This window comes from Pleurodeles waltl, chromosome 9 (genome assembly GCF_031143425.1).
Source record: "Pleurodeles waltl isolate 20211129_DDA chromosome 9, aPleWal1.hap1.20221129, whole genome shotgun sequence".
In the NCBI taxonomy this organism is placed as follows: domain Eukaryota; kingdom Metazoa; phylum Chordata; class Amphibia; order Caudata; family Salamandridae; genus Pleurodeles; species Pleurodeles waltl.
Genome location: NC_090448.1, coordinates 43,431,231 through 43,503,319, shown reverse-complemented (window position 1 = coordinate 43,503,319; position 72,089 = coordinate 43,431,231).

The following is a 72,089-nucleotide window of genomic DNA, read 5'->3' as shown; positions in this document are numbered from 1 at the left end:
ATGGGGTCGTAAGTGGTATTCTCATCATCAGTGTTGTTGTCTTTGAAGCTGTCAACGTGCTGTCGTCGATGGCAATGGTGCAGGTATTGTTATCTAGCTCATTGCCGAGTCATTTGACAAAGGTGGCTTTAGCGTCGTCGACGACTTTTCAGATGAGCATTGCGACGCTGATGAGAGAGGTGCTTTTTTTGTAGATGGCCCCTTTGATGTAATTTTGCAAGAGGCAATGGTTGTCAACGTTAGTGGAGACGAGGATATTTTCATCGGCGATGCTGCCGTTCTGAAAGTTGACATTATGGTGGTGGATGTCGTTGAGGGTGATTACATTTTTTTATTTTCTCCCAGAAGTACCCTCTGTTGATAAAGGAAGTGATTTTGATATTTTCCTCAGAGAAACTTTCTTTATAACTGGTGTTGAGGGCTCAGAAGAGGCCTTAGAGGAATACTACTTCTTATTCTGTGGCAGAATCTCCTCAGATTATCCAGTTTGCACATGGTGAGATATTTAAGTGCCTTTCTAGTGGGCTCCGAAGGATCATTTTACTGTGATCTTTCTCTCTTGTGGAATTTTGTAGTGTTTGAAGAGTTATCACTCTGCGTCAGAGACTGGATATTGCTTTTATTTAAGTCTCCGTAACCCCAAGAGTAGTCTTCCTTCCCTGTCCTTTGGGATTTTCTGTGAGAATGTACAACAGATTTTGGAATCTTTAACTTTATGCTCTGGATAAAGACAGTAAATACACTCTCTGTGAGGGTCCTCTGAGTCTAGTCCTTTTAGCCACAGGCCGTACATGGCTTAAATAAGACCCTTTTGCCCTTTTTGGATATTCCGACATGGTCAGAGTATTCTAGGCTGAATTAAGATGAATTTTAAAGCGGACCTGAGAAGAATCTTCCTGGAAATGGCTGTTTTGAGGAGAAAACTGAGCAGAACTCAGGGAAACGCCCATCACACGACGTGCTGTAGAAAATCTGAGGAACTGGAGCCTCTGTGGTGAGAGCCCTGGCTTCCTAGACACTGTCTACACTTCACTAATAGGGGATACCTGGCATGAGGTGATAACACCATGGGTGCTCACCACAGACCAGGCCAGCTTTCACCAGATGTTGCTTCTGCTGGTGTGGGTGGGGAGTAGGGTTGTTACTGCTCTGTTGTGTTTTTTTGTGTTTACTGCACTACTGATGTACCACACTGTATTACCACAACACTGTGACCTACACGTCACTTTACACCATCTAACAGCACATGACCACCCAACCTAGAGGCAGTCGAGGACTTGATCTCCTGTGCATAAAATGGAACATCTGAGGCCTAAACAATCCTGTCCCCCCCCCAGACAACTGCCCCTACGCAGCGACTTGGGGCTCCAATCGCTTCTTTGCCCATTATAGCTCCTACTTCTGGGGGGATCTGTATTTTAATTCACAGGAGTATCCCCTTTGTATGTCAAGACTGCATAGCTGATGTGGATGGGAGATACCTGCTTATCTCCAGCACATTGGTCAATAAAATGGTATTGCTTGTCAATATCTACGCACCCAACATCGACTTCCCCGATTTCTATCATGATCTTTCCTCTGTGATAGGGTGCATGCAGGCTGATTTTACCCTAATGGAGGGAGATATTAATATTACAAGCCAGCCTACCATGGGCTCCACTAGCACTGTCACTAACACCAAGCCCCGGTCCTTGCGCGCTCATAATGATCTTCTTGACACTTTCCAGCTCGAAGATGCTTGGCGTACCCGCCATCCCCACATTAAAGATTACACATTTTATTTGCCCCCCCACAATGTCTGGACCCGTACTGACCACTGGTATGTGTCTCGAGGAGCCCTCCTTAGGTTAACAGATGTGACGCATAGGTCTTGCACCTTTCAGATCATGCCCCTGTTAGGGCTATGCTTCGTATCTCGTACCAAGGCCAAGCAGCCCAGCTATGCAGATTCCCAGAAAATGCACTGCATGATGCCATATTCAAATTAGAACTTTGCGACACCATAGTTTTCAACAAACACTGGCTCGGTCGATCAGCACTCCACTCTACGAGTGGCCATCAAGGCATACATATGCTGCATCTGTATTGCCAAACATGCAGGGTGCTTCAAAGCATTCTACGAGGCTTGTCCAGCATGGAGAGAGAGCTACGTGACACAGATTGTCTACAATGGAAGGTAACTCAACTGCACGGCCCAACTGCCCAGCCACTCCAGGTTATTGTTGGAATTCCAGGGCTTGGCAGAATAAGAGTTTGCCTCTATGGGCTAATATCCCAAGGCTCACCAGTAAGGGGAGGAGAAGAAACTGGGCCGTATGCTGGCATGGCTTCTACGACCTAACTATTATGCTAACTACATAACAAACTCCCAGCAGATGACAGCACAACTGTTGTTGACACTGCACCTATCACCCAGATGTTCCAAACCTGCTACCAGCGCTTATATATGACCCGTATGTCTGGAGGCGACTCAGCTATAGTTGAATACCTATCTGAAGTAGCTATGGTTTGGTTGTCGACTGAGCAGCAACAATTCTTGGCAGCCCCCATCATGTTGGAGGAAATAATACAAGCTATTGACGCCTTGAGTGGCTCTAAAGCCCCTGGCCTTGACGTGCTGACCGGTGTCTTTTATAAAGCTTATAAACACAGCCTATCTCCCCACCTCCAAGAGGTCTATGCAAAGTCTCTCAGGGTGGGCATTCTACCTCCCACCCTTCAGGGAGCCGTCATCACCGTACTTTTGGAACCTGGTAAAATGGCACATCTCTGTACCTGGCGAAGACCACTGTCCCTTTTGAATCATGACAATACATTATTGGCCAAAGTAATTGCCACACGCCGCTCTTTTCTGATGGAGCAGATAATCTTCCTCCTGCAGACTGGCTTCAGTCCACGCCGCTACACTACTATCAACTTATGTGCTACTGTTGTAGTTTTGAATCAGAATTCCCCGACTACCCCTGCAGCGGTCGCCCTCCTGGACACCGAGAAGGCGTTTGATTCACTGGAGTGGTGATTCTTGCAGGTGACGCTGACCAAGGTAGGGGTGCCAAACGGTTTATGCAACCTCATCATGCTACTCTACTCTGAGCTTAGGGCATGGCTGCAGGTCAATGACACGTTCAGGGACACCTCCCCGGTAAATAGAGGTACATGCCAGGGCTGTCCCCACTCCCCCTGCTCTTCATTTCTGCCCTGGACCCACTGGTCAAGCATCTGCAGGACTGACACATGCATAGGGGACTCCAGTTTCTGCACAGACAACTTTTAGTGTCCCTGTACGTGGAAATAATATCTATTGTCTCTCTGGCTCATCCATAAATTAGAATAAGTCAGAACATTTTCCACTCTTTGAGACCACTGTGACCTACACAGGCAAAAAGCTGAAGTCGTTCACCAAAACTATGGGTCTGCCGTCGACAAACTTGTTTCACAGGTAGAACAGTGGATTAAACTACCACTATCCATTACAGGGCAAATTGGTATAATAAAAATGATGATCCTTCCGTGCTTTCTAGATATTTTCTTAAACATACCCATTGCTTTGACCAACAGCTTTTTTGCTACCCTTGCGGTCGCCTGACACTTCTTCTTTGAGCAGGCAGTCGCCCCCGAATCTGATGGGACACATTTACTCTTCCATACGAGCGCAGTGGCTTTGGTGTCCTGAATTTGTATCTCTATTGCTTAGAAGCGCAGGCCCATTCTGCCTATTACTGGTACCATCCGGATGCCAGACTCTCTTATTTGAGACCCGAACAAGACCAAGCGTGAGATCTTCCTTTATCCTCCCTCTTGCGCCAGAGACTCCAGAGCGACCCGACTGACATACAAACCCTTTCCATGACATGCTGTGTTTAGTCCAGACTCAGGCACTACTTGCTTCAGTTGCCCTTCCTCAACAGCACCTGGCTCCCGCTTACTCGGGAGAAGCTGGTACAGTGCTCCTTAACAGCTCAACGTTTGCATACCTTGGTGCCTACCTGGGGGGACCTCTTTGTAAATGGTAGAGTGATCACCCGTCCTGCTTTTAACTCATGCAATGACTCAACACCAATGGGTGGCTTTATCTTTCACCACTTGCATAGTACTCTGCATGACACCCTGCCCACATTACCTGAGGAGGCGACTTACTTCCCCCCTCTGACTTCAGTGATATCCACCACAGATAGTAGCAGATTGGTTTCCCGACTTTACCACACCTGCCTGTCCCTACAAGCAAAAGACACAGAAAAGCCCAGGATCACTTTAGAAGATGACCTTGGTCACTCCATTCCAGGCAACACCAGACGCTACTGCTGCATGCAGACCCAATTGGTCTCTAACAATCATAGGCATAAGTTGCTTCCTTACAAGTATTCGCAACGTGCATACCTTGCCCCCAAGGCGCTAGTCCGGTGGGGCCCTACCAGGTCACATCAATGTCCCAAATGCAGCAGACCAGGCCACATGGCCTGGAACTGCACCTTTATTAATTCATTCTGGGAGGGGCAATCTTTGCTTTGATCTTCACTATGATTGAGTACACAGTTGACTCGGACCCACTGATGGCATTACTAAGGTATGTTAAACCAATAATTCTGGGTCTACAACGCTTCACATCCTGCTGCTGGCCAAGCTTTGAATAGCACTGTACTGGGGAAGCAGCAAGGTCTCTACTACTGATGCCTGGCTGTAGGACATGACGTTCTGCGACACTACCAGTGACCTTCATGCCTCTTTACAACCTCTAACTTCCAGGCCTAAGAACATCTGGCAACCCCTTCAAGACTACCTGTTAACGCTGGAACCAGAAGTCAACAATGACCATATGCGTTCTTGTTCACCCGGACCAAAATGGGTTTGTACCAGCGCGTAGCACATTGCTGAATCTCTGGCGCTTCTTACGTATCATTAAATACTCCACGCAGGCCTGGCCTACCGCTGGATGCCTTGTACTCGATCTTGAAAAGGCCTTTGATTTGTTGGAATGGCCATTTTTATTTCATACCCTGCGCCACTATGGTTTTGGCCCCCACTTTGTGGGACTTGTACAGCTGTTTTACATGCAGCCTTTGATCAGAGTCAAAACAGACTCTGCCATATCTGGACCAATCCCAATCGGTAGGGGAACCTATCAGGGCTGTCCTCCCCTCTCTCCTACTTTTCTCGTTAGCAATCGAGCATCTGGCAGCAAAGCTCTGCGGTTGGGTGGGCTGGGGCACCCCACTGCGAGATGGGCTCCATGTTGTGTCGATATAGGAAGACGACCTCCTCGTCTATTTAAGGACTGTCTCTAATGTCCCCGCCAGAGTCGCTGAAGTATTGCAAAGTTGTGCCTCCCTATCTGGGCTGAATGTTAACTGGGGTAAATCATGGTTGTTTCCCTTTAACCTGGATTCACGGGACCCGGCCCTGGTGCTCTCTGGCGCACCGGTCCTTTGGCAACCTAGAACATTTAGGGCCACATGTAGGTAGCTTTTTGCACGTCGCAAACAGCGAATTTCGCTGTTTGCGACGTGCAAAAAGCACTTCACGATGCGCAAACCCAGTTTTGCGATTCGGTAACCTGGTTACTGAATCGCAAAACGGGTTTGCGACTCGCAATTAGGGAGGGGTGTTCCCTTCCTAAAAGGGACTCGCAGTGCAATGTAGGATTGTTTTGTGACCGCGAACGGTCGCAGTTTGCACCCATTTCAAATGGGTGCTAACTCATTTGCAAAAGGGAAGGGGTCCCCATGGGACCCCTTCCCGGTTGTGAATGTCACTGTAAATATTTTTTCAGAGCAGGCAGTGGTCCTGTGGACCACTGCCTGCTCTGAAAAATTGAAACGAAAACGTTTAATTTTTTGTTTTATGTAATGCATCTTGTTTTCCTTTAAGGAAAACTGGCTGCATTACACAAAAAAAAAATGCTTTATTGAAAAGCAGTCATAGACATGGTGGTCTGCTGTCCACAGCAGGCCACCATCCCTGTGAGGGCCGCCATTCGCAAGGGGGTAGCAAATTGCGACCACCTCACGATTATTCATGAGGTGGGCATTTGCGACCCCCTTGCGAATCGCAGATAGTGTCAGGGACACCATCCTACATTCGGATTTGCGACTCGCAAATTGCGGGTCGCAAATCTGAAATTTTTAACATGTGGCCCTTAGATACCTTGGGGTCCAAATAGATCACTCACTGACTGATTTGTATGATGGGAATCTTAAACACGTGAATCGCCTCTATTCGAACTCAAGTATCCTTCTGGCAGACTTTGCCACTATCGGTAAGGGTGGCCCTCCTGAAGATGGTGATGCTCCCTCCTTTGTTATATTATTTCTCCAATCTGCCTGTTTATGTCCCGGCCACGTTTTTCAGAGAATTCGAACCCAGGATCAGGGAATTTATTTGGAACACAGTCCAATGTCGAGTAGCACTGGCAAAACTTTATGCACCTTTGGACCGGGACGGCCTGGCAGTGCTTAATCTGGAACAATATTACCTAGCCTCTCATCTGCAGTGGGTAGATAGATGGCTCTCGGGCCTGCAATTATTGGACACAGCTACTACGCTGCCACCATGGACCTTAGCCAGTGTGTCTAACTCATTCCACCTGATCATGCGGGCTAGAGCTCCGGAGCCCCTTCTCCTAGGCATGGTGCACTATGCTACTATAGGAGTAGTTAACTCACACAAGCATGGATTCCCTATGAGCCAGCATTGGCTTTACTGGGCACCCCAGGAACACCACGTCCACATCTGCAGCAGAGCTGGAAACCTGGCATGCAGCAGGATTACACACACTGGGCGATTTACACATCCTTGGGGTTGTGGCGAGGGCCAGATGGGTGTAGCGGAGGTGTCTGGTGGGCATGTGGAAGGTCAGGCGTTGATTGAGGTATGCAGGTCCGATGTTGTGGAGGGTCTTGTATGCGTGCATGAGGAGCATGAAGGTGATTATTTTGTTTAGCAGGAGCCAGTGAAAGTCTCTCAGGTGCCCGGAGTCGTGGTTGTGGCAAGGGATGTCCAGGATGACCCTGGCCAAGGCGTTCTGGATTCTCTGCAGTGTCTTTTGGAGTGCTTGGGTGGTGCCGGCATAGAGTGCTTTGCGGTAGTCTAATTTGCTGGTGACGAGTGCCTTGGTGACTGTTCTCCTGGATTAGATTGGGATCCATTTGAAGATCTTTCGGAGCAGGCGCAGTGTGTGGAAACATGAGGATGAGACAGCATTGACTTGGAGGTTCATTGAGAGCGAGGAGTCAAGGGTGATGCAGAGTTTGCGTGTGTGGTCTGTGGGTGTGGGCAGGGGTTCCGAGGGCTGAAGGCCACCAAGAGTCATCCCAGGCGGAGAGCCTGGGACATAGGAAGAGGACCTCGGTCTTGTCAGAGTTAAGTTTCAGGCAGCTGTCCTTCATCCAGGCGGCGACAGCCCTCATTCCGTTGTGGAAGCTGCTTTTTGCGGTTGTGGGCTTTTCGGTTAGGGAGAGATGAGTTGGGTATCATCGGCGTAGGAGACGATGTTGAGTCCGTGGTTTCTGACGATGTTAGGGAACGGGCCATGTAGATGTTGAAGAGGGTGTAGCTAAGGGAGGAGCCCTGAGAAACTCCGCAGCGGATCTCTGTCAGTTATGAGGTGAACGGTGGGGGTCTGACTTGCTGGGTACGGCTGGTGAGGAAGGAGCAGTTCCACTCTAATGCTTTGCTGCGGATGCCAGTGTCGTGCAGTTTAGTGCAAAGGGTGTGGGGGGGAGACGGTGTTGAATGCTGCGGAGAGATCCAGTAAGATGAGGGTTGTGAAGAGTGTGGATGTCACCCATTGCTGCGCGAAGTGCAGTCTCGGTGCTGTGGGTGCTTCTGAAGCCTGATTAGGAGGGGTCCAAGTTGTGGTTGGTTTCAATGAATTCGGTGAGTTGGGCATTGAAGACCTTCTCAATGACTTTGGCTGGGAAGGAGAGCAGCAAGATGGGTCTGAAGTTCTTGAGGCCCGTCAGGTCTACACAGGGTTTCTTCAGCAGTGGGTTGATTTCCGCGTGCTTCCAGTCTTCCAGGAAGGTGGCAGACTCCATGGAGCAGTTGATGATGCAGCACAGTTCAGGAGCGATGGTGGCACTGGCTCAGTTGAAGATATGGTGGGGGCAAGGGTTCGAGGAGGCTCAGGAGTGGATGGTTTTTCATGATCTTCAAGGTGTCGTCAGTGGAGAGAGTGGTCCAGTTGTGCAGGGTTGGTTGCGAGCTGGCTCCTTTTGGGTGCAGTGGTTGCGGGTGGGGAGGGAGGGTCCTGGGTGGCAAAGCCATCATAGATGTCTAACATCTTGCGGTGGAAGAAGGTGCCAAGGTTGTCAGAGAGGTTTTAGGAGGGGGGGATGTCTGTGGAGTCTGTGCTGGGTTTGGCGAATTCTTTGATCAAGGTGAAGAGTTCTTTGCTGTTGTGTGGATTGGCATTGATGCGTTCTTAGATGGCCATTTTCTTAGAGGTTCTGATGAGTTGGTGGTGTGCCATGACAGCGGTTTGGAAGGCTGCTCGGTCAGCCGGCGTCTTGCTGCTCCTCCATCTTTTCTAGAGCCGGCTGCAGGTGCACTTGAACTCTTGGAGGGTGGGGGAGAACCAGCTAGCTTTCCTGCAGGGCTGCCTGTCAGTGTCTTGAGGGAGGCCAGGATGTTGGCGCAGTGGGAGATCCAGTGGTGAAGGTTGTGTGCTGCTTCATTGGCGTCTGTGGTGGCCGGTGGTGGTGATTGGTGGAGGGCGGTCGCAAGTTAGTCTTCGGAGACCTTGTTTCAACTCCTTCATGGGTGGTGGTGGGCGCGGAGCTGTTCGGTTGGTTTGGTGAAGGAAAAGTGGATGCAGTGGTGATCCGTACAATGAAGTACGGGTGTGGGTGATGTGGATGTTGTTGCTAGCAGAGAAGACAGAGTTGAGCGTGTGTCCTGCCGAGTGGGTTGGCGAAGTGACCAGTTGCTTAAGTCCCAGGGTGGCGAGGTTCTCCAGTAGGGATGATGTGTTGTGGTCGTTGTGGTTCTCCAGGTGGAAACTGAGGTCGCCGGAGAGGATGTAGTCCATTGATGCGAGAGCGTGGTGTGGGATGAAGTAGGCTATGGTTTCGCTGAAGAGGGGAAGGGGTCCAGGGGTCTGTAGATGAGGGTGCTGCGGAGTGTGGTGTTTGGGTTAGTCTCGATCTGGAAGTGGAGGTGCTCCATGCCAGGAGAGTGGTCGTCGGAGCTAGTAATGAGGCGGAGGGTGTTTCTGTGGACAATGACGATGCCTCCTCCTGGACAGTTGATGCGGTCCTTGTGTTTGATTTTGTAGCTGTCTGGAATGGCGGTGGCGATGTCCGTGGCTGAGGTGGGGGTCATCCTGGGGTCTGTGAAGAAGGCGAAGTCTGGAGAGATGGAGTCGAGCATGTCCCTACATCTCTACCATGTGTTTGATGATGGAGCGGGTGTTGAGAAGGATGCAGCTGGGGTGGTCGGAGGAACTGGGTGGGCATGTGGTAGTAGGGTATGGTGTGCGGGGGCAGGAGGAGATGCAGTTGCTGCAAGAGAACAGGTCATGGGTGTTCTTTGGCGCTATGTGGCAGGCGGTGGATTGTCCGGTGTGGAGAGTGTGGTGGGTGCTGGCGTCATAGTGATGAGAGGCGTGAGGACCAGGGTCCGTGGTGCTGTCCATGTGCGGACGGGCACGCCAGCAGTGCGGCTGCCATGAAGAATGGCAGGGAGGTGGGAGGGGCTGGTCAGCTGGGAGGTGGGAAAAGCAGCGATTGCTTTGTCCCCAATGATGACTTTAGTAGTTTTGTAGTAGTAATTTTGATTGAGAAAAACGCATCCGATGGTGTGGTTGTTATCAGTACTCTCATCAACAGTGGTGTTGTCGGCAGTACTCTTGTACCGCGACAACTGACTTTTCAAATGACTCTTGATGGTGATGTTGTCAGCGATGGGGTCGTCAGTGGTATTCTCATCATCAGTGTTGTTGTCTTTGAAGCTGTCAACGTGCTGTCGTCGATGGCAATGGTGCAGGTATTGTTATCTAGCTCATTGCCGAGTCATTTGACAAAGGTGGCTTTAGCGTCGTCGACGACTTTTCAGATGAGCATTGCGACGCTGATGAGAGAGGTGCTTTTTTTGTAGATGGCCCCTTTGATGTAATTTTGCAAGAGGCAATGGTTGTCAACGTTAGTGGAGACGAGGATATTTTCATCGGCGATGCTGCCGTTCTGAAAGTTGACATTATGGTGGTGGATGTCGTTGAGGGTGATTACATTTTTTTATTTTCTCCCAGAAGTACCCTCTGTTGATAAAGGAAGTGATTTTGATATTTTCCTCAGAGAAACTTTCTTTATAACTGGTGTTGAGGGCTCAGAAGAGGCCTTAGAGGAATACTACTTCTTATTCTGTGGCAGAATCTCCTCAGATTATCCAGTTTGCACATGGTGAGATATTTAAGTGCCTTTCTAGTGGGCTCCGAAGGATCATTTTACTGTGATCTTTCTCTCTTGTGGAATTTTGTAGTGTTTGAAGAGTTATCACTCTGCGTCAGAGACTGGATATTGCTTTTATTTAAGTCTCCGTAACCCCAAGAGTAGTCTTCCTTCCCTGTCCTTTGGGATTTTCTGTGAGAATGTACAACAGATTTTGGAATCTTTAACTTTATGCTCTGGATAAAGACAGTAAATACACTCTCTGTGAGAGTCCTCTGAGTCTAGTCCTTTTAGCCACAGGCCGTACATGGCTTAAATAAGACCCTTTTGCCCTTTTTGGATATTCCGACATGGTCAGAGTATTCTAGGCTGAATTAAGATGAATTTTAAAGCGGACCTGAGAAGAATCTTCCTGGAAATGGCTGTTTTGAGGAGAAAACTGAGCAGAACTCAGGGAAACGCCCATCACATGACGTGCTGTAGAAAATCTGAGGAACTGGAGCCTCTGTGGTGAGAGCCCTGGCTTCCTAGACACTGTCTACACTTCACTAATAGGGGATACCTGGACCTGGCATGAGGTGATAACACCATAGGTGCTCACCACAGACCAGGCCAGCTTTCACCAGATGTTGCTTCTGCTGGTGTGGGTGGGGAGTAGGGTTGTTACTGCTCTGTTGTGTTTTTTTGTGTTTACTGCACTACTGATGTACCACACTGTATTACCACAACACTGTGACCTACACGTCACTTTACACCATCTAACAGCACATGACCACCCAACCTAGAGGCAGTCGAGGACTTGATCTCCTGTGCATAAAATGGAACATCTGAGGCCTAAACAATCCTGTCCCCCCCCCAGACAACTGCCCCTACGCAGCGACTTGGGGCTCCAATCGCTTCTTTGCCCATTATAGCTCCTACTTCTGGGGGGATCTGTATTTTAATTCACAGGAGTATCCCCTTTGTATGTCAAGACTGCATAGCTGATGTGGATGGGAGATACCTGCTTATCTCCAGCACATTGGTCAATAAAATGGTATTGCTTGTCAATATCTACGCACCCAACATCGACTTCCCCGATTTCTATCATGATCTTTCCTCTGTGATAGGGTGCATGCAGGCTGATTTTACCCTAATGGAGGGAGATATTAATATTACAAGCCAGCCTACCATGGGCTCCACTAGCACTGTCACTAACACCAAGCCCCGGTCCTTGCGCGCTCATAATGATCTTCTTGACACTTTCCAGCTCGAAGATGCTTGGCGTACCCGCCATCCCCACATTAAAGATTACACATTTTATTTGCCCCCCCACAATGTCTGGACCCGTACTGACCACTGGTATGTGTCTCGAGGAGCCCTCCTTAGGTTAACAGATGTGACGCATAGGTCTTGCACCTTTCAGATCATGCCCCTGTTAGGGCTATGCTTCGTATCTCGTACCAAGGCCAAGCAGCCCGGCTATGCAGATTCCCAGAAAATGCACTGCATGATGCCATATTCAAATTAGAACTTTGCGACACCATAGTTTTCAACAAACACTGGCTCGGTCGATCAGCACTCCACTCTACGAGTGGCCATCAAGGCATACATATGCTGCATCTGTATTGCCAAACATGCAGGGTGCTTCAAAGCATTCTACGAGGCTTGTCCAGCATGGAGAGAGAGCTACGTGACACAGATTGTCTACAATGGAAGGTAACTCAACTGCACGGCCCAACTGCCCAGCCACTCCAGGTTATTGTTGGAATTCCAGGGCTTGGCAGAATAAGAGTTTGCCTATATGGGCTAATATCCCAAGGCTCACCAGTAAGGGGAGGAGAAGAAACTGGGCCGTATGCTGGCATGGCTTCTACGACCTAACTATTATGCTAACTACATAACAAACTCCCAGCAGATGACAGCACAACTGTTGTTGACACTGCACCTATCACCCAGATGTTCCAAACCTGCTACCAGCGCTTATATATGACCCGTATGTCTGGAGGCGACTCAGCTATAGTTGAATACCTATCTGAAGTAGCTATGGTTTGGTTGTCGACTGAGCAGCAACAATTCTTGGCAGCCCCCATCATGTGGGAGGAAATAATACAAGCTATTGACGCCTTGAGTGGCTCTAAAGCCCCTGGCCTTGACGTGCTGACCGGTGTCTTTTATAAAGCTTATAAACACAGCCTATCTCCCCACCTCCAAGAGGTCTATGCAAAGTCTCTCAGGGTGGGCATTCTACCTCCCACCCTTCAGGGAGCCGTCATCACCGTACTTTTGGAACCTGGTAAAATGGCACATCTCTGTACCTGGCGAAGACCACTGTCCCTTTTGAATCATGACAATACATGATTGGCCAAAGTAATTGCCACACGCCGCTCTTTTCTGATGGAGCAGATAATCTTCCTCCTGCAGACTGGCTTCAGTCCACGCCGATACACTACTATCAATTTATGTGCTACTGTTGTCGTTTTGAATCAGAATTCCCCGACTACCCCTGCAGCGGTCGCCCTCCTGGACACCGAGAAGGCGTTTGATTCACTGGAGTGGTGATTCTTGCAGGTGACGCTGACCAAGGTAGGGGTGCCAAACGGTTTATGCAACCTCATCATGCTACTCTACTCTGAGCTTAGGGCATGGCTGCAGGTCAATGACACGTTCAGGGACACCTCCCCGGTAAATAGAGGTACATGCCAGGGCTGTCCCCACTCCCCCTGCTCTTCATTTCTGCCCTGGACCCACTGGTCAAGCATCTGCAGGACTGACACATGCATAGGGGACTCCAGTTTCTGCACAGACAACTTTTAGTGTCCCTGTACGTGGAAAAAATATCTATTGTCTCTCTGGCTCATCCATAAATTAGAATAAGTCAGAACATTTTCCACTCTTTGAGACCACTGTGACCTACACAGGCAAAAAGCTGAAGTCGTTCACCAAAACTATGGGTCTGCCGTCGACAAACTTGTTTCACAGGTCGAACAGTGGATTAAACTACCACTATCCATTATAGGGCAAATTGGTATAATAAAAATGATGATCCTTCCGTGCTTTCTAGATATTTTCTTAAACATACCCATTGCTTTGACCAACAGCTTTTTTGCTACCCTTGCGGTCGCCTGACACTTCTTCTTTGAGCAGGCAGTCGCCCCCGAATCTGATGGGACACATTTACTCTTCCATACGAGCGCAGTGGCTTTGGTGTCCTGAATTTTTATCTCTATTGCTTAGAAGCGCAGGCCCATTCTGCCTATTACTGGTACCATCCGGATGCCATACTCTCTTATTTGAGACCCGAACAAGACCAAGCGTGAGATCTTCCTTTATCCTCCCTCTTGCGCCAGAGACTCCAGAGCGACCCGACTGACATACAAACCCTTTCCATGACATGCTGTGTTTAGTCCAGACTCAGGCACTACTTGCTTCAGTTGCCCTTCCTCAACAGTACCTGGCTCCCGCTTACTCGGGAGAAGCTGGTACAGTGCTCCTTAACAGCTCAACGTTTGCATACCTTGGTGCCTACCTGGGGGGACCTCTTTGTAAATGGTAGAGTGATCACCCGTCCTGCTTTTAACTCATGCAATGACTCAACACCAATGGGTGGCTTTATCTTTCACCACTTGCATAGTACTCTGCATGACACCCTGCCCACATTACCTGAGGAGGCGACTTACTTCCCCCCTCTGACTTCAGTGATATCCACCACAGATAGTAGCAGATTGGTTTCCCGACTTTACCACACCTGCCTGTCCCTACAAGCAAAAGACACAGAAAAGCCCAGGATCACTTTAGAAGATGACCTTGGTCACTCCATTCCAGGCAACACCAGACGCTACTGCTGCATGCAGACCCAATTGGTCTCTAACAATCATAGGCATAAGTTGCTTCCTTACAAGTATTCGCAACGTGCATACCTTGCCCCCAAGGCGCTAGTCCGGTGGGGCCCTACCAGGTCACATCAATGTCCCAAATGCAGCAGACCAGGCCACATGGCCTGGAACTGCACCTTTATTAATTCATTCTGGGAGGGGCAATCTTTGCTTTGATCTTCACTATGATTGAGTACACAGTTGACTCGGACCCACTGATGGCATTACTAAGGTATGTTAAACCAATAATTCTGGGTCTACAACGCTTCACATCCTGCTGCTGGCCAAGCTTTGAATAGCACTGTACTGGGGAAGCAGCAAGGTCTCTACTACTGATGCCTGGCTGTAGGACATGACGTTCTGCGACACTACCAGTGACCTTCATGCCTCTTTACAACCTCTAACTTCCAGGCCTAAGAACATCTGGCAACCCCTTCAAGACTACCTGTTAACGCTGGAACCAGAAGTCGACAATGACCATATGCGTTCTTGTTCACCCGGACCAAAATGGGTTTGTACCAGCGCGTAGCACATTGCTGAATCTCTGGCGCTTCTTACGTATCATTAAATACTCCACGCAGGCCTGGCCTACCGCTGGATGCCTTGTACTCGATCTTGAAAAGGCCTTTGATTTGTTGGAATGGCCATTTTTATTTCATACCCTGCGCCACTATGGTTTTGGCCCCCACTTTGTGGGACTTGTACAGCTGTTTTACATGCAGCCTTTGATCAGAGTCAAAACAGACTCTGCCATATCTGGACCAATCCCAATTGGTAGGGGAACCTATCAGGGCTGTCCTCCCCTCTCTCCTACTTTTCTCGTTAGCAATCGAGCATCTGGCAGCAAAGCTCTGCGGTTGGGTGGGCTGGGGCACCCCACTGCGAGATGGGCTCCATGTTGTGTCGATATAGGAAGACGACCTCCTCGTCTATTTAAGGACTGTCTCTAATGTCCCCGCCAGAGTCGCTGAAGTATTGCAAAGTTGTGCCTCTCTATCTGGGCTGAATGTTAACTGGGGTAAATCATGGTTGTTTCCCTTTAACCTGGATTCACGGGACCCGGCCCTGGTGCTCTCTGGCGCACCGGTCCTTTGGCAACCTAGAACATTTAGGGCCACATGTAGGTAGCTTTTTGCACGTCGCAAACAGTGAATTTCGCTGTTTGCGACGTGCAAAAAGCACTTCACGATGCGCAAACCCAGTTTTGCGATTCGGTAACCTGGTTACTGAATCGCAAAACGGGTTTGCGACTCGCAATTAGGGAGGGGTGTTCCCTTCCTAAAAGGGACTCGCAGTGCAATGTAGGATTGTTTTGTGACCGCGAACGGTCGCAGTTTGCACCCATTTCAAATGGGTGCTAACTCATTTGCAAAAGGGAAGGGGTCCCCATGGGACCCCTTCCCGGTTGTGAATGTCACTGTAAATATTTTTTCAGAGCAGGCAGTGGTCCTGTGGACCACTGCCTGCTCTGAAAAATTTAAACGAAAACATTTAATTTTTTGTTTTTTGTAATGCATCTTGTTTTCCTTTAAGGAAAACTGGCTGCATTACACACAAAAAAAATGCTTTATTGAAAAGCAGTCATAGACATGGTGGTCTGCTGTCCACAGCAGGCCACCATCCCTGTGAGGGCCGCCATTCGCAAGGGGGTAGCAAATTGCGACCACCTCACGATTATTCATGAGGTGGGCATTTGCGACCCCCTTGCGAATCGCAGATAGTGTCAGGGACACCATCCTACATTCGGATTTGCGACTCGCAAATTGCGGGTCGCAAATCTGAAATTTTGAACATGTGGCCCTTAGATACCTTGGGGTCCAAATAGATCACTCACTGACTGATTTGTATGATGGGAATCTTAAACACGTGAATCGCCTCTATTCGAACTCAAGTATCCTTCTGGCAGACTTTGACACTATCGGTAAGGGTGGCCCTCCTGAAGATGGTGATGCTCCCTCCTTTGTTATATTATTTCTCCAATCTGCCTGTTTATGTCCCGGCGACGTTTTTCAGAGAATTCGAACCCAGGATCAGGGAATTTATTTGGAACACAGTCCAATGTCGAGTAGCACTGGCAAAACTTTATGCACCTTTGAACCGGGACGGCCTGGCAGTGCTTAATCTGGAACAATATTACCTAGCCTCTCATCTGCAGTGGGTAGATAGATGGCTCTCGGGCCTGCAATTATTGGACACAGCTACTACGCTGCCATCATGGACCTTAGCCAGTGTGTCTAACTCATTCCACCTGATCATGCGGGCTAGAGCTCCGGAGCCCCTTCTCCTAGGCATGGTGCACTATGCTACTATAGGAGTAGTTAACTCACACAAGCATTGATTCCCTATGAGCCAGCATTGGCTTTACTGGGCACCCCAGGAACACCACGTCCACATCTGCAGCAGAGCTGGAAACCTGGCATGCAGCAGGATTACACACACTGGGCGATTTACACATCCTTGGGGTTGTGGCGAGGGCCAGATGGGTGTAGCGGAGGTGTCTGGTGGGCATGTGGAAGGTCAGGCGTTGATTGAGGTATGCAGGTCCGATGTTGTGGAGGGTCTTGTATGCGTGCATGAGGAGCTTGAAGGTGATTATTTTGTTTAGCAGGAGCCAGTGAAAGTCTCTCAGGTGCCCGGAGTCGTGGTTGTGGCAAGGGATGTCCAGGATGACCCTGGCCAAGGCGTTCTGGATTCTCTGCAGTTTCTTTTGGAGTGCTTGGGTGGTGCCGGCATAGAGTGCTTTGCGGTAGTCTAATTTGCTGGTGACGAGTGCCTGGGTGACTGTTCTCCTGGATTAGATTGGGATCCATTTGAAGATCTTTCGGAGCAGGCGCAGTGTGTGGAAACATGAGGATGAGACAGCATTGACTTGGAGGTTCATTGAGAGCGAGGAGTCAAGGGTGATGCAGAGTTTGCGTGTGTGGTCTGTGGGTGTGGGCAGGGGTTCCGAGGGCTGAAGGCCACCAAGAGTCATCCCAGGCGGAGAGCCTGGGACATAGGAAGAGGACCTCGGTCTTGTCAGAGTTAAGTTTCAGGCAGCTGTCCTTCATCCAGGCGGCGACAGCCCTCATTCCGTTGTGGAAGCTGCTTTTTGCGGTTGTGGGCTTTTCGGTTAGGGAGAGATGAGTTGGGTATCATCGGCGTAGGAGACGATGTTGAGTCCGTGGTTTCTGACGATATTAGGGAACGGGCCATGTAGATGTTGAAGAGGGTGTAGCTAAGGGAGGAGCCCTGAGAAACTCCGCAGCAGATCTCTGTCAGTTATGAGGTGAACGGTGGGGGTCTGACTTGCTGGGTACGGCTGGTGAGGAAGGAGCAGTTCCACTCTAATGCTTTGCTGCGGATGCCAGTGTCGTGCAGTTTAGTGCAAAGGGTGTGGGGGGGAGACGGTGTTGAATGCTGCAGAGAGATCCAGTAAGATGAGGGTTGTGAAGAGTGTGGATGTCACCCATTGCTGCGCGAAGTGCAGTCTCGGTGCTGTGGGTGCTTCTGAAGCCTGATTAGGAGGGGTCCAAGTTGTGGTTGGTTTCAATGAATTCGGTGAGTTGGGCATTGAAGACCTTCTCAATGACTTTGGCTGGGAAGGAGAGCAGCAAGATGGGTCTGAAGTTCTTGAGGCCCGTCAGGTCTACACAGGGTTTCTTCAGCAGTGGGTTGATTTCCGCGTGCTTCCAGTCTTCCAGGAAGGTGGCAGACTCCATGGAGCAGTTGATGATGCAGCACAGTTCAGGAGCGATGGTGGCACTGGCTCAGTTGAAGATATGGTGGGGGCAAGGGTTCGAGGAGGCTCAGGAGTGGATGGTTTTTTATGATCTTCAAGGTGTCGTCAGTGGAGAGAGTGGTCCAGTTGTGCAGGGTTGGTTGCGAGCTGGCTCCTTTTGGGTGCAGTGGTTGCGGGTGGGGAGGGAGGGTCCTGGGTGGCGAAGCCATCATAGATGTCTAACATCTTGCGGTGGAAGAAGGTGCCAAGGTTGTCAGAGAGGTTTTAGGAGGGGGGGATGTCTGTGGAGTCTGTGCTGGGTTTGGCGAATTCTTTGATCAAGGTGAAGAGTTCTTTGCTGTTGTGTGGATTGGCATTGATGCGTTCTTAGATGGCCATTTTCTTAGAGGTTCTGATGAGTTGGTGGTGTGCCATGACAGCGGTTTGGAAGGCTGCTCGGTCAGCCGGCGTCTTGCTGCTCCTCCATCTTTTCTAGAGCCGGCTGCAGGTGCACTTGAACTCTTGGAGGGTGGGGGAGAACCAGCTAGCTTTCCTGCAGGGCTGCCTGTCAGTGTCTTGAGGGAGGCCAGGATGTTGGCGCAGTGGGAGATCCAGTGGTGAAGGTTGTGTGCTGCTTCATTGGCGTCTGTGGTGGCCGGTGGTGGTGATTGGTGGAGGGCGGTCGCAAGTTAGTCTTCGGAGACCTTGTTTCAACTCCTTCATGGGTGGTGGTGGGCGCGGAGCTGTTCGGTTGGTTTGGTGAAGGAAAAGTGGATGCAGTGGTGATCCGTACAATGAAGTACGGGTGTGGGTGATGTGGATGTTGTTGCTAGCAGAGAAGACAGAGTTGAGCGTGTGTCCTGCCGAGTGGGTTGGCGAAGTGACCAGTTGCTTAAGTCCCAGGGTGGCGAGGTTCTCCAGTAGGGATGATGTGTTGTGGTCGTTGGGGTTCTCCAGGTGGAAACTGAGGTCGCCGGGGAGGATGTAGTCCATTGAGGCGAGAGCGTGGTGTGGGATGAAGTAGGCTATGGTTTCGCTGAAGAGGGGAAGGGGTCCAGGGGTCTGTAGATGAGGGTGCTGCGGAGTGTGGTGTTTGGGTTAGTCTCGATCTGGAAGTGGAGGTGCTCCATGCCAGGAGAGTGGTCGTCGGAGCTAGTAATGAGGCGGAGGGTGTTTCTGTGGACAATGACGATGCCTCCTCCTGGACAGTTGATGCGGTCCTTGTGTTTGATTTTGTAGCTGTCTGGAATGGCGGTGGCGATGTCCGTGGCTGAGGTGGGGGTCATCCTGGGGTCTGTGAAGAAGGCGAAGTCTGGAGAGATGGAGTCGAGCATGTCCCTACATCTCTACCATGTGTTTGATGATGGAGCGGGTGTTGAGAAGGATGCAGCTGGGGTGGTCGGAGGAACTGGGTGGGCATGTGGTAGTAGGGTATGGTGTGCGGGGGCAGGAGGAGATGCAGTTGCTGCAAGAGAACAGGTCATGGGTGTTCTTTGGCGCTATGTGGCAGGCGGTGGATTGTCCGGTGTGGAGAGTGTGGTGGGTTCTGGCGTCATAGTGATGAGAGGCGTGAGGACCAGGGTCCGTGGTGCTGTCCATGTGCGGACGGGCACGCCAGCAGTGCGGCTGCCATGAAGAATGGCAGGGAGGTGGGAGGGGCTGGTCAGCTGGGAGGTGGGAAAAGAAGCGATTGCTTTGTCCCCAATGATGACTTTAGTAGTTTTGTAGTAGTAATTTTGATTGAGAAAAACGCATCCGATGGTGTGGTTGTTATCAGTACTCTCATCAACAGTGGTGTTGTCGGCAGTACTCTTGTACCGCGACAACTGACTTTTCAAATGACTCTTGATGGTGATGTTGTCAGCGATGGGGTCGTCAGTGGTATTCTCATCATCAGTGTTGTTGTCTTTGAAGCTGTCAACGTGCTGTCGTCGATGGCAATGGTGCAGGTATTGTTATCTAGCTCATTGCCGAGTCATTTGACAAAGGTGGCTTTAGCGTCGTCGACGACTTTTCAGATGAGCATTGCGACGCTGATGAGAGAGGTGCTTTTTTTGTAGATGGCCCCTTTGATGTAATTTTGCAAGAGGCAATGGTTGTCAACGTTAGTGGAGACGAGGATATTTTCATCGGCGATGCTGCCGTTCTGAAAGTTGACATTATGGTGGTGGATGTCGTTGAGGGTGATTACATTTTTTTATTTTCTCCCAGAAGTACCCTCTGTTGATAAAGGAAGTGATTTTGATATTTTCCTCAGAGAAACTTTCTTTATAACTGGTGTTGAGGGCTCAGAAGAGGCCTTAGAGGAATACTACTTCTTATTCTGTGGCAGAATCTCCTCAGATTATCCAGTTTGCACATGGTGAGATATTTAAGTGCCTTTCTAGTGGGCTCCGAAGGATCATTTTACTGTGATCTTTCTCTCTTGTGGAATTTTGTAGTGTTTGAAGAGTTATCACTCTGCGTCAGAGACTGGATATTGCTTTTATTTAAGTCTCCGTAACCCCAAGAGTAGTCTTCCTTCCCTGTCCTTTGGGATTTTCTGTGAGAATGTACAACAGATTTTGGAATCTTTAACTTTATGCTCTGGATAAAGACAGTAAATACACTCTCTGTGAGGGTCCTCTGAGTCTAGTCCTTTTAGCCACAGGCCGTACATGGCTTAAATAAGACCCTTTTGCCCTTTTTGGATATTCCGACATGGTCAGAGTATTCTAGGCTGAATTAAGATGAATTTTAAAGCGGACCTGAGAAGAATCTTCCTGGAAATGGCTGTTTTGAGGAGAAAACTGAGCAGAACTCAGGGAAACGCCCATCACACGACGTGCTGTAGAAAATCTGAGGAACTGGAGCCTCTGTGGTGAGAGCCCTGGCTTCCTAGACACTGTCTACACTTCACTAATAGGGGATACCTGGACCTGGCATGAGGTGATAACACCATAGGTGCTCACCACAGACCAGGCCAGCTTTCACCAGATGTTGCTTCTGCTGGTGTGGGTGGGGAGTAGGGTTGTTACTGCTCTGTTGTGTTTTTTTGTGTTTACTGCACTACTGATGTACCACACTGTATTACCACAACACTGTGACCTACACGTCACTTTACACCATCTAACAGCACATGACCACCCAACCTAGAGGCAGTCGAGGACTTGATCTCCTGTGCATAAAATGGAACATCTGAGGCCTAAACAATCCTGTCCCCCCCCCAGACAACTGCCCCTACGCAGCGACTTGGGGCTCCAATCGCTTCTTTGCCCATTATAGCTCCTACTTCTGGGGGGATCTGTATTTTAATTCACAGGAGTATCCCCTTTGTATGTCAAGACTGCATAGCTGATGTGGATGGGAGATACCTGCTTATCTCCAGCACATTGGTCAATAAAATGGTATTGCTTGTCAATATCTACGCACCCAACATCGACTTCCCCGATTTCTATCATGATCTTTCCTCTGTGATAGGGTGCATGCAGGCTGATTTTACCCTAATGGAGGGAGATATTAATATTACAAGCCAGCCTACCATGGGCTCCACTAGCACTGTCACTAACACCAAGCCCCGGTCCTTGCGCGCTCATAATGATCTTCTTGACACTTTCCAGCTCGAAGATGCTTGGCGTACCCGCCATCCCCACATTAAAGATTACACATTTTATTTGCCCCCCCACAATGTCTGGACCCGTACTGACCACTGGTATGTGTCTCGAGGAGCCCTCCTTAGGTTAACAGATGTGACGCATAGGTCTTGCACCTTTCAGATCATGCCCCTGTTAGGGCTATGCTTCGTATCTCGTACCAAGGCCAAGCAGCCCGGCTATGCAGATTCCCAGAAAATGCACTGCATGATGCCATATTCAAATTAGAACTTTGCGACACCATAGTTTTCAACAAACACTGGCTCGGTCGATCAGCACTCCACTCTACGAGTGGCCATCAAGGCATACATATGCTGCATCTGTATTGCCAAACATGCAGGGTGCTTCAAAGCATTCTACGAGGCTTGTCCAGCATGGAGAGAGAGCTACGTGACACAGATTGTCTACAATGGAAGGTAACTCAACTGCACGGCCCAACTGCCCAGCCACTCCAGGTTATTGTTGGAATTCCAGGGCTTGGCAGAATAAGAGTTTGCCTATATGGGCTAATATCCCAAGGCTCACCAGTAAGGGGAGGAGAAGAAACTGGGCCGTATGCTGGCATGGCTTCTACGACCTAACTATTATGCTAACTACATAACAAACTCCCAGCAGATGACAGCACAACTGTTGTTGACACTGCACCTATCACCCAGATGTTCCAAACCTGCTACCAGCGCTTATATATGACCCGTATGTCTGGAGGCGACTCAGCTATAGTTGAATACCTATCTGAAGTAGCTATGGTTTGGTTGTCGACTGAGCAGCAACAATTCTTGGCAGCCCCCATCATGTGGGAGGAAATAATACAAGCTATTGACGCCTTGAGTGGCTCTAAAGCCCCTGGCCTTGACGTGCTGACCGGTGTCTTTTATAAAGCTTATAAACACAGCCTATCTCCCCACCTCCAAGAGGTCTATGCAAAGTCTCTCAGGGTGGGCATTCTACCTCCCACCCTTCAGGGAGCCGTCATCACCGTACTTTTGGAACCTGGTAAAATGGCACATCTCTGTACCTGGCGAAGACCACTGTCCCTTTTGAATCATGACAATACATTATTGGCCAAAGTAATTGCCACACGCCGCTCTTTTCTGATGGAGCAGATAATCTTCCTCCTGCAGACTGGCTTCAGTCCACGCCGCTACACTACTATCAACTTATGTGCTACTGTTGTCGTTTTGAATCAGAATTCCCCGACTACCCCTGCAGCGGTCGCCCTCCTGGACACCGAGAAGGCGTTTGATTCACTGGAGTGGTGATTCTTGCAGGTGACGCTGACCAAGGTAGGGGTGCCAAACGGTTTATGCAACCTCATCATGCTACTCTACTCTGAGCTTAGGGCATGGCTGCAGGTCAATGACACGTTCAGGGACACCTCCCCGGTAAATAGAGGTACATGCCAGGGCTGTCCCCACTCCCCCTGCTCTTCATTTCTGCCCTGGACCCACTGGTCAAGCATCTGCAGGACTGACACATGCATAGGGGACTCCAGTTTCTGCACAGACAACTTTTAGTTTCCCTGTACGTGGAAAAAATATCTATTGTCTCTCTGGCTCATCCATAAATTAGAATAAGTCAGAACATTTTCCACTCTTTGAGACCACTGTGACCTACACAGGCAAAAAGCTGAAGTCGTTCACCAAAACTATGGGTCTGCCGTCGACAAACTTGTTTCACAGGTAGAACAGTGGATTAAACTACCACTATCCATTACAGGGCAAATTGGTATAATAAAAATGATGATCCTTCCGTGCTTTCTAGATATTTTCTTAAACATACCCATTGCTTTGACCAACAGCTTTTTTGCTACCCTTGCGGTCGCCTGACACTTCTTCTTTGAGCAGGCAGTCGCCCCCGAATCTGATGGGACACATTTACTCTTCCATACGAGCGCAGTGGCTTTGGTGTCCTGAATTTTTATCTCTATTGCTTAGAAGCGCAGGCCCATTCTGCCTATTACTGGTACCATCCGGATGCCAGACTCTCTTATTTGAGACCCGAACAAGACCAAGCGTGAGATCTTCCTTTATCCTCCCTCTTGCGCCAGAGACTCCAGAGCGACCCGACTGACATACAAACCCTTTCCATGACATGCTGTGTTTAGTCCAGACTCAGGCACTACTTGCTTCAGTTGCCCTTCCTCAACAGCACCTGGCTCCCGCTTACTCGGGAGAAGCTGGTACAGTGCTCCTTAACAGCTCAACGTTTGCATAACTTGGTGCCTACCTGGGGGGACCTCTTTGTAAATGGTAGAATGATCACCTGTCCTGCTTTTAACTCATGCAATGACTCAACACCAATGGGTGGCTTTATCTTTCACCACTTGCATAGTACTCTGCATGACACCCTGCCCACATTACCTGAGGAGCCGACTTACTTCCCCCCTCTGACTTCAGTGATATCCACCACAGATAGTAGCAGATTGGTTTCCCGACTTTACCACACCTGCCTGTCCCTACAAGCAAAAGACACAGAAAAGCCCAGGATCACTTTAGAAGATGACCTTGGTCACTCCATTCCAGGCAACACCAGACGCTACTGCTGCATGCAGACCCAATTGGTCTCTAACAATCATAGGCATAAGTTGCTTCCTTACAAGTATTCGCACCGTGCATACATTGCCCCCAAGGCGCTAGTCCGGTGGGGCCCTACCAGGTCACATCAATGTCCCAAATGCAGCAGACCAGGCCACATGGCCTGGAACTGCACCTTTATTAATTCATTCTGGGAGGGGCAATCTTTGCTTTGATCTTCACTATGATTGAGTACACAGTTGACTCGGACCCACTGATGGCATTACTAAGGTATGTTAAACCAATAATTCTGGGTCTACAACGCTTCACATCCTGCTGCTGGCCAAGCTTTGAATAGCACTGTACTGGGGAAGCAGCATGGTCTCTACTACTGATGCCTGGCTGTAGGACATGACGTTCTGCGACACTACCAGTGACCTTCATGCCTCTTTACAACCTCTAACTTCCAGGCCTAAGAACATCTGGCAACCCCTTCAAGACTACCTGTTAACGCTGGAACCAGAAGTCGACAATGACCATATGCGCTCTTGTTCACCCGGACCAAAATGGGTTTGTACCAGCGCGTAGCACATTGCTGAATCTCTGGCGCTTCTTACGTATCATTAAATACTCCACGCAGGCCTGGCCTACCGCTGGATGCCTTGTACTCGATCTTGAAAAGGCCTTTGATTTGTTGGAATGGCCATTTTTATTTCATACCCTGCGCCACTATGGTTTTGGCCCCCACTTTGTGGGACTTGTACAGCTGTTTTACATGCAGCCTTTGATCAGAGTCAAAACAGACTCTGCCATATCTGGACCAATCCCAATTGGTAGGGGAACCTATCAGGGCTGTCCTCCCCTCTCTCCTACTTTTCTCGTTAGCAATCGAGCATCTGGCAGCAAAGCTCTGCGGTTGGGTGGGCTGGGGCACCCCACTGCGAGATGGGCTCCATGTTGTGTCGATATAGGAAGACGACCTCCTCGTCTATTTAAGGACTGTCTCTAATGTCCCCGCCAGAGTCGCTGAAGTATTGCAAAGTTGTGCCTCCCTATCTGGGCTGAATGTTAACTGGGGTAAATCATGGTTGTTTCCCTTTAACCTGGATTCACGGGACCCGGCCCTGGTGCTCTCTGGCGCACCGGTCCTTTGGCAACCTAGAACATTTAGGGCCACATGTAGGTAGCTTTTTGCACGTCGCAAACAGCGAATTTCGCTGTTTGCGATGTGCAAAAAGCACTTCACGATGAGCAAACCCAGTTTTGCGATTCGGTAACCTGGTTACTGAATCGCAAAACGGGTTTGCGACTCGCAATTAGGGAGGGGTGTTCCCTTCCTAAAAGGGACTCGCAGTGCAATGTAGGATTGTTTTGTGACCGCGAACGGTCGCAGTTTGCACCCATTTCAAATGGGTGCTAACTCATTTGCAAAAGGGAAGGGGTCCCCATGGGACCCCTTCCCGGTTGTGAATGTCACTGTAAATATTTTTTCAGAGCAGGCAGTGGTCCTGTGGACCACTGCCTGCTCTGAAAAATTGAAACGAAAACGTTTAATTTTTTGTTTTTTGTAATGCATCTTGTTTTCCTTTAAGGAAAACTGGCTGCATTACACAAAAAAAAAATGCTTTATTGAAAAGCAGTCATAGACATGGTGGTCTGCTGTCCGCAGCAGGCCACCATCCCTGTGAGGGCCACCATTCGCAAGGGGGTAGCAAATTGCGACCACCTCACGATTATTCATGAGGTGGGCATTTGCGACCCCCTTGCGAATCGCAGATAGTGTCAGGGACACCATCCTACATTCGGATTTGCGACTCGCAAATTGCGGGTCGCAAATCTGAAATTTTGAACATGTGGCCCTTAGATACCTTGGGGTCCAAATAGATCACTCACTGACTGATTTGTATGATGGGAATCTTAAACACGTGAATCGCCTCTATTCGAACTCAAGTATCCTTCTGGCAGACTTTGCCACTATCGGTAAGGGTGGCCCTCCTGAAGATGGTGATGCTCCCTCCTTTGTTATATTATTTCTCCAATCTGCCTGTTTATGTCCCGGCCACGTTTTTCAGAGAATTCGAACCCAGGATCAGGGAATTTATTTGGAACACAGTCCAATGTCGAGTAGCACTGGCAAAACTTTATGCACCTTTGGACCGGGACGGCCTGGCAGTGCTTAATCTGGAACAATATTACCTAGCCTCTCATCTGCAGTGGGTAGATAGATGGCTCTCGGGCCTGCAATTATTGGACACAGCTACTACGCTGCCACCATGGACCTTAGCCAGTGTGTCTAACTCATTCCACCTGATCATGCGGGCTAGAGCTCCGGAGCCCCTTCTCCTAGGCATGGTGCACTATGCTACTATAGGAGTAGTTAACTCACACAAGCATTGATTCCCTATGAGCCAGCATTGGCTTTACTGGGCACCCCAGGAACACCACGTCCACATCTGCAGCAGAGCTGGAAACCTGGCATGCAGCAGGATTACACACACTGGGCGATTTACACATCCTTGGGGTTGTGGCGAGGGCCAGATGGGTGTAGCGGAGGTGTCTGGTGGGCATGTGGAAGGTCAGGCGTTGATTGAGGTATGCAGGTCCGATGTTGTGGAGGGTCTTGTATGCGTGCATGAGGAGCTTGAAGGTGATTATTTTGTTTAGCAGGAGCCAGTGAAAGTCTCTCAGGTGCCCGGAGTCGTGGTTGTGGCAAGGGATGTCCAGGATGACCCTGGCCAAGGCGTTCTGGATTCTCTGCAGTTTCTTTTGGAGTGCTTGGGTGGTGCCGGCATAGAGTGCTTTGCGGTAGTCTAATTTGCTGGTGACGAGTGCCTGGGTGACTGTTCTCCTGGATTAGATTGGGATCCATTTGAAGATCTTTCGGAGCAGGCGCAGTGTGTGGAAACATGAGGATGAGACAGCATTGACTTGGAGGTTCATTGAGAGCGAGGAGTCAAGGGTGATGCAGAGTTTGCGTGTGTGGTCTGTGTGTGTGGGCAGGGGTTCCGAGGGCTGAAGGCCACCAAGAGTCATCCCAGGCGGAGAACCTGGGACATAGGAAGAGGACCTCGGTCTTGTCAGAGTTAAGTTTCAGGCAGCTGTCCTTCATCCAGGCGGCGACAGCCCTCATTCCGTTGTGAAAGCTGCTTTTTGCGGTTGTGGGCTTTTCGGTTAGGGAGAGATGAGTTGGGTATCATCGGCGTAGGAGACGATGTTGAGTCCGTGGTTTCTGACGATGTTAGGGAACGGGCCATGTAGATGTTGAAGAGGGTGTAGCTAAGGGAGGAGCCCTGAGAAACTCCGCAGCGGATCTCTGTCAGTTATGAGGTGAACGGTGGGGGTCTGACTTGCTGGGTACGGCTGGTGAGGAAGGAGCAGTTCCACTCTAATGCTTTGCTGCGGATGCCAGTGTCGTGCAGTTTAGTGCAAAGGGTGTGGGGGGGAGACGGTGTTGAATGCTGCGGAGAGATCCAGTAAGATGAGGGTTGTGAAGAGTGTGGATGTCACCCATTGCTGCGCGAAGTGCAGTCTCGGTGCTGTGGGTGCTTCTGAAGCCTGATTAGGAGGGGTCCAAGTTGTGGTTGGTTTCAATGAATTCGGTGAGTTGGGCATTGAAGACCTTCTCAATGACTTTGGCTGGGAAGGAGAGCAGCAAGATGGGTCTGAAGTTCTTGAGGCCCGTCAGGTCTACACAGGGTTTCTTCAGCAGTGGGTTGATTTCCGCGTGCTTCCAGTCTTCCAGGAAGGTGGCAGACTCCATGGAGCAGTTGATGATGCAGCACAGTTCAGGAGCGATGGTGGCACTGGCTCAGTTGAAGATATGGTGGGGGCAAGGGTTCGAGGAGGCTCAGGAGTGGATGGTTTTTCATGATCTTCAAGGTGTCGTCAGTGGAGAGAGTGGTCCAGTTGTGCAGGGTTGGTTGCGAGCTGGCTCCTTTTGGGTGCAGTGGTTGCGGGTGGGGAGGGAGGGTCCTGGGTGGCGAAGCCATCATAGATGTCTAACATCTTGCGGTGGAAGAAGGTGCCAAGGTTGTCAGAGAGGTTTTAGGAGGGGGGGATGTCTGTGGAGTCTGTGCTGGGTTTGGCGAATTCTTTGATCAAGGTGAAGAGTTCTTTGCTGTTGTGTGGATTGGCATTGATGCGTTCTTAGATGGCCATTTTCTTAGAGGTTCTGATGAGTTGGTGGTGTGCCATGACAGCGGTTTGGAAGGCTGCTCGGTCAGCCGGCGTCTTGCTGCTCCTCCATCTTTTCTAGAGCCGGCTGCAGGTGCACTTGAACTCTTGGAGGGTGGGGGAGAACCAGCTAGCTTTCCTGCAGGGCTGCCTGTCAGTGTCTTGAGGGAGGCCAGGATGTTGGCGCAGTGGGAGATCCAGTGGTGAAGGTTGTGTGCTGCTTCATTGGCGTCTGTGGTGGCAGGTGGTGGTGATTGGTGGAGGGCGGTCGCAAGTTAGTCTTCGGAGACCTTGTTTCAACTCCTTCATGGGTGGTGGTGGGCGCGGAGCTGTTCGGTTGGTTTGGTGAAGGAAAAGTGGATGCAGTGGTGATCCGTACAATGAAGTACGGGTGTGGGTGATGTGGATGTTGTTGCTAGCAGAGAAGACAGAGTTGAGCGTGTGTCCTGCCGAGTGGGTTGGCGAAGTGACCAGTTGCTTAAGTCCCAGGGTGGCGAGGTTCTCCAGTAGGGATGATGTGTTGTGGTCGTTGTGGTTCTCCAGGTGGAAACTGAGGTCGCCGGGGAGGATGTAGTCCATTGAGGTGAGAGCGTGGTGTGGGATGAAGTAGGCTATGGTTTCGCTGAAGAGGGGAAGGGGTCCAGGGGTCTGTAGATGAGGGTGTTGCGGAGTGTGGTGTTTGGGTTAGTCTCGATCTGGAAGTGGAGGTGCTCCATGCCAGGAGAGTGGTCGTCGGAGCTAGTAATGAGGCGGAGGGTGTTTCTGTGGACAATGACGATGCCTCCTCCTGGACAGTTGATGCGGTCCTTGTGTATGATTTTGTAGCTGTCTGGAATGGCGGTGGCGATGTCCGTGGCTGAGGTGGGGGTCATCCTGGGGTCTGTGAAGAAGGCGAAGTCTGGAGAGATGGAGTCGAGCATGTCCCTACATCTCTACCATGTGTTTGATGATGGAGCGGGTGTTGAGAAGGATGCAGCTGGGGTGGTCGGAGGAACTGGGTGGGCATGTGGTAGTAGGGTATGGTGTGCGGGGGCAGGAGGAGATGCAGTTGCTGCAAGAGAACAGGTCATGGGTGTTTTTTGGCGCTATGTGGCAGGCGGTGGATTGTCCGGTGTGGAGAGTGTGGTGGGTGCTGGCGTCATAGTGATGAGAGGCGTGAGGACCAGGGTCCGTGGTGCTGTCCATGTGCGGACGGGCACGCCAGCAGTGCGGCTGCCATGAAGAATGGCAGGGAGGTGGGAGGGGCTGGTCAGCTGGGAGGTGGGAAAAGCAGCGATTGCTTTGTCCCCAATGATGACTTTAGTAGTTTTGTAGTAGTAATTTTGATTGAGAAAAACGCATCCGATGGTGTGGTTGTTATCAGTACTCTCATCAACAGTGGTGTTGTCGGCAGTACTCTTGTACCGCGACAACTGACTTTTCAAATGACTCTTGATGGTGATGTTGTCAGCGATGGGGTCGCCAGTGGTATTCTCATCATCAGTGTTGTTGTCTTTGAAGCTGTCAACGTGCTGTCGTCGATGGCAATGGTGCAGGTATTGTTATCTAGCTCATTGCCGAGTCATTTGACAAAGGTGGCTTTAGCGTCGTCGACGACTTTTCAGATGAGCATTGCGACGCTGATGAGAGAGGTGCTTTTTTTGTAGATGGCCCCTTTGATGTAATTTTGCAAGAGGCAATGGTTGTCAACGTTAGTGGAGACGAGGATATTTTCATCGGCGATGCTGCCGTTCTGAAAGTTGACATTATGGTGGTGGATGTCGTTGAGGGTGATTACATTTTTTTATTTTCTCCCAGAAGTACCCTCTGTTGATAAAGGAAGTGATTTTGATATTTTCCTCAGAGAAACTTTCTTTATAACTGGTGTTGAGGGCTCAGAAGAGGCCTTAGAGGAATACTACTTCTTATTCTGTGGCAGAATCTCCTCAGATTATCCAGTTTGCACATGGTGAGATATTTAAGTGCCTTTCTAGTGGGCTCCGAAGGATCATTTTACTGTGATCTTTCTCTCTTGTGGAATTTTGTAGTGTTTGAAGAGTTATCACTCTGCGTCAGAGACTGGATATTGCTTTTATTTAAGTCTCCGTAACCCCAAGAGTAGTCTTCCTTCCCTGTCCTTTGGGATTTTCTGTGAGAATGTACAACAGATTTTGGAATCTTTAACTTTATGCTCTGGATAAAGACAGTAAATACACTCTCTGTGAGGGTCCTCTGAGTCTAGTCCTTTTAGCCACAGGCCGTACATGGCTTAAATAAGACCCTTTTGCCCTTTTTGGATATTCCGACATGGTCAGAGTATTCTAGGCTGAATTAAGATGAATTTTAAAGCGGACCTGAGAAGAATCTTCCTGGAAATGGCTGTTTTGAGGAGAAAACTGAGCAGAACTCAGGGAAACGCCCATCACACGACGTGCTGTAGAAAATCTGAGGAACTGGAGCCTCTGTGGTGAGAGCCCTGGCTTCCTAGACACTGTCTACACTTCACTAATAGGGGATACCTGGACCTGGCATGAGGTGATAACACCATAGTTGCTCACCACAGACCAGGCCAGCTTTCACCAGATGTTGCTTCTGCTGGTGTGGGTGGGGAGTAGGGTTGTTACTGCTCTGTTGTGTTTTTTTGTGTTTACTGCACTACTGATGTACCACACTGTATTACCACAACACTGTGACCTACACGTCACTTTACACCATCTAACAGCACATGACCACCCAACCTAGAGGCAGTCGAGGACTTGATCTCCTGTGCATAAAATGGAACATCTGAGGCCTAAACAATCCTGTCCCCCCCCCAGACAACTGCCCCTACGCAGCGACTTGGGGCTCCAATCGCTTCTTTGCCCATTATAGCTCCTACTTCTGGGGGGATCTGTATTTTAATTCACAGGAGTATCCCCTTTGTATGTCAAGACTGCATAGCTGATGTGGATGGGAGATACCTGCTTATCTCCAGCACATTGGTCAATAAAATGGTATTGCTTGTCAATATCTACGCACCCAACATCGACTTCCCCGATTTCTATCATGATCTTTCCTCTGTGATAGGGTGCATGCAGGCTGATTTTACCCTAATGGAGGGAGATATTAATATTACAAGCCAGCCTACCATGGGCTCCACTAGCACTGTCACTAACACCAAGCCCCGGTCCTTGCGCGCTCATAATGATCTTCTTGACACTTTCCAGCTTGAAGATGCTTGGCGTACCCGCCATCCCCACATTAAAGATTACACATTTTATTTGCCCCCCACAATGTCTGGACCCGTACTGACCACTGGTATGTGTCTCGAGGAGCCCTCCTTAGGTTAACAGATGTGACGCATAGGTCTTGCACCTTTCAGATCATGCCCCTGTTAGGGCTATGCTTCGTATCTCGTACCAAGGCCAAGCAGCCCGGCTATGCAGATTCCCAGAAAATGCACTGCATGATGCCATATTCAAATTAGAACTTTGCGACACCATAGTTTTCAACAAACACTGGCTCGGTCGATCAGCACTCCACTCTACGAGTGGCCATCAAGGCATACATATGCTGCATCTGTATTGCCAAACATGCAGGGTGCTTCAAAGCATTCTACGAGGCTTGTCCAGCATGGAGAGAGAGCTACGTGACACAGATTGTCTACAATGGAAGGTAACTCAACTGCACGGCCCAACTGCCCAGCCACTCCAGGTTATTGTTGGAATTCCAGGGCTTGGCAGAATAAGAGTTTGCCTATATGGGCTAATATCCCAAGGCTCACCAGTAAGGGGAGGAGAAGAAACTGGGCCGTATGCTGGCATGGCTTCTACGACCTAACTATTATGCTAACTACATAACAAACTCCCAGCAGATGACAGCACAACTGTTGTTGACACTGCACCTATCACCCAGATGTTCCAAACCTGCTACCAGCGCTTTTATATGACCCGTATGTCTGGAGGCGACTCAGCTATAGTTGAATACCTATCTGAAGTAGCTATGGTTTGGTTGTCGACTGAGCAGCAACAATTCTTGGCAGCCCCCATCATGTGGGAGGAAATAATACAAGCTATTGATGCCTTGAGTGGCTCTAAAGCCCCTGGCCTTGACGTGCTGACCGGTGTCTTTTATAAAGCTTATAAACACAGCCTATCTCCCCACCTCCAAGAGGTCTATGCAAAGTCTCTCAGGGTGGGCATTCTACCTCCCACCCTTCAGGGAGCCGTCATCACCGTACTTTTGGAACCTGGTAAAATGGCACATCTCTGTACCTGGCGAAGACCACTGTCCCTTTTGCATCATGACAATACATTATTGGCCAAAGTAATTGCCACACGCCGCTCTTTTCTGATGGAGCAGATAATCTTCCTCCTGCAGACTGGCTTCAGTCCACGCCCCTACACTACTATCAACTTATGTGCTACTGTTGTCGTTTTGAATCAGAATTCCCCGACTACCCCTGCAGCGGTCGCCCTCCTGGACACCGAGAAGGCGTTTGATTCACTGGAGTGGTGATTCTTGCAGGTGACGCTGACCAAGGTAGGGGTGCCAAACGGTTTATGCAACCTCATCATGCTACTCTACTCTGAGCTTAGGGCATGGCTGCAGGTCAATGACACGTTCAGGGACACCTCCCCGGTAAATAGAGGTACATGCCAGGGCTGTCCCCACTCCCCCTGCTCTTCATTTCTGCCCTGGACCCACTGGTCAAGCATCTGCAGGACTGACACATGCATAGGGGACTCCAGTTTCTGCACAGACAACTTTTAGTGTCCCTGTACGTGGAAAAAATATCTATTGTCTCTCTGGCTCATCCATAAATTAGAATAAGTCAGAACATTTTCCACTCTTTGAGACCACTGTGACCTACACAGGCAAAAAGCTGAAGTCGTTCACCAAAACTATGGGTCTGCTGTCGACAAACTTGTTTCACAGGTAGAACAGTGGATTAAACTACCACTATCCATTACAGGGCAAATTGGTATAATAAAAATGATGATCCTTCCGTGCTTTCTAGATATTTTCTTAAACATACCCATTGCTTTGACCAACAGCTTTTTTGCTACCCTTGCGGTCGCCTGACACTTCTTCTTTGAGCAGGCAGTCGCCCCCGAATCTGATGGGACACATGTACTCTTCCATACGAGCGCAGTGGCTTTGGTGTCCAGAATTTTTATCTCTATTGCTTAGAAGCGCAGGCCCATTCTGCCTATTACTGGTACCATCCGGATGCCAGACTCTCTTATTTGAGACCCGAACAAGACCAAGCGTGAGATCTTCCTTTATCCTCCCTCTTGCGCCAGAGACTCCAGAGCGACCCGACTGACATACAAACCCTTTCCATGACATGCTGTGTTTAGTCCAGACTCAGGCACTACTTGCTTCAGTTGCCCTTCCTCAACAGCACCTGGCTCCCGCTTACTCGGGAGAAGCTGGTACAGTGCTCCTTAACAGCTCAACGTTTGCATACCTTGGTGCCTACCTGGGGGGACCTCTTTGTAAATGGTAGAGTGATCACCCGTCCTGCTTTTAACTCATGCAATGACTCAACACCAATGGGTGGCTTTATCTTTCACCACTTGCATAGTACTCTGCATGACACCCTGCCCACATTACCTGAGGAGCCGACTTACTTCCCCCCTCTGACTTCAGTGATATCCACCACAGATAGTAGCAGATTGGTTTCCCGACTTTACCACACCTGCCTGTCCCTACAAGCAAAAGACACAGAAAAGCCCAGGATCACTTTAGAAGATGACCTTGGTCACTCCATTCCAGGCAACCCCAGACGCTACTGCTGCATGCAGACCCAATTGGTCTCTAACAATCATAGGCATAAGTTGCTTCCTTACAAGTATTCGCACCGTGCATACATTGCCCCCAAGGCGCTAGTCCGGTGGGGCCCTACCAGGTCACATCAATGTCCCAAATGCAGCAGACCAGGCCACATGGCCTGGAACTGCACCTTTATTAATTCATTCTGGGAGGGGCAATCTTTGCTTTGATCTTCACTATGATTGAGTACACAGTTGACTCGGACCCACTGATGGCATTACTAAGGTATGTTAAACCAATAATTCTGTGTCTACAACGCTTCACATCCTGCTGCTGGCCAAGCTTTGAATAGCACTGTACTGGGGAAGCAGCAAGGTCTCTACTACTGATGCCTGGCTGTAGGACATGACGTTCTGCGACACTACCAGTGACCTTCATGCCTCTTTACAACCTCTAACTTCCAGGCCTAAGAACATCTGGCAACCCCTTCAAGACTACCCGTTAACGCTGGAACCAGAAGTCGACAATGACCATATGCGCTCTTGTTCACCCGGACCAAAATGGGTTTGTACCAGCGCGTAGGACATTGCTGAATCTCTGGCGCTTCTTACGTATCATTAAATACTCCACGCAGGCCTGGCCTACCGCTGGATGCCTTGTACTCGATCTTGAAAAGGCCTTTGATTTGTTGGAATGGCCATTTTTATTTCATACCCTGCGCCACTATGGTTTTGGCCCCCACTTTGTGGGACTTGTACAGCTGTTTTACATGCAGCCTTTGATCAGAGTCAAAACAGACTCTGCCATATCTGGACCAATCCCAATTGGTAGGGGAACCTATCAGGGCTGTCCTCCCCTCTCTCCTACTTTTCTCGTTAGCAATCGAGCATCTGGCAGCAAAGCTCTGCGGTTGGGTGGGCTGGGGCACCCCACTGCGAGATGGGCTCCATGTTGTGTCGATATAGGAAGACGACCTCCTCGTCTATTTAAGGACTGTCTCTAATGTCCCCTCCAGAGTCGCTGAAGTATTGCAAAGTTGTGCCTCCCTATCTGGGCTGCATGTTAACTGGGGTAAATCATGGTTGTTTCCCTTTAACCTGGATTCACGGGACCCGGCCCTGGTGCTCTCTGGCGCACCGGTCCTTTGGCAACCTAGAACATTTAGGGCCACATGTAGGTAGCTTTTTGCACGTCGCAAACAGCGAATTTCGCTGTTTGCGACGTGCAAAAAGCACTTCACGATGCGCAAACCCAGTTTTGCGATTCGGTAACCTGGTTACTGAATCGCAAAACGGGTTTGCGACTCGCAATTAGGGAGGGGTGTTCCCTTCCTAAAAGGGACTCGCAGTGCAATGTAGGATTGTTTTGTGACCGCGAACGGTCGCAGTTTGCACCCATTTCAAATGGGTGCTAACTCATTTGCAAAAGGGAAGGGGTCCCCATGGGACCCCTTCCCGGTTGTGAATGTCACTGTAAATATTTTTTCAGAGCAGGCAGTGGTCCTGTGGACCACTGCCTGCTCTGAAAAATTGAAACGAAAACGTTTAATTTTTTGTTTTTTGTAATGCATCTTGTTTTCCTTTAAGGAAAACTGGCTGCATTACACAAAAAAAAAATGCTTTATTGAAAAGCAGTCATAGACATGGTGGTCTGCTGTCCGCAGCAGGCCACCATCCCTGTGAGGGCCACCATTCGCAAGGGGGTAGCAAATTGCGACCACCTCACGATTATTCATGAGGTGGGCATTTGCGACCCCCTTGCGAATCGCAGATAGTGTCAGGGACACCATCCTACATTCGGATTTGCGACTCGCAAATTGCGGGTCGCAAATCTGAAATTTTGAACATGTGGCCCTTAGATACCTTGGGGTCCAAATAGATCACTCACTGACTGATTTGTATGATGGGAATCTTAAACACGTGAATCGCCTCTATTCGAACTCAAGTATCCTTCTGGCAGACTTTGCCACTATCGGTAAGGGTGGCCCTCCTGAAGATGGTGATGCTCCCTCCTTTGTTATATTATTTCTCCAATCTGCCTGTTTATGTCCCGGCCACGTTTTTCAGAGAATTCGAACCCAGGATCAGGGAATTTATTTGGAACACAGTCCAATGTCGAGTAGCACTGGCAAAACTTTATGCACCTTTGGACCGGGACGGCCTGGCAGTGCTTAATCTGGAACAATATTACCTAGCCTCTCATCTGCAGTGGGTAGATAGATGGCTCTCGGGCCTGCAATTATTGGACACAGCTACTACGCTGCCACCATGGACCTTAGCCAGTGTGTCTAACTCATTCCACCTGAGCATGCGGGCTAGAGCTCCGGAGCCCCTTCTCCTAGGCCTGGTGCACTATGCTACTATAGGAGTAGTTAACTCACACAAGCATTGATTCCCTATGAGCCAGCATTGGCTTTACTGGGCACCCCAGGAACACCACGTCCACATCTGCAGCAGAGCTGGAAACCTGGCATGCAGCAGGATTACACACACTGGGCGATTTACACATCCTTGGGGTTGTGGCGAGGGCCAGATGGGTGTAGCGGAGGTGTCTGGTGGGCATGTGGAAGGTCAGGCGTTGATTGAGGTATGCAGGTCCGATGTTGTGGAGGGTCTTGTATGCGTGCATGAGGAGCTTGAAGGTGATTATTTTGTTTAGCAGGAGCCAGTGAAAGTCTCTCAGGTGCCCGGAGTCGTGGTTGTGGCAAGGGATGTCCAGGATGACCCTGGCCAAGGCGTTCTGGATTCTCTGCAGTTTCTTTTGGAGTGCTTGGGTGGTGCCGGCATAGAGTGCTTTGCGGTAGTCTAATTTGCTGGTGACGAGTGCCTGGGTGACTGTTCTCCTGGATTAGATTGGGATCCATTTGAAGATCTTTCGGAGCAGGCGCAGTGTGTGGAAACATGAGGATGAGACAGCATTGACTTGGAGGTTCATTGAGAGCGAGGAGTCAAGGGTGATGCAGAGTTTGCGTGTGTGGTCTGTGGGTGTGGGCAGGGGTTCCGAGGGCTGAAGGCCACCAAGAGTCATCCCAGGCAGAGAGCCTGGGACATAGGAAGAGGACCTCGGTCTTGTCAGAGTTAAGTTTCAGGCAGCTGTCCTTCATCCAGGCGGCGACAGCCCTCATTCCGTTGTGGAAGCTGCTTTTTGCGGTTGTGGGCTTTTCGGTTAGGGAGAGATGAGTTGGGTATCATCGGCGTAGGAGACGATGTTGAGTCCGTGGTTTCTGACGATGTTAGGGAACGGGCCATGTAGATGTTGAAGAGGGTGTAGCTAAGGGAGGAGCCCTGAGAAACTCCGCAGCGGATCTCTGTCAGTTATGAGGTGAACGGTGGGGGTCTGACTTGCTGGGTACGGCTGGTGAGGAAGGAGCAGTTCCACTCTAATGCTTTGCTGCGGATGCCAGTGTCGTGCAGTTTAGTGCAAAGGGTGTGGGGGGGGGAGACGGTGTTGAATGCTGCGGAGAGATCCAGTAAGATGAGGGTTGTGAAGAGTGTGGATGTCACCCATTGCTGCGCGAAGTGCAGTCTCGGTGCTGTGGGTGCTTCTGAAGCCTGATTAGGAGGGGTCCAAGTTGTGGTTGGTTTCAATGAATTCGGTGAGTTGGGCATTGAAGACCTTCTCAATGACTTTGGCTGGGAAGGAGAGCAGCATGATGGGTCTGAAGTTCTTGAGGCCCGTCAGGTCTACACAGGGTTTCTTCAGCAGTGGGTTGATTTCCGCGTGCTTCCAGTCTTCCAGGAAGGTGGCAGACTCCATGGAGCAGTTGATGATGCAGCACAGTTCAGGAGCGATGGTGGTACTGGCTCAGTTGAAGATATGGTGGGGGCAAGGGTTCGAGGAGGCTCAGGAGTGGATGGTTTTTCATGATCTTCAAGGTGTCGTCAGTGGAGAGAGTGGTCCAGTTGTGCAGGGTTGGTTGCGAGCTGGCTCCTTTTGGGTGCAGTGGTTGCGGGTGGGGAGGGAGGGTCCTGGGTGGCGAAGCCATCATAGATCTCTAACATCTTGCGGTGGAAGAAGGTGCCAAGGTTGTCAGAGAGGTTTTAGGAGGGGGGATGTCTGTGGAGTCCGTGCTGGGTTTGGCGAATTCTTTGATCAAGGTGTAGAGTTCTTTGCTGTTGTGTGGATTGGCATTGATGCGTTCTTAGATGGCCATTTTCTTAGAGGTTCTGATGAGTTGGTGGTGTGCCATGACAGCGGTTTGGAAGGCTGCTCGGTCAGCCGGCGTCTTGCTGCTCCTCCATCTTTTCTAGAGCCGGCTGCAGGTGCACTTGAACTCTTGGAGGGCGGGGGAGAACCAGCTAGCTTTCCTGCAGGGCTGCCTGTCAGTGTCTTGAGGGAGGCCAGGATGTTGGCGCAGTGGGAGATCCAGTGGTGAAGGTTGTGTGCTGCTTCATTGGCGTCTGTGGTGGCCGGTGGTGGTGATTGGTGGAGGGCGGTCGCAAGTTAGTCTTCGGAGACCTTGTTTCAACTCCTTCATGGGTGGTGGTGGGCGCGGAGCTGTTCGGTTGGTTTGGTGAAGGAAAAGTGGATGCAGTGGTGATCCGTACAATGAAGTACGGGTGTGGGTGATGTGGATGTTGTTGCTAGCAGAGAAGACAGAGTTGAGTGTGTGTCCTGCCGAGTGGGTTGGCGAAGTGACCAGTTGCTTAAGTCCCAGGGTGGCAAGGTTCTCCAGTAGGGATGATGTGTTGTGGTCGTTGTGGTTCTCCAGGTGGAAACTGAGGTCGCCGGGGAGGATGTAGTCCATTGAGGTGAGAGCGTGGTGTGGGATGAAGTAGGCTATGGTTTCGCTGAAAAGGGGAAGGGGTCCAGGGGTCTGTAGATGAGGGTGCTGCGGAGTGTGGTGTTTGGGTTAGTCTCGATCTGGAAGTGGAGGTGCTCCATGCCAGGAGAGTGGTCGTCGGAGCTAGTAATGAGGCGGAGGGTGTTTCTGTGGACAATGACGATGCCTCCTCCTGGACAGTTGATGCGGTCCTTGTGTTTGATTTTGTAGCTGTCTGGAATGGCGGTGGCGATGTCCGTGGCTGAGGTGGGGGTCATCCTGGGGTCTGTGAAGAAGGCGAAGTCTGGAGAGATGGAGTCGAGCATGTCCCTACATCTCTACCATGTGTTTGATGATGGAGCGGGTGTTGAGAAGGATGCAGCTGGGGTGGTCGGAGGAACTGGGTGGGCATGTGGTAGTAGGGTATGGTGTGCGGGGGCAGGAGGAGATGCAGTTGCTGCAAGAGAACAGGTCATGGGTGTTCTTTGGCGCTATGTGGCAGGCGGTGGATTGTCCGGTGTGGAGAGTGTGGTGGGTGCTGGCGTCATAGTGATGAGAGGCGTGAGGACCAGGGTCCATGGTGCTGTCCATGTGCGGACGGGCACGCCAGCAGTGCGGCTGCCATGAAGAATGGCAGGGAGGTGGGAGGGGCTGGTCAGCTCGGAGGTGGGAAAAGCAGCGATTGCTTTGTCCCCAATGATTACTTAAGTAGTTTTGTAGTAGTAATTTTGATTGAGAAAAACGCATCCGATGGTGTGGTGGTTATCAGTACTCTCATCAATAGTGGTGTTGTCGGCAGTACTCTTGTACCGCGACAACTGACTTTTCAAATGACTCTTGATGGTGATGTTGTCAGCGATGGGGTCATCAGTGGTATTCTCATCATCAGTGTTGTTGTCTTTGAAGCTGTCAACGTGCTGTCGTCGATGGCAATGGTGCAGGCATTGTTATCTAGCTCATTGCCGAGTCATTTGACAAAGGTGGCTTTAGCGTCGTCGACGACTTTTCAGATGAGCATTGCGACGCTGATGAGAGAGGTGCTTTTTTTGTAGATGGCCCCTTTGATGTAATTTTGCAAGAGGCAATGGTTGTCAACGTTAGTGGAGACGAGAATATTTTCATCGGCGATGCTGCCGTTCTGAAAGTTGACATTATGGTGGTGGATGTCGTTGAGGGTGATTACATTTTTTTATTTTCTCCCAGAAGTACCCTCTGTTGATAAAGGAAGTGATTTTGATATTTTCCTCAGAGAAACTTTCTTTATAACTGGTGTTGAGGGCTCAGAAGAGGCCTTAGAGGAATACTACTTCTTATTCTGTGGCAGAATCTCCTCAGATTATCCAGTTTGCACATGGTGAGATATTTAAGTGCCTTTCTAGTGGGCTCCGAAGGATCATTTTCCTGTGATCTTTCTCTCTTGTGGAATTTTGTAGTGTTTGAAGAGTTATCACTCTGCGTCAGAGACTGGATATTGCTTTTATTTAAGTCTCCGTAACCCCAAGAGTAGTCTTCCTTCCCTGTCCTTTGGGATTTTCTGTGAGAATGTACAACAGATTTTGGAATCTTTAACTTTATGCTCTGGATAAAGACAGTAAATACACTCTCTGTGAGGGTCCTCTGAGTCTAGTCCTTTTAGCCACAGGCCGTACATGGCTTAAATAAGACCCTTTTGCCCTTTTTGGATATTCCGACATGGTCAGAGTATTCTAGGCTGAATTAAGATGAATTTTAAAGCTGACCTGAGAAGAATCTTCCTGGAAATGGCTGTTTTGAGGAGAAAACTGAGCAGAACTCAGGGAAACGCCCATCACACGACGTGCTGTAGAAAATCTGAGGAACTGGAGCCTCTGTGGTGAGAGCCCTGGCTTCCTAGACACTGCCTACACTTCACTAATAGGGGATACCTGGACCTGGCATGAGGTGATAACACCATAGGTGCTCACAACAGACCAGGCCAGCTTTCACCAGATGTTGCTTCTGCTGGTGTGGGTGGGGAGTAGGGTTGTTACTGCTCTGTTGTGTTTTTTTGTGTTTACTGCACTACTGATGTACCACTCTGTATTATCACAACACTGTGACCTACACGTCACTTTACACCATCTAACAGCACATGACCACCCAACCTAGAGGCAGTCGAGGACTTGATCTCCTGTGCATAAAATGGAACATCTGAGGCCTAAACAATCCTGTCCCCCCCCCCCCAGACAACTGCCCCTACGCAGCGACTTGGGGCTCCAATCGCTTCTTTGCCCATTATAGCTCCTACTTCTGGGGGGATCTGTATTTTAATTCACAGGAGTATCCCCTTTGTATGTCAAGACTGCATAGCTGATGTGGATGGGAGATACCTGCTTATCTCCAGCACATTGGTCAATAAAATGGTATTGCTTGTCAATATCTACGCACCCAACATCGACTTCCCCGATTTCTATCATGATCTTTCCTCTGTGATAGGGTGCATGCAGGCTGATTTTACCCTAATGGAGGGAGATATTAATATTACAAGCCAGCCTACCATGGGCTCCACTAGTACTGTCACTAACACCAAGCCCCGGTCCTTGCGCGCTCATAATGATCTTCTTGACACTTTCCAGCTCGAAGATGCTTGGCGTACCCGCCATCCCCACATTAAAGATTACACATTTTATTTGCCCCCCCACAATGTCTGGACCCGTACTGACCACTGGTATGTGTCTCGAGGAGCCCTCCTTAGGTTAACAGATGTGACGCATAGGTCTCGCACCTTTCAGATCATGCCCCTGTTAGGGCTATGCTTCGTATCTCGTACCAAGGCCAAGCAGCCCGGCTTTGCAGATTCCCAGAAAATGCACTGCATGATGCCATATTCAAATTAGAACTTTGCGACACCATAGTTTTCAACAAACACTGGCTCGGTCGATCAGCACTCCACTCTATGAGTGGCCATCAAGGCATACATATGCTGCATCTGTATTGCCAAACATGCAGGGTGCTTCAAAGCATTCTACGAGGCTTGTCCAGCATGGAGAGAGAGCTACGTGACACAGATTGTCTACAATGGAAGGTAACTCAACTGCACCGCCCCACTGCCCAGCCACTCCAGGTTATTGTTGGAATTCCAGGGCTTGGGAGAATAAGAGTTTGCCTATATGGGCTAATATCCCAGGGCTCACCAGTAAGGGGAGGAGAAGAAACTGGGCCGTATGCTGGCATGGCTTCTACGACCTAACTATTATGCTAACTACATAACAAACTCCCAGCAGATGACAGCACAACTGTTGTTGACACTGCACCTATCGCCCAGATGTTCCAAACCTGCTACCAGCGCTTATATATGACCCGTATGTCTGGAGGCGACTCAGCTATAGTTGAATACCTATCTGAAGTAGCTATGGTTTGGTTGTCGACTGAGCAGCAACAATTCTTGGCAGCCCACATCATGTGGGAGGAAATAATACAAGCTATTGACGCCTTGAGTGGCTCTAAAGCCCCTGGCCTTGACGTGCTGACCGGTGTATTTTATAAAGCCTATAAACACAGCCTATCTCCCCACCTCCAAGAGGTCTATGCAAAGTCTCTCAGGGTGGGCATTCTACCTCCCACCCTTCAGGGAGCCGTCATCACCGTACTTTTGGAACCTGGTGAAATGGCGCATCTCTGTACCTGGCGAAGACCACTGTCCCTTTTGAATCATGACAATACATTATTGGCCAAAGTAATTGCCACACGCCGCTCTTTTCTGATGGAGCAGATAATCTTCCTCCTGCAGACTGGCTTCAGTCCACGCCGCTACACTACTATCAACTTATGTGCTACTGTTGTCGTTTTGAATCAGAATTCCCCGACTACCCCTGCGGCGGTCGCCCTCCTGGACACCGAGAAGGCATTTGATTCACTGGAGTGGTGATTCTTGCAGGTGACACTGACCAAGGTAGGGGTGCCAAACGGTTTATGCAACCTCATCATGCTACTCTACTCTGAGCTTAGGGCATGGCTGCAGGTCAATGACACGTTCAGGGACACCTCCCCGGTAAATAGAGGTACATGCCAGGGTTGTCCCCACTCCCCCTGCTCTTCATTACTGCCCTGGACCCACTGGTCAAGCATCTGCAGGACTGACACATGCATAGGGGACTCCAGTTTCTGCACAGACAACTTTTAGTGTCCCTGTACGTGGAAAAAATATCTATTGTCTCTCTGGCTCATCCATAAATTAGAATAAGTCAGAACATTTTCCACTCTTTGAGACCACTGTGACCTACACAGGCAAAAAGCTGAAGTCGTTCACCAAAACTATGGGTCTGCCGTCGACAAACTTGTTTCACAGGTAGAACAGTGGATTAAACTACCACTATCCATTACAGGGCAAATTGGTATAATAAAAATGATGATCCTTCCGTGCTTTCTAGATATTTTCTTAAACATACCCATTGCTTTGACCAACAGCTTTTTTGCTACCCTTGCGGTCGCCTGACACTTCTTCTTTGAGCAGGCAGTCGCCCCCGAATCTGATGGGACACATTTACTCTTCCATACGAGCGCAGTGGCTTTGGTGTCCTGAATTTTTATCTCTATTGCTTAGAAGCGCAGGCCCATTCTGCCTATTACTGGTACCATCCGGATGCCAGACTCTCTTATTTGAGACCCGAACAAGACCAAGCGTGAGATCTTCCTTTATCCTCCCTCTTGCGCCAGAGACTCCAGAGCGACCCGACTGACATACAAACCCTTTCCATGACATGCTGTGTTTAGTCCAGACTCAGGCACTACTTGCTTCAGTTGCCCTTCCTCAACAGCACCTGGCTCCCGCTTACTCGGGAGAAGCTGGTACAGTGCTCCTTAACAGCTCAACGTTTGCATACCTTGGTGCCTACCTGGGGGGACCTCTTTGTAAATGGTAGAGTGATCACCCGTCCTGCTTTTAACTCATGCAATGACTCAACACCAATGGGTGGCTTTATCTTTCACCACTTGCATAGTACTCTGCATGACACCCTGCCCACATTACCTGAGGAGCCAACTTACTTCCCCCCTCCGACTTCAGTGATATCCACCACAGATAGTAGCAGATTGGTTTCCCGACTTTACCACACCTGCCTGTCTCTACAAGCAAAAGACACAGAAAAGCCCAGGATCACTTTAGAAGATGACCTTGGTCACTCCATTCCAGGCAACACCAGACGCTACTGCTGCATGCAGACCCAATTGGTCTCTAACAATCATAGGCATAAGTTGCTTCCTTACAAGTATTCGCACCGTGCATACATTGCCCCCAAGGCGCTAGTCCGGTGGGGCCCTACCAGGTCACATCAATGTCCCAAATGCAGCAGACCAGGCCACATGGCCTGGAACTGCACCTTTATTAATTCATTCTGGGAGGGGCAATCTTTGCTTTGATCTTCACTATGATTGAGTACACAGTTGACTCGGACTCACTGATGGCATTACTAAGGTATGTTAAACCAATAATTCTGGGTCTACAACGCTTCACATCCTGCTGCTGGCCAAGCGTTGAATAGCACTGTACTGGGGAAGCAGCAAGGTCTCTACTACTGATGCCTGGCTGTAGGACATGACGTTCTGCGACACTACCAGTGACCTTCATGCCTCTTTACAACCTCTAACTTCCAGGCCTAAGAACATCTGGCAACCCCTTCAAGACTACCTGTTAACGCTGGAACCAGAAGTCGACAATGACACTGAGGATTGAACTGGCTGACCCGCTACATGTCTCACTGAATTGCCCATTGCCTATTTTACTCCATGTAAGTATGTGTACATTTACACCTTGGTGCTCTCCCTAGACTCACTTTGATATTTCCCTCATAGGGTTCACTCGATCACTATAATTATTCCTGCACTCATGGTGATTTGGTTATTTTAGGATTGTGTGAGAGCCTGTGTAAATCTCTGGTTTGTGCAGCCTTCTCTGTTTTATTCTGGAAAATGATAAATAAACGTTTTTTAAAAATCACCTTTGCCATCTCCAGCCTGACCTTGGACAGGTTGGGAATCAGAGGAAAGGCATACAGCAACCCCTAGAGGCCATGAGACTGACAGAGTGTCTATTGGTCATGCTAGGGGAGATGGTACTTCTGTGCAAAACAGAGGACATAGCACATATTCTGGAGAGGCAAAAAGGTCCAGCCAAGGTTTCCCAAGCACCAGACAAGCCATGCAGACCTGAGGATGGCAAATTCCAGCAGAGGCTGTCTGCCCAGAAATTCTTCTCCCTCGGAATGTAGACTGCTCTCAGATCCAGGAAATTTGACTCCACCCAAGAACAAATCATGGAGGCAATCTGATTGAGGGACATGCTCCTTGTGCCTTACTGCCTGTTCAAGTAAGCCCTTGCCACCTGACTGTGTGAACTACTACATTCTGACCCTTTAATGACTTTTGGAAGGCTTCCAACGCCTTAATGAGAGCCATGAGTTCTCTCAAGTTTGAGGACTGGCGACCTTACCACTGAGACCAAGGAGCCCCCTCAACTCCACATGCTGGCATCCATGGTCAAGTGCACTAGGGGTGGTGGCTGAAAAGGGACTCCTTTCAATAGATGGTTCTGAACCAGCCACCAGGAGAGATCCTGTGAAATCCAATCTGTAAGAAGAATCATGAGTTTGTAATTCCTGGAGCTGGGATCCCAGTGATAGAGGATGTGATTCACAACTGGGTTTAAATTAAATCTCGCCCATGGGGCTACAGTTGTTGAAGCTGCCAATAGACCTTGCACTTCCAACTAGCATCTTGCAGAATTCAGAGATCTCAGAGATCGTGTTAACAAGTCCTCCACACCTTACTGGAGAGAAAGCATTAGATCCACTGGCAGAAGCGCTGCTCCCACTTGAGTATCCAAACAAGCCCTGATAAATGTCCGTACTTGTGTGAAGAAAGAAATTAGTTACTTACCTGTAACTGCAGTTTTCCAGTATTGGTATCTTTCAAAGATTCACATGCTTGAATCTTTCCAGTCGTCGAAGTGGGAGTCCCACGGTATCCTATGAAGCAGTACATAACAATAACCATAATAACCATAGAGTTTACAATGCAAACAGGCCTAAGTTTGCTAGTCTGTCCATGTCATTTTTTTTAAATGGACCAACTTGAACCATAACTGTAGGAAGTTGGCTCTGTATGTACTGTCTCAAAGTGAGAGATAGTGTGCACAGAGTCCAAGGGTTCCCCTTAGAGGTTGATAGTGGCAAAATTAGAAAATACTAATGCTCTATTTTGCGGTAGTGTGGTGGAGCAGTAGGCTTATCAGAGGGTAGTATTAAGCATTTGTTGTACACACACAGGCAATAAATGAGAACACACACTCAAAGACTTAACTCCAGGCCAATAGGTTTTTATATAGAAAAATATCCTTTTCTTAATTTATTTTAGAACCACAAGATTCAGTATTTAGGGAAGTACATAAATTGTAAGGTCCTTCACACAGGTAAGTATGGAACTTTGAATTAAAAAAGTAATGTGCACAATTTTGGCAAAAATGGCAATAAGCTATTTTAAAAGCGGACACTGCAAAAATCAACAGTTCCTGGGGGAGGTAAGTATTGGTTAGTTTCTCAGTTAAGTAAAGCACTTACAAGTTCAGTTTCCTGGGCATAAGCAGCCCACCGTTGGGAGTTCAAGTCAACCCCAAACACCCAGCACCAGCAACACAGGGCTGGTCAGGTGCAGAGGTCAAAGTAGGGCCCAAATACCATAGGGACCTACGGAGAACAGGGGTGCTGCGGTTCCAGTCTGCTAGCAGGTAAGTACCTGTGTACTCGGGGAGCAGACCAGGGGGGTTTTGTAGAGCAGTGGGCGGGGACACACACAGGCACACAAAATACACCCTCGGCGGCACAGGGGCGGCCGGGTGCAGTGTACAAAGTAGGTGTCGGGTTTTGGGTTGAAAGCAACGGAGGGACCCGGGGGTCACTCTGGCGATGCAGGCAGGGCACATGAGGGGCTTTGTCGGGCCCACCACCGACTGGGCTAGAATGAGGGCCGCCTGTTGGTCACTCCTGCACCAATGGTTGGTTCCTCTCAGTCCTGGGGGCTGCGGGTGCAGTGCTTTGTCCAGGCGTTGGGTTCCTTTGTTACCAGGCAGTCGCAGTCAGGGGGAGCCTCTGGATCCTCTCTGCAGGCGTCACTGTTGGGGAGCAGGGAGGTCAACTCAGGGTGTCCATGTCGTTGGAGTCGCCTGGGGGTCCTCTCTGCGGTGTTGGTTCCCCTGAACTCGAGCCGGGGGCGTCAGGTGCAGAGTGTGAAGACTCACTCCTTCGGAGTGAGGCGGGACTCTCTTTAAATTTGGTTTCTTGGTTGCTGTTTTTGGACAGAGCCGCTGTCCTCTGGAGGTTTGTGGTCCTTTAGGTGCAGGTCAGTCCTCTGAGTCCTCCTCAAAGGTCGCTGTTCCCGCTGGATGCGTCGCTGTGCAGGTTCTCTGAGTCAGGAGATAGGCCGGTAGGGATGGGGCCAAGTCAGTTGTCGTCTCCGTCGTCTCTGCGGGGCTTTCAGGTCAGCAGTCCTTCTTCCTTCTTCAGGTTGCAGGAATCTGATTTCCTTGGTTCAGGGTCGCCCCTAAATACTCAATTTAGGGGGGTGTTTAGGTCTGGTGGGCAGTTGCCAATGGCTACTGTTCTGGAGGGTAGCTACACCCTCTTTGTGCCTCCTCCCTGAGGGGAGGGGGGGCACATCCCTATTCCTATTGGGGGAATCCTCTAAAGCAAGATGGATGATTTCTTAAGGCAGGGGTCACCTCAGCTCAGGACACCTTAGGGGCTGTCCTGACTGGTGGATGACTCCTCCTTGTTTTTCTCATTATCCCGTCTGGACTTGCCGCCAAAAGTGGGGGCTGTGTCCGGAGGGGCTGGCATCTCCACTAGCTGGAGTGCCCTGGGGTGCTGTAACACCAGGGATGAGCCTTTCAGGCTCACCGGCAGGTGTTACAGTTCCTGCAGGGGGACTTGAGAAGCACCTCCACCCAGTACAGGCTTTGTTCCTGGCCACAGAGTGACAAAGGCACTCACCCCATGTGGCCAGAAACCCGTCTGGATGTGGCAGGCTGGCAGGAACTGGTCAGCCTAACACTAGTAATCGGACGGGTATTTAGGGGGCATTTCTAAGATGCCCTCTCTGTGCATTTTTCAATAAATCCCACTCTGGCATCAGTGTGGGTTTATTGTGCTGAGACGTTTGATAGCAAACTTCCCAGAATTCAGTGAACCCATTATGGAACTGTGGAGTTCATGTCTGATAAACTCCCAGACCATATACTCTTTATGGCTACCCTGCACTTATAATGTCTAAGATTTGGCTTAGACACTGTAGGGACATAGTGCTCATGCAACTATGCCCTCACCTGTGGCATAGTGCACCCTGCCTCAGGGTTGTAAGGCTTGCCAGATAGGGGTGGCTTACCTATGCCACAGGCAGTGGGTTGTGGGCATGGCACTCTGAGGGGAGTGCCATGTCGACTTAGTCATTTTCTCCCCACCAGCACACACAAGCTGTGAGGCAGTGAGTGAGGGGTCCCCAGGGTGGCATTATACATGCTGCAGCCCTTAGAGACCTTCCCTGGCCACAGGGCCCTTGGTACCAGGGGTACCAGTTACAAGGGACTTATCTGTGTGCCAGGGCTGTGCCAATTGTGGAAACAAAGGTACAGTTTAGGGAAAGAACACTGATGCTGGGGCCTGGTTAGCAGGGTCCCAGCACACTTTCAATCATAACTAGCATCAACAAAGGGCAAATAAGTTAGGGGGTAACCATGCCATGAGAGGTATTTTCCTACAATAAACAATCAGGTGACAGCACCCGCTAGAACACTCCCAAGAGAAGCTTCCTTCCTCATATTTTCAGTGTGAGAGTGAGCTATGTTACCTGAGTCAGTAAAAGGGAGCCTCTAAGGGGAGGAGGGTAGTTATGCATGTGAATCTATGAAAGATACCAATACTGGATAAGTACAGTTACAGGTAAGTACCTAATTTCATACCCAGTATTGGATCTTTCATAGATTCACATGCTTGTATCCGAATAACAAGCAGTATAATAAAATTGAAGCGGATGGAGGGAATGAAAGTATTTTGTTTCTCTTTTCTATCTTTTAAAAAAAAAAAAATCATATAATCAAGTATATATATCAATCATAGCAAGACCATACTGTATGTAGAGATGTTGAACTTGGAACAGTAATCAGAAAATACGAGAACAACAGATATAAACAATAGCAATAGAAAAGAAAATTCTACATTACCAAGAAGCTCACCTTTACTGGAACAGGTGTTGTAGAACTGTTTGGCCCATGTCGCATCAATCCTACGGGGGGCCTGAAGGTAATAGTGCTTTGCGAAGGAGTGGGTACTCTTCCAAGTAGCAACACAGCATATTTGATCTAGCAAACAGAGCAGCGGAGATGGAAACTGCCCTTGTTGAATGCGCTCTAGGCCATCTTTGTAGAGGTTTTCCTGCTGCAGAACTGCCACCTCGCTATCGTTTACTTTGTTACTGAAGAACCCATACACCCAGGTCCATAGGAAAGTAATAACTGATCAGATCTGTGAAAAGTTTTAGTCCATTGAAGACAGAACTTGACACCTCTTCACATCCAATGTGTGGGGGGATTTTTCCACTGGAGATGTCGGATTAGGAAAATATGTCCGGAGAATAACTGGTTGATTCAGATGAAACTGAGAAGTAACTTTAGGAATGAACTTTGGATTGGTCTTGAGAATGACAAAATCATCAGTAAAACGCAGAATAGGTTGTTGTGTGGTAAAAGCTTGAATTTCACTGATCCTTCCGGTGGAAGTGATCGCTAGAAGGAAAGCTACCTTCCACGTAAGGAACTTAAGATTTGCTTTATGTATGGGTTCAAACGGAGGTTTCATTAGTTGTGAGAGTATAACATTAAGGTGCAATTCAGGAGGAGGCAACATTACTGCAGGAAAAGCGCTGAATAAACCTCTCATGAACTGTTTAATAAGACGTGACAAGCAAAGTGAGGCCATGTCTGTCTGTATGTCGAAATTGCTGCCAAATGCACTTTCACTGAGGAATGCATGAGCCCAGATTTTGCCAGCATTAACAGGTATGGTAAAATTTGCTCCGGAGAGGCCTCATAAGGGTGTAAGTTGTGCTGCTGACACCAACAACAGAACCGTTTCCATTTAAGTCGATACGTTGTGTTTGTGCTGTCTGCTCTCACTTTAGAAAGTATACTTCTACATTCTGCGGTTATTCTGAGATGTTGAAATTCATGGAATTCAGAAGCCATGCATGCAAGTGCAGTGACATTGGATCTGGATGTAGAATCTCCCCTTGATGCATTGAAAGTAGCATCGGAGTTGGAGGAAAGCATATTGGTGCGGTTTCTGATATTAGAAGAAGCTCTGTGTACCAGCATTGTCGGGGCCATTTGGTAGCGATTAGTATTAGGCGACAAGGTTTCCTCTTCATCTTGGCTATGAACTTGGGAATCAATGGGATGGGGGAAACGTGTACACATATATTCCGGACCATCACATCGAAAGGGCATTCCCCCAAGACCCTGGGAGGAAATACCGACTTGCGTAATATCAGCATTTGGTATTGCCGTTTGTTGCAAATAGGTCTAGAGTTGGCTTCCCCCATGTTGCAAAAATTTTGTCTAGTTGGGCTTGATTCAGTTCCTATTTGTGACAATCGCTGTTGGTCCTGCTGAGTGTGTCCGCCAGTGTGTTGCGCACCCCTGGAACATGCTCGGCTCTCAGAGAGATATTGTGTTTTGTAAGCCAGTCCCATAGTATCTGAGCTTCCTGTGAAAGTGTTAAAGACCTCGTGCTTCCCTGCTTGTTTATATAATACATGATGGTTGTGTTGTCTGTCCGCACCAACACTCAAGACCCTTTTATCCTCAGGAGGAATGCTTGCAATGTGAAGATGGCTTTGAGTTCTAGGTTATTGATATGCATCAGCCTTTGGTGGCTTGACCAGTTCCCCTGGATCTGCAGATCTTGGAGATGCCCTCCCCATCCTTCCATGGAAGCGTCCATGGTAATTATAAATTGTGGGACTAACGGAATGAACGTGAGGCCTTGAGAAAGATGAGACTGGTGAGCCCACCAGCCCAATGCCTTTATCATTTTTGGCATAACCAGAATACGATCCTCGAACAAACCTTGCGATTGGTTCCACTGAACTTGCAATTCTTCTTGCAATGGTCTCATTTTGAGATGTGCATTTAGTACCAGGTTGATGGTGGAAGATATCATACCTAGGAGCGATTTGTACGACCTCACTGAAATGAACTTTCTTTTTGATATTATTTGGGCCAGATATGCTAGCCAATCCAGTTGTTCTTGTGTAAGGAAAGCTTTGTTCAGCTGCGTGTCCAGGATAGCTCTGAGAAAAGTCATCCTCTGAGTGGTTATTGTGCAAGATGTTTTTACATTGAGCGTGAGACATAGGTGGTCATTACAACCCTGGCGGTCGGTGTTTAAGCGGCGGTAAAAACAAATTGGAATCACGACTGTGGCGGAAACCGCCAACAAAGACAGCCACTTTAACACTCGGACTGCCACGGCGCTACAAACAAACAGCTTGTCGGTCACCACCAGACAGGCGGAGGACAATGTACCGCCCACAGTATCACAACCTACCAATCCGCCACCTTTTCCGGGGCGTATTCACCGCGAACAAAAACACGGCAGAAACAGGACTTCGAAGGGAAAATGCTCACCTCTACACACCCCACGAGGAATCCGGACGCCATGGAACCCGAGCTCCAGATCCTGCCAGCCCTTATCTTCTTGCTCCTCTACCAGGAGCACGAACGCCGGCGGCGAAGACAACGGTGAGTACTGCACCTACGACACAGTGGAGGGGGGAGGGAAAAAACAGGGACACACACACGCAACACCCCCACCTTCACCCACTACAACACACACACTAATACAGCATGATACATTACAGTTACACCACCCAAACCCCTCCGGAAGAATGCAAAGACAAAAGGAAATGAGTGTAACCATTGTAATATAGTAAAATCCAGGACGCAAAAATATATATACACTATTAACAAATATATACACCAAGAATAGTAGTCCAGGTAGTGCTCAATTGAAGTCCGTGGAACACTGGGCCCACACGGCATGGGAGAGGCCCACACTCAATCCCCGAACATGACAGAGAGAACCCTGCAGGGGCATCAGATAGCAATAAAACAGGCACCTCAGGGGGAAGGGAAATGGGGGGCACCTCAGCCGGTTGAGTGCACAACGCCAAATCCAAGATGGGGGCCACATGCCCACTGTTCAATCCTGGGGAGTGCAAAGCCACAGTCTCTCAAGTCTCTACAGTGGGTGGTTTGCCCACTGTTCAATCCTGGGGAGTGCAAAGCCACAGTCTCTCAAGTCTCTACAGTGGGTGGGTTGCCCACTGTTCAATCCTGGGGAGTGCAAAGCCACAGTCTCTCAAGTCTCTACAGTGGGTGGGTTGCCCACTGTTCCATCCTAGGGAGTGCAAAGCCACAGTCTCTCAAGTCTCTACAGTGGGTGGTTTGCCCACTGTTCAATCCTGGGGAGTGCAAAGCCACAGTCTCTCAGGTGGATGCCTTTCTCCACTGGTTCTGGAGGGGGCCTTGTGCCCAGAGTGCTTCATCCTGCCAAGGATAGAGGTAGTGGATGTATGGACCTTATGCCCAGAGTGCTTCATCCTGCCAAGGACAGAGGTAGTGGATGGATCTCTCCACTGGTTCTGGAGGGGGCCTTGTGCCCAGAGTGCTTCATCCTGCCAAGGACATAGGTAGTGGATGGATCTCTCCACTGGTTCTGGAGGGGGCCTTGTGGCCAGAGTGCTTCATCCTGCTCGTGACTGACTCAGTAGCGTCAGTGCCCTTTGCGCTCATGGGCCAGCGGTGCTTGTAGCGGCGGTGTCCTTGGCAGCGGTGCTTGTGGTGGCGGTGTCCTGTTCAGCGGTGCTTGTGGCGGCAGTGTCCTGTTCGGCGGGGCCTTTGGCAGTGACTCACCTGCTGGCGGTCCTGTCGGGCCCAGCGGGGCTGGTGCTGGCGGTCCCTTATGGCCCAGCGGGGCTGGTTCTGGCGGTCCTGTCTGGCCCAGCGGGGCTGGTTCTGGCGGTCCTGTCCTGGGCAGCAGGGCTGGTGCTGGCGGTCCTGTCCTGGGCAGCAGGGCTGGTGCTGGCGGTCCTGTCCTGGGCAGCAGGGCTGGTGCTAGCGTCCTGTCCTGGGCAGCAGTGCTGGCGGTCCTGTCCTGGGCAGCAGGGCTGGTGCTGGTGGTCCTGTCCTGGGCAGCTGGGCTGGTGCTGGCGGAGGCCTCCTGGGCAGCTGGGCTGGTGCTGGCGGTGGCCTCCTGGGCAGCGGGGATGATGGCGGTGGCCTCCTGGGCAGCAGGGCTGGTGCTGGCGGTGGCCTCCTGGGCAGCGGGGAATGAAGGCGGTGGCCTCCTGGGCAGCAGGGCTGGTGCCGGCGGTGGCCTCCTGGGCAGCGGGGATGATGGCGGTGGCCTCCTGGGCAGGCTGGGCTGGTGCTGGCCTCCTGGGCAGCGGGGATGATGACGGTGGCCTCCTGGGCAGCTGGGCTGGTGCTGGCGGTGGCCTCCTGGGCAGCGGGGATGATGGCGGTGGCCTCCTGGGCAGCGGGGATGATGGTGGTCTTCTCCGCTGTGCTGCTCTTCCCAGACTTGCTGAGTTTCTTGTGCCCCTTCCCCACCTTAGAAGGTGTCGCAGCTGAATCCACACTCCCAAGTGTACCCCTGGGAGCGGCTTTGGTGGCTGGAGTCTTCCCCCTCTCCCGCCGGGCACTTGCCAACTTTTGATGCTTGACAGGTGGGGGGCTGTCCATGCTGTGGCTCCGTGCCACACTGGCTGCCCTGGTGGCCGGTGCACTCCAGATTCCGGTGACTACAGGCACCACTGGTCCCGGAGAAGTTGTGGCTGAGGTGCTAGGTTGGGACCTGGAGAGTCGGGCCCTAGGAGACTGACGGGGTGGGGGAGGTGAGGGAAAGAGGTCAAGGGTGGACAGGAAAAGTTTCTTGGGAACACTGGGATGGGTAGCTGGAGGGGGTTTGGGAGTAGAGGAAGAGGTTGTGGTTGTAGGAGGTGTTCGTTTGGTGACTTTGGGTGAAGGTGCATGCACTGTAGGCTGTCGTGAGGTGGATGGCTGTTGGGTGGGTGTGTGGCTGCGTTTGTGTATCTTGTGAGGTGGCGTCACAGACACACTGGGAGAGGACCCAGGGGACGTGTAAATGGTAGTGGGGGTGGTGAGTGCATGTGAGCGGGGTGTGGTGGTGTGTGTGCTGGTGATGGAAGTAGTGGCTGTAGATGTAGTGCATGCAGGTGTGAGTGGAGACGAGACTGGGAGGGAGGAGGGAGACAAGCAGGAGGGGGGACACAGTGGATGTTGGTGTGTCTGCATGTGTTTGATGCTTGCATAAGTGCCTGTGGGATGTGTGGTGCTTATGTTTGCCAGAGCTTCCCTTGTGTGTTGGCGTGTGTGCATGCTGGTCTGAAGGTGTGCTTGGGATAGGCTGAGGTAGAGGGGATTGGGTTTGGGTGCAGGAAGTTGGAGGGGGGAGGCTAGAGACAGGGACAATAGCTGCCATCACTGCTGAGGCCAGAGTCTGAAAAGCCAGCTGAAGGGCCACCTAACCAGAATGAATGCCCTCCAGGAATGCATTTGTTTGTTGCAACTGCCTTTCTACACCCTGGATGGCATTCAAAATGGTAGACTGCCCAACAGTGAGGGACCTGAGGAGGTCAATGGCCTCCTCACTGAGGGCAGCAGGGGTGACTGGGGCTGGGCCTGAGGTGCCTGGGGCGAAGGTGATGCCCACCCTCCTGGGTGAGCGGGCACGGGGCAAAGGCTGCTGGGAGGGCGGTGCTGGTAGGGGAGGTGGCGGCTGTACCTGTAGATGCGGGGGCACAGATGTGGCCACCACCACAAGGGAGCTCCCATCAGAGGACGAGTCCATATCACTGGTGTCAGCTCCTGTCCCCGCCGTGGAGCTCCCCTCGCCCTCCGTCCCACTGGTGAATTCAGAGTCCGTAGTGTCGCCCTCCAGGGCCATGTGGGATGCAGCTCCCTCCTGCTCTGGTGCCACTGCTCCTCCGCCTGATGATGCTAATGCACACAAGAACAGGGAGACCATAAAAAGGGGGGGGGCGACAGAAGAAAGACTTGTTGAGTGCATGCATTACCGCTACCGTTGGCGGACACAACAGACACAGAAGCCCCCTGCACTACGCCGTGCACTTGGGCTCCACTGTTCAATCCCTGGGACATGGCCTACAAGGTTATGGCCGACATCTGCACACATGGATGTCACAGGAGCCTGACCAGGTGTACTTGGCACTGTACACAGGTGGGGTGGGGTGCCACACGGTCTGCCAGAACATGGGGACCTAACTAGCACACTCGCCCTGGCCTAGGGAAACCCACAGCCCATCTCCGAGATGGGATTCCGAGCAGTGGGTCATAATGACCATGGCGGAATTCCGCTGCCGCAGCGGTGTGTTGGCAGTCTTCTGCACGGCGGTAAGCGGCTTTTACCGTCAATGTTGTAATGAGGGCCATAGTCTTTGAAAAAGTGTAATTCAATCTTTGTCGCTGCTAAAGTTCCTTTGGTAGTTGACGCCTTCAGAAGCCAGTCGTCTAGGTATGGAAAGACCTGGTGACCATGCTTCCTGAAAGCAGCTGCTACTGGGGCCAGACACTTCGGGTCTGAGCCCGAAGAGAAGGACTCGAAACTGATAGTAAGTACCAGCCACTGTGAAATGAAGATATTTGCGATGTTTGGGATGGATGGGGATATGAAAATAAGCGTCCTCCATGTCTAGAGAGGTCATATAGTCTCCGCTGTTCAGGAGAGTTAATATGTCCTAAAGAGTGATCATTCTAAAAGTTTGCTTAGCTGCTGAGATGCCAAAGATCTAGAATAGGTCTCCATTCCCCAGTTTTCTTTCGCACCAGGAGAAAACGGGAATAGAATCCTTTCTCTCTCTGAGCCATTGGAACTTTTTCTATTGCTCCTTTTAGAAGCATCAATTTGATCTCTTTTTTCGATAAGTGAAGATGAGGGGAAAGCGCCCCTTTTGAGGGAGTGGTTGGCAGCTTGATAGTGAATTCTAGGGTGTGGCCATAAGCCACTATGTCCAACACCCATTAATCAGAGGTGATAGTTTTCCAGTTGTTGAGATATCTGGATATATTTGCCCCTACTTGATGCTGGAACAGGTGAGTAGCTGGTACTTTTATTGGGTCATTGCTTGCGACCTGTGTCTCTGGGCTGATGCGAAGACTTCAGATGGGCTCTTTGTCTAGAGAAACCAGCCGTAGTTGGTTGGCGATACAACTGTGATGGTCTGTATTGCTGGTAAGGCTGAAACAGCTGGGAACGGAAGTAAGATCCTCTATGGGAGGAAAAGCCACGTCCCCTTGCCCCTCAGAAAGGTAGCCTTCTATATTGTAAAGAGCCAAGGGACTTAGCAGTGTCAGTGTCCGCTTTAATGGCAAGAAGGGCCTCATCTATATGCTTGCCAAAAAGCATATCCCCATTGTATGCCATATCCAAAATCTTTGTTTGCACTGCAGGTCGAAATGAAGTGGCTTTCAGCTAGCCCTTACGCCTCAGAACAGCAGCGCCTGCCAATTGCCGAAACCCAGTTAAGGCTATGTCCATGGCATTGTCAATGATCTCGGAAGAGGCTCGCTCTCCTTCCTGCAAGATCTTCTTTGCTTCCTGCCTCTGCTCTTCAGGGATGAGATCAACCATAGGCTTGATATCGGACCACATCTGTCAGAGTCACCAGATCCTCGGGGTCTGTGCACGTTCCCAACACGTCCACCACTGAACAGCTCCAAGAATCTGATAGATAAATCACAGAGACTGAGAGAGTTCAAGAGGGGAAGAGGGGATTAGGAAGGGAACATCTGGGAAGGAGACCTTTTAGTAAGAAAAAGGTTAGAACACACAATATGAAAATTATATCTCCTGAGATCAATACTAGACTATGATTCTAAGCCTAGTCACTCTGAAAACATGAAAAATCTAAGAGTTAAGTTTAAAATGACTAAGTTTCAAGATGGCCGGTTACCTGTAAGAGAATCAAGATGAATTAAATGCAAACTTTCTTATTCAAGTACTTTCCTTTACATGAGAATCCCAAAAAAAACATTCTGACTAAATTTTAAACCAGTCATATAAATCCTGTTTTGAGAATGTGTACTAGGACCATACGATATTGCATCTAGAAACTCTGGCCTTCTGTGTACTCTTAAAATGTTTCAACACAAATTGCGCATATTGCATATATATATATATATATATATATATATATATATATAGTAAATACCATAAAAGGATTGTGCACCATGAATAACACAATATGGATTCTGGAAACAAATCACATAACTTGTCAACTCGAATATTACATAATAAATATCTTAGAATAGTGGCATACAATAAACAACATGAAATAAACTTGAGGAGAGAATCGTGCGTCTTGCCGATTTAAGTGTCACCATGTAAAATAACAAGAAATGGTAGCACGCAATGAATATCAAAGTCAAATCATCATTAATCGAAACGCGCGTCTTGACGATTCGTAAAACACGATGTAAATGTCAAGAAATAACAGCTCACAATAAATAACAAGATCAAAGTACAATTAAACGAATCGCGCTTCTTTTGCCGATTCTTAAGCCACCATGTAAAGGTCAAGAAATGGTAGCGCGCAATGAACAACAAAGTTAAATCCTCATGAAACGAGTTGCGCGTCATGCCAATTCGTAAAACATCATGTAAATGTCAAGAAATAGTAGCGCGCAATGGACAACAATGGTTAAACACCATAAAACGAATTGCGCGTCTTGCCGATTCTTAAGCCACCATGCCAATGTCAAGAAATGGTAGCACGCAATGAATAACAAAGTCAAACCTTTATGAAACAAATCGCGTTTCTTGCCTATTTGTAAACTACCATATAAATGTCAAGAAATGGTAGCCCGCAAGTAATCTTTTATTCATTTAAGAATTAAACCAAGAATATGAAAATTCTCAATAACGGTGTCGGAACAGTCCAACCACCGTCTTACCGCCTGGAATAATGATCACCAATGAAGGATGAAGGGCAGAAGACTGGAAGATCCAAATAGGCCGCCGGGACAGGAGCTCCGGAAGAAGCTGCTGCTCTGCACCGGGACCTCTGAATAGTGAGCACTGGGAGTTGGGCTGGCTCTCTTTTATAGAGTCTTGGCCCAGCCCAGAACCACGCCCAGGCATGTTGCCGGGAAAGTCTCTGGAAGGCCCTGGAAAGGGGCCACACCCTAACACACTCTGAAAACCTGCAGCAATACATTGCAAAGGAACAGTATTTGTAAGCATATTAAAAATAAGTTTTCAGGATTGAACTCTGCAATGCAAAAGGTTAAACCACAACATATCAGCACAATGCATAAATTACGTTGTTTTGAGAGTGCTGGGTTTTTGCATTTTTGTCGCCAATAGAGCGCGTACTGCTCTGGTGTTGACACTATCATAGCCTGCTAGGATAGCCAAAGCATTAGCAGCTCGTACTGTAATGGCCGACATGAGAGAAAACCTTTTGCCTATGGTGTCAAGGCGTCGACCATCTCTATCTGGTGGCACTGAGATAGGGGCTGCGGGATTTTTAGAACGTCTCTGTGCAGCCTGTGATATCACAGAGTCCAGCCGCGGGTTCCCCGTGAGACATGCAGGAGCATCATCCGGAGCCCTCTATTTCTTGTCAATCTGTGGCAGGACCGCTGGCACCATAGCGGGGTTCTTCATAATCCTGACGCCCTCCTGCCACAGGTGGTCAATGATAGGAATAGATCTTTGAAATCATAATCTGATTGCTTCACTGTGGTGGGTAGGTGAAATCTCTCCGCTGCCCTTTCTACATTAGAATGAAACCCCCCAATGTCTTCAGAGGGGAATCAGCTGTAGGGGGTTGAGGAGGAAATGGAGTAGGAATAACATAATCCTGCCATTCATCATGTTCAGACAGTAATTCACCTTTTTCCCTTGCTTCATATTCCGATGTGGAAGGATCTTCCCGAGGCAGAGGAACAGCGTATGGTGGCGTTGTCATTCTGGGTGTTATTGGAAGTGGAATCTCTGGTGACGGAACAGAAGCCGTGCTTGGCTGAGTAGATGGTGGTACTTCTGTCTGTGGCAGAAAGCGCCATCTGTAATCCGCCAACATGTCCAGAAGATCCTCTATAAGTGAACGAGGCATAAATGCCTGCTCCTGCGGGCGATGGTAGTCTGGATAATAGTGGTGCCCAGTGTATTTCTGAGTAGAGGGTGTGGGATAGTATCCCTCAACCTGTTGACCTTGATCATCCTCATAATATTCGTCTTCCTCTTCCTGATATTTCAAATGGAGTTCTGAAGGACTATGAGCCTGTCCAAAAGGTCCTTCATCATCCGAGTTCTCCATGTCTAAAAGGTGACTTGGAAGAAGAGGTGAAATGTTTGCCGCATATGCCATGGTGGGTTTATGGCAAGTTTTAATCTTGATCCTTGTCGATGGTGTCTTCGTCGATCGTAGCATCTATGGTGGTACCGCCGACGGTAACGACGATGGAAGCGTCACCAGTGGTGATGCTGTTGACAGCGGCGCCGGCAAGTCTTAGATGTCTCCAAGGTTCTCGCAGATGAAATTAGAACCAGAGTGGAAAATGTTGTTGTCGTCGACGACACGGATGGTCTCGTCGACGATACAGTGGCGACGGTGGTCGCCGATGTTGCCGTCGACGGTGGCTTCGTTGTCGATGGTAAAACAACGGGAAACTGTTGCCCCTTTTGTTTTAGTGGCTTACAGGGGGTAGCTGGAGCAGATGAAGCTACCTCTGAGGAGGGTTGTTTTTCTTTTTCTCTCATTCTTGACTTCTTAGAGTGATGATGGATTTTGAGGGATTTCCTGCTCTCCTCAGAAGTTTCCTCAAGAGATCTAGCCCTCTTGTGAGATTTAGGAACAGAGTCACTGTCCTCATCAGATAATGTTTTCTGGGCTTTAGTTTTCTGTAGCCACAGCAACAATCTGCCTTCTCTGTCTCTCAGAGTTTTTGTTGGGAAGGTAGGACAGATTTTGCATTCTTTTGCCTTATGAGTAGTGTGAAGGCAATAGATACAGTTTTTATGTGGATCATCTACATGAACTCTCTTTTTCCCACAGGTCTTGCAGGGACAAAAGAGGTCTTTAGAATCATACATAATTTGGAAATAAAGAAAGTCCAAACTTTCTCTGAAGAAAACTGTGGAAAGAACTGAGCAGAGCTCAGGGAGACTTCCTTCACACTCAACATGCGGTGAAAATCTGAGGAAGGGAGCTTCTCTTGGGAGTGTTCAAGAGGGGGCTGTCGCCTGATTGATTATGGTTCAAATTTGGTCTATTTAAAAAAATGACATGGACAAACTAGCAAACTTAGGCCTGTTTGCATTGTGAACTCTATGGTTATTATTATGTACTGCTTTATAGAATACCGTGGGACTCCCACTTCGACGACGGGAAAGATTCAAGCATGTGAATCTATGAAAGATCCAATACTGGATAAGATAAACATACAAACTTACCTGCATCACGATAGGAAAACAAACAGAAAGAGGTGGTTGGAGGAGTTGCTTTATAAAAAGATATATATGTACATATATATATATACATATATATGTATAAATATATCATATATATATATATATATATATATATATATATATATACACACACACACACACATATACAAGAAGGACCTCATGGGGGGATCATGGCTACTTGAACTGATCCAAAGCACGCTTCTTATCATAGAACTGATGCTATAGAGTCCATTTGACAATTAACGCTATTCTGTAGCTAGACTTAACCAAAACAGGTGATGTAAGTGGTTTGCAAAAGCCCCACAGTAAGTTGTTAAATAGTCACTCATACGACTTTTTCAATGCTATGCCAAGCTACTTTTTCCAACTGAGTTTACAAAGGCAATCAGAAAAGCAATCAGTTTGAAAAATAAATGGAGGGAATGCAACCCGAACACTCGTAAGTGTAATCTAAATGCTCCTCTCAGTGAAGCACCGGTGTAAATTACATGTTATTACCCGTAGAGTTTTGAGGCTATTTTGCCATTTATTCCACAAAGATGTCACTTTTGCTTTAAAAGTGTTCCTGGACGTGCAAGCCACAAAGTCGCTCAAACGGAGTACTACATTATAGTAATGGAATAACTGTATAAAAACAGTGAAATCCAATCTCTTTAAACTGATTTGATGTCTGCCCGAACCACAACATTTCCTGCTAATGGCTTCCTTCATTTTGTTACAGTGAGCTCCACCTGATCAGATTACAGCTGTTTTTAATTACACAGCTAATAGAGTTTTTAAACAGTGTCATAGCGCATGCACCTCGCTGATATTTTTGGGTGACTGAGGGGATACACAAAGGCTGTCAGAATGCCCTGTCAAAACACTGGGATACACAATGTTAAAATGCACTCTGTCCGGAACATGGAACACTTTGTGTTTTTTTCCCCTTAGTTACTTTTATCACTGGAGTTAAAAAAAGAGGCAATGGAGCTTCCGTCAGGGGTTCATTGCTTACACATGCTTTTGGTTTCATGTTTAGCTTTTAAAAAGCGTTTGTTAGTATAATGAGGGCTGCAGTATATTACAATGATTACAAGTTTGTGTTCTACATTATGAGCCCATTACCCAGGGAATAACAAAAGAAACATCTTTAACTCTGCAGTGTTTCGAGAGTTCAAATGCCATTCAGATTTAAGGATGTATTTCGCAGTTATCCGTTCTTCAAAGTTTTAAAGTATACCACCTACTCTTTTTTTTATTGTGCGTGTGCTGATCCTACCGATGAACTTAGCGTGTTATTTTTCCCTGCACTGTCATTTGAAGTGTACATATGTTTGATTATACACTGACCTTGTGAATGATTTAGCTCCATATCAAGGCCTTGTAAATAATTTATATTTGGAATTCATTATTTACAACAACAGTAGTCTCTCTTCGATTCATTGTATAGTTAGCTTTTGGCTCAGTTTTCACGACCGAATCCTTAATATGCCTCGTCCTCGAGCTAGCATTTTCTTCCTTTTCACTTTACTAAAGTGGTTTGAGCAATTTAAAACACCTACAATTGATCAGCGTTTATCCACCTTGGTTTAAACTTTAAACATCACACATTTAAATAGGTGAAATGTACATTTTCTTCTCCTTCTATGTTCCAAGACCTAAGGACATGGTTAGTTTTCAATGGTTATGAACAGATAGCCAGCATCCTGACCTTAATGTTTCAACCATTAATTGTTACCAGAGACGTACACCTTATAAAGGAAAGAAGGCCCTCCCTGCAAATGACCTTTTAAAGTTTGCACCTGATCGAAAGACAATGCATGTTAAGGTGTACTTGCTCCCAAAATTCCATCCTTAGTAAATGGTATTTCCAGGGCAGACTTCTCATAATTGCCATGGATAAATGCCTGGACATCTCCTGCTACAAATTCTAGCCCACTACACTGGCACGCTCCGACCCACCTTCAGGAGCAAGTCTTTCACGTGCTAATCTTCTACACTGTAGCATCAGAGAGTACATTACTTTTTTTTATTTAGCTATCCTGTATGCGTGGACAATGCTTATTCAGGTATCGACGTTGTATTTATAATATCCTATCAGAAGCCGTCACAACAAAGAAATGAAAGTTCCATCGTGTTACTGTTAATTGTCACAAAAGCAGCCATTTCTAGCGCCAACACAACTTGATACGGCTAGGACAGTACTTCAAGAATCTGATGGGTGCCACGCTCAAAGCAATATTTATATGCTATACATTCGGTAAGTTGCTTTATGTGGTATATCATTTGTGAGGTGCACTTATACTAGTGAGGTCTAGTGGCATTTCGTACTGGGCAAGAACCTGCAAGCAAAATGTCAAAAAGTGCAAGGTACAGAGCGAAGAGCCATGTCGTCAAGGCCTTGGAAAAAGGAACACTGGATTTCTGATATCATTTGAGGTGCAGACATGACATCAGCCCAGGATACGTACCAATGACAGAGCCATGGAAGCAGTCCACGGTATTTACCGGTACATACCAAAGCCGGGACAGAGAATCTAATTTTTCCTGGGTACACTATGTAGAAAAACAGGCAAAAAAGTGTCCATATTAAGATACTCAAAGGTACTTTTCAACTGATTTCATTGTTAAGTTTGTTAAAAGCGGTCTTGCATTTTGGAAAAGAAAGGAACATGTTACTTACCTGTATCTGTAGTTCTCCAGTATTGGAAACTTTCATAGATTCACATGCTTGAATCATTCCCTGTGGTCGAGATGAGAGTCCCCGATGTAATACAAAAAAGCCATGCTCAGTTGCATATAAATCTCTAAAGGCCCTAGGCCTCTACTTTAATAACATATCATAGTCGTTTTGTAAAAAAGGACCAAACTTAAAAGACAACCAATCAGCTCACACCACCCTCTAGAACTCTCCTGTGAGGAGCTGATTCCCAAGCACAAGTGTAGCAATACAGCCAGTACTGAGGAAATGAAGGTGAGCTCCCCAGGAGAGGTGGGTGGGTCGCATGTGAATCTATGAAAGTTTCCAATACTGGAGAACTACTGTTAGACATCGTTTAATGTCTAGGGAATGTAATGCTTGCTCTGCTGGAGTTCTAGGATTTGGAAAAAAAATTCTCAAAACCACTGGCTCATTCAAATGAAAGGTCGAAGGAACTTTGGGGATGAATTTTGGGTTAGTTCTTAGAATGGCCATATCTGATTTAAATTGCAGAAAAGGTGGGGAGACTGTTAATGCCTGGATATCGCTAACCCTCTTCGCGGAAGTGAGGGCCAGAAGGAGAGCTGTTTTCAAAGAGATATATTTCAGGTCTGCTTTGTGAATAGGCTCAAACGGATGCTTCATCAATTGGGAGAGCACAATATTCAAATGGCAGGAAGGTGGAGGACGGTGAATCGGAGGAAACATCCTGAACAAGCCTTTAAGAAATTGTTTTATTGTCCTGGATGACCATAAAGATGGTAACACTGATGTCCGTCGGAAACGGGATATGGCAGCGAGGTGGACCTTGATAGACGAATGGGAAAGACCTGAATTCGCTAAATGTAACAGGTATGGAAGGATCTGTTCTGGAGAGGACTTCAGAGGATGAACATTAGAAGTTGAACACCATATGCAGAACCTCTTCCACTTGAGTTTATACGTCTTATTTGTAGACTGGGCCCTGGCACAGGCAAGCACCTCTCTGCAGTCTGAAGGAATATCTAGGCCGTCAAACTCATAGAATTCAGGAGCCAGGCTGATAATCGAAGAGAAGTCGGGTTGGGATGACGGACCTGCCCCTGATTCATCGTTAGCAAGTCTGGTGTTGGTCTCAGCCGCATGTGAGGCTGTTCCGAGAGTAATAGGAGTTCCGTGAACCAAAACTGGCGCGGCCATTTGGGAGCAATCAATAGAAGCCGGCATGGTTCCCTCCTCATCTTCTGTAGAAGTCTTGGGATGAGCGGGAGCTGGGGAAAAGCGTAGGCATAAATCCCTGACCATTTGATCAAAAACACATTCCGCTTTGATCCTCTCTGCGGTTGCCAGCTTGCGAAGTGTTGGCATTTCTTGTTCTCTCTGGTCGCAAAGAGATCCAGACTGGGTCTTCCCCAACGACGAAAGAGGCGGTCGAGAATTGTCTGATTGAGTTCCCATTCGTGACAGCTGGTTTGAGTCCTGCTTAAGGCATCCGCCCAAGTATTGAAAACTCCTGGAAGATGTTCCGCTCTGATTGATATCTGATGCCGAAGCGCCCAATGCCACAGCTCCTGTGCCTGCAGAGACAGCGCCTGTGATCTTGTACCCCCCTGCCTGTTGAGGTAATGCATGACTGTGGTGTTGTCGGGTTTTTTTTGTTGTTGTTTTTTTTTTTTTTTGATAAAGAGCTTTTATTGATTTTAAGAAAATGAACAAAAAAGAGAGATAATATGTAAGGAAATGCCTCCTTGGCATGGTTACCCCCTGACTTTTTGCCTTTGCTGATGCCAAGTTATGATTTGAAAGTGTGCTGAGGCCTGCTAACCAGCCCCCAGCACCAGTGTTCTTTCCCTAACCTGTACCTTTGTTTCCACAATTGGCACACCCTGGCATCCAGGTAAGTCCCTTGTAACTGGTACCCCTGGTACTAAGGGCCCTGATGCCAGGGAAGGTCTCTAAGGGCTGCAGCATGTCTTATGCCACCCTGGGGACCCCTCACTCAGCACAGACACTCTGCTTGCCAGCTTGTGTGTGCTAGTGGGGATAAAATGACTAAGTCGACATGGCACTCCCCTCAGGGTGCCATGCCAACCTCACACTGCCTATAGGTATAGATAAGTCACCCCTCTAGCAGGCCTTACAGCCCTAAGGCAGGGTGCACTATACCATAGGTGAGGGCATAAGTGCATGAGCACTATGCCCATACAGTGTCTAAGCAACACCTTAGACATTGTAAGTGCAGGGTAGCCATAAGAGTATATGGTCTGGGAGTCTGTCATGCACGAACTCCACAGCACCATAATGGCTACACTGAAAACTGTGAAGTTTGGTATCAAACTTCTCAGCACAATAAATGCACACTGATGCCAGTGTACATTTTATTGTAACATACACCCCTGAAACCTTAACCGACTACCAGTGTGGGCTGACTAGTTTTAGCAGCCTGCCACACACCAGACATGTTGCTGGCCACATGGGGAGAGTGCCTTTGTCACTCTGTGGCTAGTGACAAAGCCTGTACTGGGTGGAGGTGCTTCTCACCTCCCCCTGCCGGAACTGTAACACCTGGCAGTGAGGCTCAAAGGTTCAGGCTTCGTGTTACAATGCCCCAGGGCACTCCTGCTAGTGGAGTTGCCAGCCCCCTCCGGCCACGGCCCCACTTTTGGCGGCAAGGCCGGAGGAGATAATGAGAAAAACAAGGAGGAGTCACTGGCCAGTCAGGACAGCCCCTAAGGTGTCCTGAGCTGAGGTGACTCTGACTTTTAGAAATCCTCCATCTTGCAGATGGAGAATTCCCCCAATAGGATTAGGGATGTGCCCCCCTCCCCTCAGGGAGGAGGCACAAAGAGGGTGTAGCCACCCTCAGGGCTAGTAGCCATTGGCCACTAACCCCCCAGACCTAAACACACCCCTAAATTGAGTATTTAGGGGCTCCCAGTACACAGCAAGATAGATTCCTGCAACCTAAGACGAAGAAGGACTGCTGAGCTGAAAAACCTGCAGAGAAGACGGAAACACCAACTGCTTTGGCCCCAGCTCTACTGGCCTGTCTCCCCACTTCTAAAGACACTGCTCCAGCGACGCGTCCCACAGGGTCCAACAAGCCTCAGAGGACTACCCCGCATCTAGAAGGACCAAGAACTCCTGAGGACAGCGGCTCTGTTCCACAAAGACTGCAACTTTGCAACAAAGAAGCAACTTTGAAACAACACCCGTTTTCCGCCGGAAGCGTGAAACTTTGCACTCTGCACCCGACGCCCCCGGCTCAACTTGTGGAGAACAAACACCACAGGGAGGACTCCCCAGCGACTACGAGACCGTGAGTAGCCAGAGTTGACCCCCCTGAGCCCCCACAGCGACACCTGCAGAGGGAATCCCACGGCTCCCCCTGACCGCGACTGCCTGCTTCAAAGACCCGACGCCTGGTAAAGACACTGCACCCGCAGCCCCCCGGACCTGAAGGATCCGACCTCCAGTGCAGGAGCGACCCCCAAGTGGCCCTCTCCCTGGCCCAGGTGGTGGCTACCCCGAGGAGCCCCCCCCCCTTGCCTGCATCGCTGAAGAGACCCCTTGGTCTCCCATTGAAACCTATTGCTAACCCGACGCCTGCTTGTGCACTGCACCCGTGCCGCTGAGGGTGTACTTTCTGTGCTGACTTGTGTCCCCCCTGGTGCCCTACAAAACCCCCCTGGTCTGCCCTCCGAAGACGTGGGTACTTACCTGCTGGCAGACTGGAACCGGGGCACCCCCTTCTCCATTGAAGCCTATGTGTTTTGGGCACCACTTTGACCTTTGCACATGACCGTCCCTGAGCTGCTGGTGTGGTAACTTTGGGGTTGCCCTGAACCCCCAACGGTGGGCTACCTTGGACCCAACTTTGAACCCCATAGGTGGTTTACTTACCTGTAAAACTAACAAACACTTACCTCCCCCAGGAACTGTTGAAAATTGCACAAAGTTTCTAGTTTTAAAATAGCTATATGTCATTTGTGTGAAAACTGTATATGCTATTTTGCTAATTCGAAGTTCCTAAAGTTCCTAAGTGAAATACCTTTCATTTGAAGTATTACTTGTAAATGTTGAACCTGTGGTTCTTAAAATAAACTAAGAAAATATATTTTTCTATACAAAAACCTATTGGCCTGGAATTGTCTCTGAGTGTGTGTTCCTCATTTATTGCCTGTGTGTGTACAACAAATGCTTAACACTACCCTCTGATAAGCCTACTGCTCGACCACACTACCACAAAATAGAGCATTAGAATTATCTCTTTTTGCCACTATCTTACCTCTAAGGGGAACCCTTGGACTCTGTGCATGCTATTTCTTACTTTGAAATAGTACATACAGAGCCAACTTCCTACAGAATACAAACACAAAAACAAATAAACTGGCACTGTTAAACCCAAATCCCTCATCCGACCTTTTGGTTTCTTTAGGGATCCCAAGCATTGAATGTGTATAAGCATCCATTTCTGGTTCAGTAGATCACCGTGATGCGGTGGCTAACGTAATAAATGTGCGTTCTTAAGCTGCAGTTCCCTCGCCACAGAGGCTCCAGGACAGAGACTGAGATATTTCGTCAGTCATGGTCATATACAGGTTAGATGTTTAGCGCGTTTTCCCATTTCCCCCACACTCTGTTGTGTTTGTCTGGGCAACCCCTTGCTTTATATATGGGCTTTTCGCATTGTGCGCACCAGTCCATCCCTCGCCTCCACTTGGCCAGGGCCGGTGTCGTGTCGGCCTTCCAATCCGCCATAATATCTCTTTTTGCCACCAAGCAAGCTAACCCCAGGAAAGTTCGATTTGCCCTAGTTAGTCCCGTTTCCCCCATGGCACCCAGTAGGAGCTGCACAGGAGATGCCTCCACCTCGGATTGTAGGACCATTGAAATCTCAGCTATGATTGCCTTCCATTATATCTCTATGATTGGACAAGACCAGACCATATGGAAGAAGTCGGCCTCTGGATTGGGGCAATGGGGGCAGTTATCTGTGGGACGGAGGCCTGCTTTAAAGAGTCTTTTGGGGGTGAGTATGCTGCGTGCAGGTAGAGGATTTGTAGCATTTCAAATCGGGAGGAGATGGCTAATGATCGCGGGGCCATCAACGCTTCCCTCCAATCAGACTCATCTATAGGGCCCACCCAGCCCTCCCACTTTAAGCGGAGTCCCACAAGAGGGGAGAGGTGTTAGTGAGTATGGAGCGGTATAACTGGGAAATTCCACCTTTCCCCAAGCCTCCCATCAGGACCTTCGCCTCTAATGGGCTGTGTTCCGAAATATCGTCCCCTGGCCGCATGTGTGTTAGCAAGGCATGTCTAAGTTGTAAGTATTTATGGAATTGGGTATTGTTTAGTGAATAGATATCTTGGAGTTCCCCAAATGATCGCATGTGTGGCCCTCCCCAAACATCTCCCAGTGTGGAGATTCCAATAGTGTCCCATTTCTGAAATCCCTCCAGTGCGGAGACCTCTGGCAACCACCTTCCCCTCCAGAGAGGAGTCTGCTGGGTGAGACGACTCCACCAGCCCGACGACTTCTGAGCTGCCCGCCACCCTGTAAGGGTGATCTTAGTTACCTCCGGGGTATCCCGTGAAATTGGGCCTCCATACAGCGCATCGAAGATCCCCCTATAGCCTGTTCTCTGGAGTTCCAGTCTATATGTCGGGTCTGTCCAGCCCCCCCAACCAGTCATTAATTACTAGTAAGTGTGTTGCTAGGTAATAGAAGTAGATGTTAGACATTCCCAGCCCTCCCTCGTGGATGTCTCTCTGACAGATTGCCAGGGATAGTTGGGGCGAGAGCCGTGCCACAAAAATTGTCGCGTTATTGACTCCACATCCTTGAACCATTTTCGGGGGACTGGGTATGGGAAGTTCTGTAGCTGTTATAGGAACCTGGGAAGAATCATCATTTTATAAAGTGCTATCCTACCCAGCAAATTAAGGGGTAAACTCTGCCACCGTTGGAGGTCGTCTCTAACTTTCCTAATGAGCGGGGTGATATTTAATTCCCACGCCAACTCCGGTAATAGGGCGATGTGAACTCCCAGATATTTAAAGCTATTGCGGCGGATCGGAATATTTTGTTGCCAGTCGACACAGTCTCTAGAGGGGTACAAGGGGACCAACAGGGACTTACCCGGATTTAAGGTCAGACCGGAGACCTGTGAGAAAAGGTCTAGCAGTTGTAGGGTTCGCGGGCCACTCGTGGCAGGGTTAGAGAGGTAAATAAGAACATCGTCCGCATACAGTGCTACCCGGTCCTCTAGACCTGCGGGCCATGACCAGCCCTCCAACAGGGGGTCATCCCTTATCAACCTCGCTAGTGGTTCTATCGCTAGTGCTAATAGTAGCGGGGACAACGGGCAACCCTGCCGGGTTCCACGACGGATGGGGAATGGTTCAGAAACCACACCATTCACCTGAACCCGCGCAGTTGGGTTGGAATATAATAATTTTACGAGACCACAGAATTTAGGCCAGATGCCGTTGCACTGCAGGACGTGATCCAGGTAGGACCAGTCTACCGTATCGAAGGCCTTCTCAAAGTCGAGCAAAAAGAGGGCCAAGGGAAATCGAGTTAGGGTCCCTCGATGGGCCAGGGCGACATGTAGTCGTCTGATGCAGTGTCTAGTACTACGCGATGGTATAAAACCGCACTGGTCTGGGTGTACCAGTGACGGGAGCGCAACCCTTAACCTAGCAGCGAGTATGGTCGACAGCACTTTAATCTCGGCATTCAGGAGAGAGATAGGCCTGTATGCTGAGCGGTTGGGTTTTCGGGATCACCACTATTGTGGCTTGATCAATCCCAGAGGGGAAATAGCCTTTCTCCTCGGCTTCCTCGTACATATTAAGCAGATGGGGACTCAAAATATCCCCACACCTGTTATACAGTTCTGATGGGAAGCCGTCTGGGCCGGGTGTTTTGCCCGCTGATAAGCTGGATATTGCTGCTGTGACTTCCGCGAGTGTTATGGCTTCGTCTAAGTTTTCCTTGATTGTTTGCGAGACTTTAGGGAGGGCGATGTCCTCCAGAAGGGGGGGGAGTCCCTCTCCGCCTGCGGACGGGGGCGTTCAGTATATAACTGCGCATAATAAGAAGCGAAACTCTTAGCGATTTCACCAGGTGTTTTCGCAAGTGAGCCCGTTTCGTCCATAATTTTGGGGATGATTCTATCCGCTAGTGGCCGTGAGGCCAACCAGTGTAGAAGTTTACAATTTTTGTCCCGCCAGCTGTACACACGGGCCATAGACGCCCTCCAGGACTGTTTTGCAGATTCCAGTACTAATTGCCTTATCTCTTCCCTAACTATGGTGAGGCGCCTCAGGATGGATGCTGAGGCGGTTGTAGTGTCAAGCCGTTCAAGGTGCATGCCTTGGCTTCGAGCTTCTCCACCCGTGAGTCGCGGGCGCGTTCCCTAATGCGGACGAGGTGTTTGGCGTAGCCTCTGAGTGAGGCTTTACCTGCAGCCCAGATCGTGCCCGGGGATTGTACAGACCCTAGGTTACGGTCAAAGTATTGGGTGAGGTGGTCTCTAATCTCGAGTGTGTACTCCTCTTCTTGTAGGTGCCACGCGTTCATGCGCCACATCGGGCGCTGGGTCGGGTCAATACCTCTCAGTCGGATTCGTACAGGGGCGTGGTCCGAGACCCCACGTGGTAGTATTTCAGCATTGGTGACCCTAGAGACATCCAGTGCAGGCATGAACACAAGGTCCATTCTGGCCTGGGAGTGGTGGGCAGCCGAGGTGTGCGTGTATTGTCGCGCCCTGGGGTGCCAGGTCCTCCACACCTCACATAGACCCAGCCCAGCTGCCCATCCGTTCAAGCTCGATGCTATCCCGGACCGAGTGGTAGATATGGGCCCAGAGACATCCAGTCTAGGGTCTAAGACGGAGTTAAAGTCCACTCCTATTAGTGTGGTACCCTGAGGGAGGTCCGTCAGGACCCGGCAGAGCGTAAGTAGAAAGGTGTCGAGCCCGGCTGGGGGGGCATAAGCACTCACGACATCAAACGGTAGGTCATGCAGCGTTCCAGTCACAACCACGAATCTACCCTGTGGGTCCGAGTGTGTGGTCATGACCAACATAGGTAATGTGCGATGGAGCAAGATGGCCACCCCTCTGGAGCCCCGTGAGAATCCCGCATGATAAACCTTATCATAACCCCCTCGCGCCAGCATGGGACAGTTAGTGCAGAGGAGATGAGTCTCTTGTAACAAAACCATTGATGGGGCGTACCGACGCAGGGTGCTAAACACCGCAGATCTCTTAATTTTATCTAGTAACCCGTTTGTATTCCATGAAAGAACTTGTATCAGTGTGTGGGCCGCATGCACAAGCCAAAGGTCGTGAGATGTCGAGAGCCTGTTTGGGAGTCTGGTGGTGATCGTTCTATGCGGAGAGGAACAATGTGGTCGGTGCAACAAAGGAAACCTGTCAGAACAACTATACTAAACCCTAAATGTAAGGAAATGGCTCCCTGTTGCAGTTACCCCCCACTTTTTGCCTGATACTGATGCTGACTTGACTGAGAAGTGTGCTGGGACCCTGCTAACCAGGCCCCAGCACCAGTGTTCTTTCACCTAAAATGTACCATTGTCTCCACAATTGGCACAACCCTGGCACCCAGGTAAGTCCCTTGTAACTGGTACCCCGGGTACCAAGGGCCCTGATGCCAGGGAAGGTCTCTAAGGGCTGCAGCATGTTTTATGCCACCCTAGGCACCCCTCACTCAGCACAGACACACTGCTTGCCAGCTTGTGTGTGCTGGTGGGGAGAAAATGACTAAGTCGACATGGCACTCCCCTCAGGGTGCCATGCCAACCTCACACTGCCTATGGCATAGGTAAGTCACCCCTCTAACAGGCCTTACAGCCCTAAGGCAGGGTGTATTATACCACAGGTGAGGGCATAGGTGCATGAGCACTATGCCCCTACAGTGTCTAAGCAAAACCTTAGACATTGTAAGTGCAGGGTAGCCATAATAGTATATGGTCTGGGAGTCTGTCAAAAACGAACTCCACAGCTCCATAATGGCTACACTGAATACTGGGAAGTTTAGTATCAAACTTCTCAGAATAATAA